The 72,089-nt window shown below is 38.3% G+C and overlaps 7 protein-coding genes across 7 annotated transcripts; 5 read left to right on the forward strand and 2 right to left on the reverse strand.

Annotated features, from left to right (window-relative positions):
• Positions 1 to 21,517: 21,517 nt before the first annotated feature.
• K441DRAFT_544657 (uncharacterized protein) lies at positions 21,518 to 21,775 on the forward strand (the record flags this gene model as incomplete). The annotated part of the gene is made up of 2 exons (XM_067642775.1): positions 21,518 to 21,631; positions 21,665 to 21,775. Coding segments are annotated over 2 exons (225 nt in total), but the record flags the coding sequence as incomplete, so codon positions are not given.
• Positions 21,776 to 31,909: 10,134 nt separating this feature from the next.
• Positions 31,910 to 32,883, forward strand: K441DRAFT_323397 (S-adenosyl-L-methionine-dependent methyltransferase). The gene has a single exon (XM_067641182.1). It carries the CDS (start codon positions 32,317 to 32,319, stop codon positions 32,605 to 32,607), a length of 291 nt encoding a protein of 96 aa, XP_067507975.1. The 5' UTR covers positions 31,910 to 32,316; the 3' UTR covers positions 32,608 to 32,883.
• A 10-nt stretch (positions 32,884 to 32,893) lies between these two features.
• Positions 32,894 to 33,673, forward strand: K441DRAFT_654679 (uncharacterized protein). Its single transcript, XM_067647720.1, has one exon. The coding sequence runs from the start codon at positions 33,161 to 33,163 to the stop codon at positions 33,440 to 33,442; it is 282 nt and encodes a 93-aa protein (XP_067507976.1). The 5' UTR covers positions 32,894 to 33,160; the 3' UTR covers positions 33,443 to 33,673.
• Positions 33,344 to 35,713, reverse strand: K441DRAFT_654680 (uncharacterized protein). The gene has a single exon (XM_067647721.1). It carries the CDS (start codon positions 35,647 to 35,649, stop codon positions 33,700 to 33,702), a length of 1,950 nt encoding a protein of 649 aa, XP_067507977.1. The 5' UTR covers positions 35,650 to 35,713; the 3' UTR covers positions 33,344 to 33,699.
• A 333-nt stretch (positions 35,714 to 36,046) lies between these two features.
• K441DRAFT_604495 (uncharacterized protein) lies at positions 36,047 to 36,488 on the reverse strand (the record flags this gene model as incomplete). The annotated part of the gene is made up of 3 exons (XM_067645344.1): positions 36,047 to 36,302; positions 36,354 to 36,414; positions 36,469 to 36,488. 3 exons carry the CDS (start codon positions 36,483 to 36,485, stop codon positions 36,126 to 36,128), a joined length of 255 nt encoding a protein of 84 aa, XP_067507978.1. The 3' UTR covers positions 36,047 to 36,125.
• A 23-nt stretch (positions 36,489 to 36,511) lies between these two features.
• On the forward strand, positions 36,512 to 38,379 carry K441DRAFT_323409 (uncharacterized protein). Its single transcript, XM_067641183.1, has 7 exons — positions 36,512 to 36,574; positions 36,818 to 36,961; positions 37,007 to 37,267; positions 37,316 to 37,551; positions 37,596 to 37,813; positions 37,929 to 37,963; positions 38,041 to 38,379. The coding sequence occupies exons 2-6, from the start codon at positions 36,886 to 36,888 to the stop codon at positions 37,939 to 37,941; spliced, it is 804 nt and encodes a 267-aa protein (XP_067507979.1). The 5' UTR covers positions 36,512 to 36,574; positions 36,818 to 36,885; the 3' UTR covers positions 37,942 to 37,963; positions 38,041 to 38,379.
• Positions 38,380 to 47,018: 8,639 nt separating this feature from the next.
• Positions 47,019 to 50,427, forward strand: K441DRAFT_604499 (uncharacterized protein). The gene is made up of 2 exons (XM_067645345.1): positions 47,019 to 48,995; positions 49,068 to 50,427. The coding sequence occupies exons 1-2, from the start codon at positions 47,148 to 47,150 to the stop codon at positions 50,385 to 50,387; spliced, it is 3,168 nt and encodes a 1,055-aa protein (XP_067507980.1). The 5' UTR covers positions 47,019 to 47,147; the 3' UTR covers positions 50,388 to 50,427.
• The last annotated feature ends 21,662 nt before the right edge of the window (positions 50,428 to 72,089 follow it).

Consider the following 72,089-nt stretch of genomic DNA (forward strand, 5'->3'; position numbering starts at 1 on the left):
CCTATATAGCTATAAAGGAGGGCTAGGAATATTAAATAATATACTAAACTAATAGACTAGAAGGATAACTTATAGAAAATAGAATATAAGTTAAGGAAGACTATAAACCCTATACTATAAAATACGGCCTAATAAATATCCGTAAAGAAGCCTACGGGCCTCCCACTAGTTAATATCTACTATATTAGCGCTATAGGATTCTACTAGAACTTAGTTTAGCCTAATACTATTACCTTTATAACTAGCTTATATAAAATTAATTAAATAATTAAAGAGAAAGAAACCCTAGCCTAAGAGAAAGGTAAGCTTATAGATAAGGAGCTAGTAGAATAGAAACTGCCCTATTAATACTAGAAATTTAAAGATACCTTCTCTAAAGCAACGTCTAATATACTTCCACCTTACTAACCATATAACTATAAGATTAAGATTAAGCTAGATAAGGAAGATACCCTAGGCTATAGCCCCCTTTAATAGCAATCTACTACTAAACTATATGCCACTAAGTAGTATCTTATTAATAACCTAGATAGGGCTTTATTAAGCCTAGTTAAGCCCCTTTTAACTTACCTATATTTTTTACTAAAAAGCTAAATAGAGAACTTTGTTTCTATATTAATTATTAGAAGCTTAATATATAATTACAGCATGTAGTATACCAAACGCGTAGTTACGCGTTTGGTACACCAACTACTTAGGTACTAACTAATTAGGGGGAGGCGCGTTAGTATATAGACCACGTAGTCTACCTTAATAGAATTGACAGTCACTACTATCCAAAAGAGCATACGATACTATACGTATTTCGTGCCCCTAGATATAACTCAATTGTATTATTAAATTGATATAAATACTAATTAGTAAGCGCGCACAGATCAGTAATCACTTAATACCTCCCCCGAGCGATACACGATAGCGACCACCCGTTTAATCCTAGTACGACCTGCTAGAAGGTCGGAAGGTGGAGGATTACGGACCATCACCAACTCTGTATACTTATTTAAGTCTTAATACGGTTTACCGGAAGTTTATAGACGCGAATATAGACCTTTACGGAAACCCCTTACCCTTCTACAACCCACTACGGACCTATTAATTGCCTTTACGGACCACTATAAGACCTCTTCTACCCGCTACGCATTACACTACACTATATAGTATGGCAGACATTAGCAAGAAAATCGACGAAGGTTAAGAGAAGTGGAGTCAGGGAGTCGACCTTACGTCTATAACCGACGTCAATAACTATATTAAATTTAAAATCCTTAAATACGGATACTATAAGCTTTTAAACGATAATATATAGGAGCAATATAAAGAAGACTTTGTAGACTTTACGGAAGATGCTTTTAAGGCTTGCAGCATTATACCTATCTATAACCTACGAACCCTTTTACGTCACTAAGGTATATAGGTTAAAAAGGATAGGCGAGTCACTATTGCACGGTCTCTGTACGATATACTACGTAAGGAGGACTAAACGGAATGGACTAAGGAGCAGATCCTAGATTATATTAAAACCAGCGGACTCTTTACCTCTTTTAAACTTAATAGGATCTCTAGTCTTATTAACGACCTATTTAACTATATTCGCCCTATAGACTAAAGAAGTCTTAGAATTAATCTTATAGGCTAAAGCACACCTAGTACTTAAGTTATAGACCGTAATACTCCCGCAAACCAAAATATGGACCAAAACCCTTCCGTCGCTCAAGTTATAGATCCGCAAACTACCTAAGTAAAGACCTACGGTAAGGAGCTAGCCAACTTAGCTAAGCTCTATACCGACAAATCCAAGTATAGCGGTAAAAACAATAACTTTAACTTTAAACTAACTATCTTTACGGACCTCTATTAGAAGGCGGATATTCCTAAATAAGAATTTAGCTAAGCCTACTCTACCATACTGCGCGGCCTAGCCCTTAACTACTACTACACCAACCTTAAGAGTAACCCCCTTGGTATCTCCTTTAATAAGCTATATAAAGCTATACGTAACTACTTTAAAGGTCCGGAATATAAATGTAATATCCTTACCTAATAGAATACAATTAAGTTACGGACCGTAATTGATAAGAATACCGAAAAGTCAACTATAGAGTGCCTGTAAATTCTTATTAAAGACCTTCAATACCTATAGCACGGCCTTAATATTAAGCTTTAAACAGATAACTTCCTATATAATAAACTTATTACAGCTTACTAGGAAATAGAGCCCTATAAGTACGCCTATTATAAGCCTATAGACACCTTAACTAGCCTTATTAATAATTTACGGTCCTCTATTATAATATATAAAGTTTTAAACCCGCTAGGTAGTACTTAAGCCTTTATTACAGACCTATAAAACCTATAAACTAACTTAGATACCTACTTTACAGACCGCCGCTACCGCTAGCAGTACCTATACCGACTAAGTCCTACCTATAACCCCCGCAGCAACTCCCGTATAAAAGTATACCCCTATAGACGAACTAGCTAGAAGTACTTTATATACAGTAAGGAAGGATATTGGTCTATAAGGCATACCTAGGAAGAATGTAATAAGTCTAAGAAGAGATTTAATAGTCGGATTAACTAGTTTATCTTAGACTATAAAGGAGAGGAAGTGGAGAAGTCTTTTAACAAGTTAATGGAAGCCCTTATAATTAACTTTAACTTAGATACTTAGGAATAGGAGACCTTAGAGACGTTTCTAACTACTTTTAAACCTTTTATAGACGGCTAAGCCTTTAATATTACGACCGTATTAGCTAACCGCTCCTTTATACACTTAATTATACCCAAAAACTAGCCCGTAAGTATACCTGTTAGATCTATTACGGACGTTACAGACCGTAAATAGGACCTATTTACATATATCACTATAGAACGCTATACCTGTAAGGGATATTATTGCGGACACCTTAGGTTGCCCTTAGGACAACCCCCGGACGCCCCTTAGATAGTCGCCGGTCATGTGCCAGAGGCACGTACCTGTAGTATATAGTCTCTACAATCCTAGAGGCCTTACCTCCTTAAGGATTCGTCTCTCTTACCAATCTATCCTATTTCACAATCGTGTCCTTATAGCCCCCTGTCTATAAGATCCCCTTATATTCAAATCCTTCCTACTCTTTTTTAGAAGGGCAGTCGGCTTTAAGGACTAGATTGTTTGTTTATATCTTTTGTTTATAACTACTATCCTCCCTTAAAATCTCGCAACAACTTAAACGGAAACTCTATAGATACCTTATAGAAAGCCGTCGCGCAAAGGCAGGAAGGTCCCTCTAATAGTAAGAGATTGCGATAATATAACCCTCTAGGTAAGACGGCCGAATAAGCCCTAATACCCAGATGCTTTAGGAGCTTAAAGACTCTTATATACCTATAGTTATTGGTAACGCTAAAAAAAATACAGATACCCTTTATAACGGTCGCAACACTACTAGAAAGCAGCCGGAACCCCTCCGGCCCCACCTAGGCCAATTAGAAGATTAAGCGCTAAAGGCAACTCTAAGATCTTCCCCTAAGCTAAAAATACTAGAGGAATATACTAATATGTCCAACTAGGGAACTAACCAAAACCCTCCCGGAAGACCACCGGCCCATAATTAGTATAGTAGTAGTATATAGACTGCTTACAAGCCAAGTAGGCTTACCCCTTTAGGTAATCTAAGCTAATTACTAACTTAAAACCCAAGCCCCGTTGGGAAGCCTATACTAGCTACTGGTACTAATACTACCTCTATAGCAGGAGCCTCCCTAGGCCCAAGTTTAGAAGGTTAAGAGCCCTATACCAATCTCCTTTAAAATAGATATTGGGAAGCTATTATAAGGCTCTCGGAAGCTATGCGGGAGGAAGCTACTAATAAATATATTAGAACCCTTTAAGGGTAAATCTAGATCTAGTAGGGTCTAATCTAAGCTAGGCAAATTCTTTTATAACCTAGTTAAGGCTAAGGGCTTCCTAGGAGCTACCCAGTACCTATTTAAGGAGGTGTGGAAGACTTAGAGAGTTATCTACGTAATAAACGGAAAAAGGATATAGATTAACTGGCTAAGGCCTCTAGTAGTCTAGAACTCCGCTATAGACCCAACGCCTAGCAGTTGGACGATTGGGTTCGCGAGGTAGATAACTTCTTTAAGATGCTAATAATACGAGATAATACCAAAGAGCGTATACGCTAGATTATTAGTAAGATTAAAGACTAATCGCTAAACTAGATTATACTTAATTAGCTTAATAAAAAGCAAATTATTATATAGCTATAGCTGTAAACCTTTCTAAAGAAATAGACTTAAGATCCGTATATTATACAATATAATAATATAGAGCTATTCTAGAATGGGATATAGCTAGACCGCCACAACTTCCGCTAGTTTATAAACTTTATGGAAACTTATACTTAGTAGATAGATTTAGAGCCCTTTAAAAATAAGGACGGTAGTATCTATAAGAAGGAGAAGATTGGGTTTATCTGGGCTAGAATTAAGCTAGTAATTTATAACGAAATAAAGCGCGTGGGAGCCCTATTGCGGATTACTATATATACGGATTTTAAACAAGCAGTTCTAAACGCTAAAGATATAGTAAGGAACCAGACCTCTTCTAGTAGGAAGCTAGGGGGTTACTAGAAGTGCGGGCACTTTAGTAGTAATATAGGGCAGACCTAACCTTTAAAGAAGCCGTTCTTAAAGAGAACTTTAAAAGGGTTAAAGTTAGGAACCTTAAATAATAGGAAAGACTCCTAGGGTTAACCTAATACCTATCTAGCACCTTTACAGGAATACTCCAAGAAGTTAAGAGAAAACTCTAGAGGTAGATCCTATTAGAAAAATAAGTAGGGCGATAACCGTACTAACGATCTAAAAAAAGAAAAGCCCTAGTTATGGACCTCTCCTAGCTATAACTAGGGCAAGATATAGAAGGAGAGACTCTCTGTATTGCTGTTAAGCTGAAAATAATACTCCCTATAGGTAAGGTATAATAGTTCTAAGCGCTATATAATAGCGGCGCCGAAATTAATTTTATATAATATAATTTGGTAAAAGAGCATAAACTTATCCCATTGTAAAGGTGGCGGAAACCTATTATAGGCTTTTTAGATAAGCATTAGATTAAACTATATAGTGCCTATAAGCTTATAGTGTTAGTAGCCGATATATATAACCGCACTAAGGTAGTTAGCCCGTAACCCTTCTAGGCGGCTAACTTTATAGGTTACAACCTTATCCTTAGATACCCTTAGCTTGCGGAAGTAGATTTTAAAATACGCTTTAAAACTGGAGCCTTTAAATAGTGGAACAATAAAGATTTAGAAGGGCGTATATTACTAATAAGCCTAAAGGATATCCTAGAGAATATAGCCCTAGGCGAAATAGTGTATNCTNTATACCNAAAGGAGTATCNGATCTAANCCCTNTTTAATNGNAAGATNGGTATANAGCNTAGTATAGGTGATAACCCCTCTATAATAGAGACCCTATAGGGAACTACCGGATAGGTCGCGGAGATATTGTAGGGAGGCGGCAATCTTAAGGATCTTATAAGATACTTTAACCGCCACGGGTTACTCTAGCTTAAGCAATATACAGAGAGTATACTACGGCACCTTAAACGCTGCGTTAAGGAGTTCCCTACCCTTTACTGGCTACTATATAAAACGGTTTGACATACGGTGGCAACCATATACGAGCAACCACTATAGTGCACGACGCTGCCTATAAGCATCCTAAGGGAGCTTTAGGACCTACCTGACGATGACGCAAAGGACAAACGTGACCCTGATTTGTTAAATATTCCAGTAGGCCTAAGGGACTTACTGAGGGTATTTTCGGGTAGGAGAGCAAAAGTCCTACCGCAGAACTTAGAGTATGATTATGCAATTAATTTAGAAGAAGGTAAATAACCGCCGAACCTTCCTATCTATAACCTCTTACGTAAAGAGCTTAAGATCCTATAGGAGTACCTTGATAGGTTACTAGAAAAGGGGTAGATCTGGCCTAGTAAGTTGCCGTTAGGTATACCGATCCTCTTTATCCTAAAACTAGATATAACTATAAGGCTATATGTAGACTATCGCGGTCTTAACAAGATTATAATTAAGAACCGTTACCTACTACCACTAGTTAGTAAAATGCTAGATTAACTATCTAGGGCGAAGATCTTTATAAAGCTAGATTTATAAGACGCCTATTATAGGCTCCGTATTAAAGAAGGGGATAAGTGGAAGACCGCTTTTAAGACCCAATACGGCCGCTTTAAGTATCTGGTAATGCCTTTTGGGCTAGCTAATATGCCTACAATATTCTAATTATATATTTATAGAGCCTTAGGGGGACTAGTCGACCGTATATACGTCGTCTATTTAGATAATATCTTAATCTACTTAGAAGATAAGGATTAATACGAGTAACACGTCCGCGAAGTGCTAGAACGTTTAGATAATTAAGGCCTCTACGCTAAGGCATTAAAGTATATCTTTAACACCAAATAGGTTAAGTTTCTAGGTTATATTATAACGCCTATAGGTGTAGTTATAGACCTAGTATGGGTGTAGATAATCTAGGAGTGGCCGGAGCTAGAGAGTTACTGGGATGTTTAAGTGTTCCTAGGCTTTGCCAATTTCTATAGGCGCTTTATTTATAACTACTTAGACGTCGCCTAATACCTATCTAATTATATTATAGAAGCTTCCTAAGACCTAACCTAGGGAGCAAAAAGCTTAAAGGCGGTAAGGAAGAAAATTAAAAAGGGACTAACTAAATGGTATAAGCTATAGTTATAGCCTAGAAAGGTTTAGGAGGCCTTTTAGAAACTTCGCGTAAAGTTTACAGAAGCTCTATTGCTGCGGCATTTTAACCTAGATTAGCCATTAATGATGATTACTAATATATCGAATTTTACCTTTGCTGGTATCCTATTATAACCCAACAGGCATCTAGACGCTACCTAGCTCTATTAGAGACCAGTAGTATTTTATAGTAGAAAATTCTAGGGACCTAAAGTTAGGTATTATACCCATAATAAGGAACTGCTAGCTATAGTTAACTGCTTTAAATAGTGGCGATACTACCTTAAGTACGCAAGCTATACTACTTATATACTCTTAGATTACTATAATCTACGCTACTTTATAACTATAAAGGAGCTTATACCTTAATAAGCTAGATAGGCAGAGGAGCTTACGCGATTTAATTTTGAGATTAAATATAAGCTAGGGGAAAATAACCCTGCCGATAGACCGTTATGACAGCTAGACTATGCTAAAGGCTTTAAAACGGGAAAAGGAAAATAGATAATAGATATTTTATTTCCTATATTATAGAATAAGCTCCGGGTATAGGATGCTTAAGTACCTACAGCTCTATGCACTAAGTCTTAGGTGGTATAAACCCTATTAGTTTCTACTAATGTTCCGGCTAGTACCCGGTCTATTACCAATAAGGGTCTAAATATACCTAGACAGGACGTCCCTAATATATTCTTAGAACCTAGTGATATACCATCTCTAATTGCTAAGCTATCCCCTTAAATAAATAGCGAAGCTATAGAGTAATTGGAACTTAGAGCCCTATAATAACTAAAGGACTTTAACCTTATAGCGGCCTTTCTAATATACGCGCATTAAAGAGTTATAAGATCTATAGTACCATCTAGTCTTATACTTAGAGTAGTATGGGATAAAATAGCTTTTACCTAGGAACTATCCGAAAGGTTAATAGATTTTATCTATAAGGTGTAACGGAGGGACGCTTCCTATACTATCCTTAATGCGGAAGTAAACTGGAAACGTAACGGAAAGGAAGCTGCTAGGTGCTACTATTAGGAACTAGACCCAATGGGCCTACTATATAGAGGTAGTAAGGTTTAGGTGCTATAAGAAGCAAATCTATAATAAAAGATTTTTATAAAGAATCACGATGATTTTTTAGGCGGCCACTATGGTTAAGTAAAGATAGTGGAATTACTTTAGCGTAAATACTATTGGCTAAGGCTTAATTAGGAAGTAAAGGAGTATATTAGCTATTGTAAGAAGTGTTAAGTATATAAGATTTATAGGTATAAGCTATAGGGTCTACTTAAATCAGTTCCCCCCGCTAGTAAGCTATAGTGATATTATGCTATAGACTTTATTACGGATCTCCCGCTATTTAAAGATAGCTAAGGATAAATATACGATTCAGTCCTTGTACTTATTAATAGGTTTTTAAAGTATATCTAATACCTTCCCGTTAATAAGATAATTAATATATAAGAGCTCACCAACCTAATTAAGGAGAAATGCTTTCTTAAAGTAGATTAGCTGTACTCTATTATTACTAATAGGGGCAGCGTCTTTATAAGTTAGTACTAGTCGGATCTATACTTCTATTTAAAGATAGACTATTGTTATAGTACGGCTTTTTACCTATAGACGGATAGGCAAACGGAACGCTAGAACTAGGAACTGGAGTCTTACCTATAGATATATTTAAACTACTAGTAAGATAACTAGTGCGAGCTACTTCCGTACGCGGAGTACACTTATAATTTAAAGTAATACGTATTATATAAGTATGCACCAATCCAGATTGCCTATGGCGTTTAATTATTTGGGTTTAATAGTATACCCAACAATTACTAGCTAAGGCCGTATAATTAGTTATAGGATCCTACTAGGAAGTCTAAGGATATCCACTAAAGAGTATAAGGATACCTCTAGGAATAGGAGGAGTAATAAAAGTATATAAAGTAGAGCCTATAAGATGCCTAAGAGCAGCAGAGACTTTAGTATAACTGTAAGCACTAGGATAAGTATTTTGGAGTAGGTAATGAGGTTCTATTATATTTAATAAATATTAAGACCCGTTAACTATTAAAGAAGCTTAATATAAGATACCTAGGTCCCTTTTAAGTTAAGGAATAAATTAATAAGCTAGCCTATTGTCTTTAGCTACCCCTATTTATGGCCTATATATATTTAGTGTTTTATATAAACCTACTAGAGCTATAGTATAGACTACTACTGGAAAAGAACTTCCGTCTAGGCCTAATTAAATACCTTAAGGTGGTAGGCGAGCGGTATAAGGTTAAAGCTATATTACGCTATAAGTCTATTAAGAATAAGCTTTAATTTAAAGTTAAATGGCTAGGCTGGCCCGCTAAGGACTCTATATAGGAACTAGAGGATTACCTTAATTATTATAAAGATATTTTAAAAGAATATTAGGACTAAGGTCCATAATCTATAAGTTGTAAAAAGCGCTCTAATACTACGGTGTTATTATAACCTAGGAAAAAAGCTTATAAAAAGAGTAAATAGGTTAAATCGGATATAGAATAAATAGGCTCCGGAAACTATAGGGATAGGGCTGCGGCCTAAGGCAGGACAGGTCCTTAGCCTTTCCACGTATATAGCATAGAGTTAATAGGGCATTTTGCTAGAATTGCATTCTTATTTATTAATCTATACCAGGAATATTGTTTCTAGGGCTTCTAAGCCCTTTCTAAAAGCCTTATAAGGCCTTCCCAAGCACCTAATTAAGGTCCTCAATTGCTACTATATATAAGAACAAATCCTAAAAGTCTAAACCACAAATGCCCAATCTGAAAAGCTACTACGCCTTATTATTATTAGGAATAGGATCAGTGTCTATTGGGCCATTAAGTGATAGCTAACAAGAATGGGATTTAGATGCCTTAGTAGGTATATAAGTAGGCATAAAAACAGGGGTAGGATGATAAGGTGTAGCTAGAGCAGAGACTCTTAAACGCTTAATACTAATATTAGGTCTAAACTAATACTAATGAAGCTCTTAGGGAGTAAGCTTATAGTTAATAAAGACACGCTTAAGCCCAGAATAAACAGAGACGTTAGCTGGCTGGTATAGTCTAGAACTACCAAGACCTTGCTACGGTAACTGTTAGTTACCTATCCGCTAGGTACCCGAAGGGTAACCTACCTAATACCGCATTATATTATGCTTTTTTAAAACTTGACGCGCATACGCGAACTCCTTCCTATAGTAGATAGCGACCTTCTTCTTATTACCCCCATCCCGCACTCTATCCTTAGTATACTAACCTTGCTCTCGTATTAGGCGTTGCTAGCTAGCTTACTAAGAATTATAGGCGGTGTAGATAGCTGTGGTATAGTCTTAAATGCGACCAAAACGTTTAGCATTAGCGCTAAAATAAGATAAAGCCCGGGCAATGTAGTAGTTAAGGACATTAAAGGATCGTCGCCACTTAGGCCCAGGCTATTAAAGCTTAAAGTTAGTAATGGAAATCTATTATAAATAGAAAAACTTACCTTAACGCAACTGCCGCTCTTAGTATGCATGCATTAATTATAAGGACTAAAGGTATTAGATTTAACGCAGTGCGTCTTATTACAAGCCTCTAGAATCCTATTATTAGATTTTTGGTCTTTTAAAGATATATAGGCAAAATTATTTAGGTAGGACTAGCACTAGTTGCGAGTTAGCGGAGGTTGGGGTTCTATATGCAAAGGCAGGGCCAGGATACGCTATAGAATCTACTTAGAAGAGTAGTTAGTAGGAGAACGAAGAGGCATATTAAATTGATAATAGAAAAGAAGAAAATCTTAATGATATATTGAAGATACGTCTAAAATTAGACGACGGTTAATGGCGAGAAGTAAGGTATTTAAGAAAAGGAGCAGCTTAATAAGCAAGGTATCTTTATACTTTACCTTCTAATACCCTTCTAGTAAATAGCCGCAACCTTGCCGATATAACTCCGTTATAATAGCGCTATTTAGAAGGAAGGAAATACGCGTATAAGTTATTTAACCATTACTTCCTTACAAAAACTAACTACGTGGCCGGGGGAAGGTAATTAAGATGTTAAATTAAAGACGTATATGGGTTAAATTAGACCTAAAATAATACTATAGTATTAAAGAATAACGTCATAGACGTTCTTAATAATCGTATAATAGCTATAATTGCTATCGCGAAATGTCCCTGTTTGCTAGGCAGTAGAGCTACGCCAAATATATAGCACAGGACCACCAGATTTAAAAATATATACACTAAATCTTAAAAGACAAGTCTCTTTAACTAACTAATTAATACCTTAACTGTATCTAATAGCCTAAGGGTAAATGCGGGAGCAATACGTTAGTGACGCAAAGGATTATAAGAAAAGGATTATAAGAAAGAATTATAAACCATATCTTAGTAGTTAAAGACGACGGCAAGCTAAGGCTCTATACGTTAAATCCTATACTAATAGGTTCTACGGAACTATACTAGAACACCAAATTACCTATAATACTTATAATTGATTGCAGACCGGCATAAAGGCTTAAAAGCAGAGTTATATAAAAATCCTTATATCAGCCCAGGTAGTCACCGGCATACTTCCGGCAGGCTTTTAATAGGTTTTTTAGCAATCCTTACATCTTTTCTCTAGTTATATTTTTTCCTTATTAAGGTTTTTTAGGAGTTTAAAGCAGGGGTTAGATAGATAGATAATATACAGCGGTATACCAACACCTCTCCAATATCCCTCCAAACCTCTTCTAGGACGAGCCTTTATAATCTTCCTATTGCAAGGTAATGGCGATCGGGGGCCGACCGCAAGAAGGGGGGGGGTAATGTAAGGGATATTATTGCGGACACCTCGGGTTGCCCTTAAAACAACCCCCGGACGCCCCTCAAATGGTCGCTAGTTATGTGCCGGAGGCACGTGCCCGTAGTATATAGTCTCTATAATCCTAGAGGCCTTACCTCCTTAAGGATTTGTCTCTCTCACCAATCTATCCTATTCTACAATCGTGTCCTTATAGCCCCCTGTCTACAAGATCCCCTCACAATACCCCTAAAGAATTCTATAGCGTTATAATTAATATAGGTACCTCTAAGAAGTCTACTATAGGTTATGGATAATACCTTATATATATGACTACCACAAACAATAGTATAGATATTAATACTATGTAAACTAGGGCCGTAAATGTCCAATTTAGCATTAGCTTAACCGCATTAATTAGATTAGTTAAAGTTAAGACTCTAATTAGCCTAGTTAACTTCCATATAGTAAAAGCGGATACCCCTTTCCTACTCTGCCTTATAGATATAGATAGGCTACAGGTTTACTATAACAATATTACGGATACCCTAATTGGCCCTATAACTGCCCTAAGAAGTAAGAAGATTACCCTACTAATTATACAATAATTCGGACACCCGTTCCTTATATAGGGAGAGACTTTACAGACCTANATTTAGNAATCTTTTAACTATAACCNATACTACCTTACTAGTACNAANATCCACCGNCTNNACCGCCGTTTNNGCNACCTATTAGCCGAAAAGCTATATAGAGTCCTTAAACGCTCTAGATATAACAACGTTAATAGGAAGATAATTGACCACCTAACTAAATGCTACTCCTTCTACTAGAAATACGGACGTTTTCTAGGCTAATTTAAGTTTACCCTTTATAAGGATCTTAACTTTAACTACTTAGTATATATAGACATTATATATATTAACGCCAGCCTAGTATTTTATATAATTAATAAGGTAACCCACTATTAAGCCACCCGTTAGTTATAAAATATATCTATAAAACATATTTAGGATATTTTACGGACCTACTGGATTAACATATACCTTAGACCTCCTAAGTATATCACCTATAACGCCAGTAGGAACTTTATTAGTAAGGAATTCCAATAATATACTACGGCTATAGCTATTTTAACAAAAGCCGTTCTAGTTAAGGCGTACTAGTCCGTTAGGCTTATTAAGCGAGCTTACCTAGCTTTATAGAAAGCTTACTAGATTATTACGGACAAGTATAAGGATATCTAAAAGGAACTGGCTTTATAGATAGCCGTAAAAGCCATTAATAATACCACTAGCCCTAATAGACTAGTACTTACCCTCTTAGTTTATAGAGCCTATCTAAGGATAAGTAACCTAGGCCCTCCTACCCCGTCTATTATAGAACAAGCAGCTATAATATAGAAGACAATAGCTAAAATAGTTAAATTATAGGCCAAATAAACTATTAATAGCGCCCTATATTACCGTAACAGACCTAATATAACCTTAGTTTATAACCTCCCGCTTAATTCTAAAGTCCTTATATAGCGTAAGAGTGGCAACTAGACTGGACCCTATCGTCTACTAGCTGTAGAAGACGAAACATACTGCGTATAACTTCCTAGCGGACCAACTAACTTTAGAAGCATGTCCGTAAAACCCTACTTTCGGTCCAAAAATACCTATGCCGTCGAACTAGATAAACTAGAAGTACCTACTAAACTAGATAAACTAGAAGCACCTCTACCTACTCTAGAAGTACCCTAGAAACCCATTAAACCTATTAAACCTGCCGTAAAGCGTGGTTAAGGACGCCCCTAAAAGCAACCTATAACTAAGAACCCCGTAATAGAGAATTACCTAACCTCCGTAAGCACATCTATAAGGTAACCTCTGCCTACGGATATATTAGTTCTAGTATAGGAAAACCCTTTTACGGACTTAAGATATAAAGAGATTAACAGACTACTTAAAAAGGGCGTCTTTGCGATTATAATGGAGAAAGACGTTCTATAAGGCGTCCGTATATTTAACTTACGCTTTATTAATAAGATTAAGTACCCTAGTACTAATAAAGCCTTTAAGAAATTAAGGCTCGTTATATAAGCCTATAACGACTAGGGAAAGGGCTTAGTCCTTACGCAATCGCCCACAATTTAACAAGTTAGTTAACGGATTATACTTACACTTACGCCTAGACTACAGCAAACTAAGCCCGTAGCCCTTTACTTACGGGACATCTCGCAAGCCTATATACAGTCTAATACCTACCTAAGTAGAGATATCTTTATACGACTACCCCTTAAGCTTAATTTATAACTAGGAATAATTTTATAGGTTATAAAACCCCTTTATAGAGTACCGGAAGCTAGAAACTACTGGTTCAAAATATATCACTAGTATTACGTTAGTAAACTTAAAATAGAACAATTAACCTACGACCCCTACCTCCTATATACCCTATTAAACGGCCTTAGTATTATCGGACTCTAAATAGATAATACCCTCTTCTTAGCGAACCGGACTTTTATAGACGCTAAAGAGACTAAACTATAAAAGGTAAAGTTCCTGGTAAAGCCGTAAGAGTAGTTAACTAAGTAGACTCCAATTAAGTTTAATAGAGGCTTAATTATATAAAAGGGCAACCTAATCTAGCTAACTTAGAAACGCCAAGCTTAAAACCTAAGGCTTATTATAGCAAAGCCTACGGACCTCACTAGTTTCTGTAGAGAGACCTATAAGACCGTAAATATAAAGGACTAATACGCTGCATAGCGTGCAAGAGGCGCCTATATTGCTATAGTCTATTAACCTAAATCTACCTATAATTTATCCTTTACGGCCTAGGTAATAGATCCGTAAAAAGAAAATATTAAGTAGTTAAATAAGCGTATTTAGTGGCAAATTAATAATATAATAAGAGGACTTACTTTTATACCACTAGACCTAAATTCCCTTAGCGTACTAGTATTTACGGACGCCTCCTTTGCCAATAATAGGGACCTATTATTATAAATTAGCTTTATAATTATACTTATAGACTATAATTAAGGCGTAAATATACTATACTAGTCTTTAATTAAATGTAAATAAGTAACCTACAGTATACTAGCTTCTAAACTATATGTACTAGCATATTGTTACGGCTTGAATAAATGCCTCTAAACCGAAGCTTGAACGAATACTGTATTACAAAGATACTAAGCTAAGGAGAAGGAAAAGGGGTCGCTAGGACCGATATAAACAAATATATAGGGTAAGCCGCTAAGGCGCTAGCTTTAGGCGAGCCAATTATAGGTTAGCAGAATATAGCAGAATTTGGTAGGTAACGTGCGATAGCGCCGTTATATCACCCCCCTCTTTAAAAGAAAGCCTGCGCTTAGGCTTAGTTAGAAATAGGGTAGTACTAGGCTTATAAATATAGGATTATAAAAATATAAGATGCGGAGATAAAGGGGATACGAGTACGTCTAGACTAAGTATAAAGGGCGATTATAGGCTAAGTGGAAGCACTAGGCCAGAAAGAATAGCCGCTAAAAGTCTTAGCACGGATCTAACTAATTAGATAACTTTAACCGGCGGTCAAAGTTCCTAGATATCTGAAATTTTACGGTACTAATAGAAAACGGCAGAATATGGCAGAATTTAGTAGGTAGCTGTATTAGGGCTTTAGGGCGTTTTTGTCCCTATATTCTTCCGGTAACTTATCGTCTTTATTATACTAGTATTCCATCCATTCGTCTAGGTACTTTAGGGGTCCAGGCGTATTAGGGTATTAGTTATAGAATTCTTTAAGCTTCTGGGGGTAGCCTATAAAGTTCTATATAGGGTACTAGGTTAGGTTAGGATTGTAGCCCTTCTATTAGATATAGTATTTTAGCGTTCCCCGTACTATCTTACAGGCCAGTATTTTATTAACCTCCTATTTGTTATTACCGTTTACTTAAACTAGTAGGGGAGGCTTATTCTTTTATCTAGGCAATAGGTCGTTTATAGCTTTCTATAACTTATCTAGCGAGAAAATAGGGTGAACCCTAATTAAATTTAGGAGCTTTATCTTATATAAATTACCTATCTTCTTAAGAACCTTATACGGTCCTGCTATCTAGTAGTCCAGCTTATAGCTAGGTTATTTAGTCTTCCAATTCCTTATAGTAACCCAAACTATATTACTAGGGGCAAAATCGGGCTCTTAACGGTGTTTATTCGCCTACTATTCTATTAACCTTTAGGCTTTTTTTAGGTTCTTATAGGCTACCATCTAAACCTCCTCTAATTGTTTGGCGTACTGTTGGGCCTTAGCATAGAATAGCTTCTCTTATATAGTCTAGGGTTCTTCTAGCCTTTTTTAGTTAAAGCTTATATAGGGTAAGTATCCCATTTCTAGCTAAATTAGGGTAAACCCTATAGAGTTATGGGGTAAGGTTGCTTGCGCGTAGTCTATTAAGGGTAGTAGTTCAAACTAGTTATTCTAAAAATAGTTAATAAAGGGCCTAAGCCTTTAGTCTAGGTACTAATTTATAATCTCTATCTAACCGTCTGTCTAGGGGTAATAAGCTATAAAAAGCTTTAGCTTAATACCTAGGATCCAGGTAAACTTATTCTAGAAGGCCAATATAAACTATAGCCTATAATTAGATATAATAGTATCTAGTAGTCCGTAGATTTAGTAGACGTAATGGATATATAGCCGGGCTGCCTCTTTGGTATTAATATTCTTATAATAGGGAATTAAGAACGGGCGTTTACCAAAGCGGTTAACTATAACTATAACTATATCGTACCTGTTACGGTCCCTAGGTAGTTTATAAAAGTCTATAAAAATATACTGCTAAGGGCGCTCTAGTATTAGGAGTGGCTTAAGTAGTCCTAGGGTCTTATCCCGTGGGATTATAGCTTTCTAGTAGTCTTCGCAGTTCCATATATATTAATTAATATCCGCAACCATTCTTAGCTAGTAGTAGCGGTAGTTAATAATTTTACGGGTCTTATTCTTGCTAGGGTATACCGTAGAGACTTAGCAATAAGCTTCGCGGATTAGTTTAATCTGTAGATTATTAATGTTAGGAACTATAAGCCGCTCCTAATATAGGAGCAATCCTTCCTTTGTCTTAAAATTGGGGTCTTCTTTCGCGGCTTATTCGCGGAGAGCCCTTAAGGCATCAGCCGTGCGGTTTACAGTTAGGAGGTGGTTAATTAGCCCTATTAGCTTATCTAAGGACTCCTCCATTAATACTAGCTTGTTTTACTGTAAGTCTAGCTCCTTAAGGATCTATAGGTCGAGCTATTCTAAATAGAGGAGGGCGCGCGTCCGATATTGGGTCTTTAACTTATCCTAAGGCCCTATGTCTTATTCTTTTTGGGTTAGGGCATCAGCCTTAGAGTTTTACTTACTAGAACGATATATAATCGTAAAAAAGAATTAGAAGAGTATTTTAGCCCACTAGGCTTATTATTTAATAAGCTGCTTTATAGTTATAAAGTACTCTAGGGCTTTATAATCTATATATATCTTAATCTAAGAGTTCGTACCTTTAAGCTCTGCGCGCTATTAGGAGAGTAATTAAATAATAGCTAATATTTCTTTATTATATACTTTATACTTACACTTAGCCGGGTCTATTATCTTTAAAAAGAAAGCCATAGGGTACCATTCGCCGTCTGGATGTAACTATAATAGGATTCCCGCTATAACCCTATTAAAGGCGTCCGTTTCTAGCATTAATTTAAGGTCCGGGTTATAGTGATAAAGAATTAGGGAAGAGATAAGCCGATCCTTTATTTCTTTAAAGGCTTCTATATAGCTATTATTAAAAATAAAAGGCGTATCCTTCCTAGTTAGTCGTATAAGAGGTTTTACCGCAATTTTATAGTTATAGATAAACTGGCAGTAGAAGTTATAAAAACTAAGGAAGGACTGGATTCCCTTTACTATATAGGGGGGCTTCTAGTTATAGATTGCCTCTACCTTCTTAGGGTTAACCTTAATTCCTTCTATAGTTACGATAAACCCGAGGTATTTTATACATTTTACCCTAAACTCGCATTTCTTAATATTAACTTATAAGCCCGTGTTCCGTAGTCTCTCTAAAACCTTTTTAATATAAACTTAATGCTTAAGTTTATCGTCTAAGTATATAAGAATGTCGTCTAGGTATACCGTATAGAATTCGTTAAGGTAATTAAAAAGAACGTCATTTATATACCTTTAGTACGTAGCCGGTCCGTTTATTAGTCTAAAAGGAAGAACTTTATATTTATAGGAACCATAACAGGTACGGAACGTTGTTAAATTTTTAGATATAGGATCTATCCTAATTTGGTAAAAAGCTTAGCGGATATTAAGTTTAGTAAAGATCTTTGCCTGGCTTAAACGTATAAGGGTCTCGTTAATTAAAGAAATAGGATACCGGTTCTTTTAAGTAATAGCGTTTAGCTTCTAATAGTTGATATAAAAATAAAGGCCTCTATTAGGCTTTTTTACAAATAGGATAGGGGAAGTAAAAGGGGCTTAACTTGGCTTAATAAACCCTTTATCTAGGTTGTTAATTAAGTACTACTTTGTTGCTTTTAGCTTATCTATTAATTGATAGTAGAGGGGGCTATAGCTTAGCGAGTTATTGGCTTCTAATTAAATCTTATAATTATATATCTAGTAGAGGGGTAACTTATCTAAGGCCGCCTTTAAAAATACATCCTTATAGTTTATATAAATAGTAGGAAGGAGGCGTTTAACTAGTTCCTCATCGGTTTCCTTAGCTGGCCTTTCCTCTCTATTATTAATAATTTAGTTAATCTTATATAGGCTTATTATAAAGACCTTATTGTCCTTCCGGTATATATTAAAGTAAAACGCTATAGCGCTAATTATAGCGATGTTTACGGTAGGGGGGTTGCCTAATAATAGGGGCGTACGTAACTTTAGGGACTTCTAGGGTACTGGCGTTATTATTACTCCTTTTAGCTCCTGTTATATCTTTTAGAGGTCATCCCTTATATCCTATTAATACGTTCTTTTCTATACCGGTTGGATCCGTACGATTTAGATGTTGTCTATGTTACTATCTGTTCTACTTCTATATATAGAGTCCTTTTCAAACGTAGCGCTTTAGGAGAGTATCTTTATCGGTATAGAGTTCTTTTTAGCTTCGCGGCGGGCGTCTTCTTAGGTAAAGGCTAGGTCACGGGCCTAGATATCCTACTAGTAGGTAGGGTTAGCCCTTGCAGCTAGTGTCTTATAGTTGGTTTAGATCTCCCTAATAAAGGAGGGCAACCTTAGTCTATCCTTTAGCTAAACAAACCGTCTTTATTATACGTTTAACTAAATATTAAAATAGGACATCTATTTTCGTCTAAGGATTATATTATAAGACCCTAGGTCTAGGATATAAAAGGGGATACTATATTAGCGTTGTCCGTTAAGAGCAATATGCAACTTTAAGATATAGGTAATAGGCTGACCAGCTTGGCCATTATAGCCTTTTACCTAGATAGGCTTCTCTAGTCAGATAGCTTCTGTATTTAGAAACTTGGTAACATTATTTATATAGGCAGTATTTATAAAGGCGAAGCTATTTGCTCTATTATTAATAAGGGCGGTTATATTAACTCTATATCCATTTTAAGATACTATATATGGAACCGTAAAATGCTTTCCACCCATTAACTAACTAAGATTAATCTCTTTAAGATCAATAGGGTACGGGCGTTAATCTGCTTTAGTTCTAAGTCTAATAATAGGTAATAAGCTACGAGTCTTTTATAGGTTAGTAGGTTATTTAAGGTTATAGCGATCTTTTCTTATATAAGGATTATTAGCTTATTGTATAGGTCTAATTAGTAGTTCTTAAGGGGAACCTAGCCTTCTCCTATAAGGTATAGGAATTAAATCTAGAATTCGGCAAAGGGTTAGTTTAGTTTTATTATTAGGCGATTATAGTTATAACGGGCATCCCGTACTTTGTTTAGGTTAACGTAAATAGCCGCTAGGTGCCGTATTATCTTATTAATAGATATAAATTAGATAGGGGAGTTGTCCTTAAACTTGGCTTAAAGGTGCCGTTAGGCGTCCCTAGTGGTTCAACTAAAGACGTAGAGTATTTTGGCTTCTTTAGAAAGGAAGTAGTTATAGTTAACGCGGAGCTTTCCTTATACTTAAATCCTCCAATTCTTAAAGGTAGGGTCTATCCCGTTAGATAGTGGTAGGGGGTTAAGGAGCTTAACGGACTTTAATTACTTCATTATTATATCCGTACTCCCTAGTGTATTATATTTAGTGGAGTGAATAGGTTAACTAGGGCTTTAAGAAGGGGAAGCCGGGCTATTTTATAAGGCTGTAAGGCTTTCTAGGATCTCTTATAGGGTTTCTTATATATTTCTCGCTTTAAGACAATTAGCTTCCTAGCTAGCTGCAAGGGCACAAATCTACTCGCGTACGTCTATAATGTTATTATTATCTTTAATTTCTGATCCTAATTGGATCTTAGGTTCCTCTTAGGTAGAGGCAGCTCTTTTAGATAAGCTTGCTTTAGGTGCCATCGTTAGCTTCCTAAGGTTCGTCGGTATTATACGCTTTAGTTTCAATTCTAGGGGTACAGGTCTAGTTCTATCTAGCTTATAAGGTGGGATATTATCTAGGCCTTCCCAGGTAATATAGAGTTGTTTTAATGTCTAAGTATAGCGTGTCGATGCGTTGTTGCAGACAAAGTTTCTTTGGGGTGGGATATTATTGAGGCCTTCCCAGGCAAGGTAGGGCGAGCTTAGTATAATATTACGGCTTAAATAAATGCCTCTAAACCGAAGCTTGAACGAATGCTATATTACAAAGATACTAAGCTAAGGAGAAGGAAAAGAGGTTGCTAGGACTGATGTAAACAAATATATAGGGTAAGCCGCCAAGGCGCTAGCTTTAGGCGAGCCAATTATAGGTTGGCAGAATATGGCAGAATTTGGCAGGTAATGTGCGATAGCGCCGTTACACCTATGGCTTTAATATAGGAGCCGTAATTAAGTTAATAATCTAGAAGATCCTATAACTAGAGAAATTACCCCTAGTTCTATACACCGATTTAAAGTCCCTTTATAACTGTATAGTTAAACTAGGTACGATATAAGAGAAGAGGCTTATAGTCGACCTAATGTGCTTACGTTAGGCCTATAAATGACGTGAGATTATAGAGATCAAATAGATCAGCAGCAAAGATAACCTAGCAGACGCTATAACTAAGGCAAAGCCGTACTAAGCTCTTAAAACCCTAATTAACATAAATAAGCTTAACCTAAGGGTTATAGAATAGGTGGAACGAGACTAATGGAGTACTTATAGTTCATTTACGGCCCGTTAGAAGGCCGTACGGTTTATTTTACGGACCGTAAGTAGGACTTACGGCTAGCTTAGAACACTATTTAGAAGGTAGTCCAGAAAGCACCTCGGGAGGGATTTCCTATGTATTTCTTTTGTGTTTTACGGCTCTATTAAAGCGATTACGGAGGTTAGATACAAGCGAGTCATTTTTAAGTGCCGCCAGTGTATAATTATAGCACGTGGTATACCAAACGCGTAGTTACGCGTTTGGTGCACTAACCACTTAGGTACTAACTAATTAGGGGGAGGCGCGTCAGTATATAGGCCACGTAGTCTACCTTAATAGAATCGACAGTCACTACCATCCAAAAGAGCATACGATACTATACGTATTTCGTGCCCCTGGATATGACTCAATTGTATCATTAAATTAATATAAACACTTAATAATATAACCTTTAAAGACCGCTACCTACTACCTTTACTTAATAAGACTTTGGCCTAAATAAGTAGAGCTAAGATCTTTATAAAGCTTAATATCTATTAAGCTTTTTACTAAATTAGGAGAGATCTTAAATTAGAAGACCTTACTATATTCTAGACCTATTACGGAATATATAAATATAAAGTACTACCTTTAGACTAACTAATGGACCGGCTACGTATTAGCGATATATAAATAATATACTCTTTAACTACCTTAACGATTTCTATATAGCCTACCTAGATAATATTATAATTTACTCTAAAAATATGTTAAAATATAAGGAATACGTCTATAAGGTCCTATAATAGCTCTATAAAGCTAGCCTCTAGGCTAATATTAAAAGGTTAGAATTTAGTATTAGGCATATAAAGTACTTAGAGTTTATTATTAGTATAGATGGAATTAAGACAGACCTAGAAAAGATGGCTATAATTAACTAATAGGAGCCCCTACGGACCGTAAAGGGGGTATAGTTATTCTTAGATTTCTATAACTTCTACTAATACTTTATAAAGAACTATAGTAGGATTACCTAACCTCTTACCTACCTTACTAGAAAGGACCGGCCCTTCTATTTTAATACCGTATATAAGTAGGCCTTTAATAAACTTAAAAAGCGGCTAGTCTCTACTCCCCTACTTACCTATTTTTACCTAGAGCGGCCCTTAATACTAGAAACTAATACCTTAGATAGTGTAATAGCTAGTATTTACTCCTAGAAGTAGCTGGACGGAGAATAGCACCCTATTGCCTACTATTTAAAGACTATAGTAGATATTAAGCTAAACTACCTAATCCATAATAAAGAGATGCTAGCTATTATCTCTAGCTCTTAGTACTAGCAAATCTAGCTAGAAGGAGCCCCTAAGCCTATTTAGGTAGTTTTAGATTATAAGGCCTTAGAGTATTTTATAATAATAAAGGTCCTATCCTAGTTTAACTTCCTAATTATATATAGGCTAGGCGCTACTAACTATATAGACGCTCTTATAAGACGTAAATAGGACCTAAATAACTAGATAGCCGTAAAGATCTTACTACGGACCTAGATACTACTATAACTAAAGTACCTTAACCCTTAGATATAGGAAGAACTAGGTACTAAATCTTTAAACGCCGAGATATATCCTATTAACCCTATAGAATTTAACCTTATTAATAAACTACTATAAGTAAACTATACGGCCCCTTCTCTATAGGAGTACTCTAAAACGGTAAAGGATATTACTAGCTGATAGTCCCTAGAAAATGGGCTATTTAAGTATTAGGAATAGTAAAGGAATAGAACTTATAAACCCGGCTTATTGCCAAAGTATATACCTAGGTCTCTACGGCCTACCCTAGAAAAAATAAGACCTATAAGATTGTTAGTGACCGTTACTACTAGCCCGGAATAGTTATAGATATTAACCGTTACGTACGGAACTGCGACGACTACTATAGGTCTATAATTCCGTAAGATAAGACCCTAGGACTATTAAAGCCACTCCTAAATATATTCTCCTAAGATTATAGATTAATAAATTTTATAAGCATATATAATAAAATTAATAGTGCGCAGAAATGGATTAAGCTTAATATGTAATTAGCTAATCTATCCAAGACACGTCTATAAAGGCTATTCCGTCTTATTAAGTTTATATACAGTTTAATGGTTATCAGTACTAAGCAGCTTAGACGCTATTCCATCCTACTAATATTAGCTTTAGTTTAATGCTTTAATTAAGACCCAAGCTAAGGATAGACCATTTCTATAATAGCGGCTATACTATCTCTTTTAGAAGAGAGTGCAACTCCTATTATTTTTTAGGCCGGGATATTAACATTACTTAGCAAGCTCTATAAGCTTTTTATCTTCTTTAGGCTACTATATACTTCCTACTAACAAAATACAGTATAGTCTCTTCTGTAATTTATTAGGGGATGCTAATAAAGTTCTAAAGGATTGCACTTTTATAAGTAGTAAATAAAAAATTATAACCGCATTCTTAGCCTTTTCGAGCTAAAAATAGACTACTATACTTTCTACTAGTATAAAGTATTTAAAGTCTATAAATACCACTACTACCACTAGATTTAATAATAGTAGTAGTTTTAAATTTAATTTCAATCTATAAAATCCTTTTTAGATAATAAAACTAAATTTCTAGAGCTATTAGCTATAGCTATCTATTTAACTAGCGGTTCTCCTTTTAGAGGTATTAAGGCTATATTCTTTATAGTTTAAGTTCTCTTTTCTATTACTACTATTACTTTTAATAATAATATTATAAATATTATAACTAAACCTATAGTGGAATAGTCTACTTAGCGCTATGCCCTACTATAGATGCTTGGCGTTTTTTAATGACTTTACTAGTGGGATAGGAAAGCTATATAGAAATTTTATTACTTAATTGGGATTTTTTACGCTATTTGCTTAAAAGGAAAAGTAAAGGTTAAAGACAGAAGTGAGGAGGTTTAGGGGATTAAGTAAACCCTAAAAATAAAGAACCTAATTTTAGGCTTTTGAAATATCTAAAATTAGGACCCTCTTAGAAGCTAAAAATAGCCCTTTATTTACACCTAAAACTAAATACTTAATTTTTAGAGCCCACTTAATCCCCCTCTTTCTTTCTCTCTAAGTCTAGATAGTAGCCTTAGATATAACTTATATAAAATAGTATAGGGCAACTTATTAAAGTGTAAGCTAGTAAGGCTTAGTAAAGTATACTAACTAATTAAAAGCTAAGAAGCTAAGGACAAAAATAAATCCTAGCGATTCGCCCATTTATAGAAGCCCTTGCGGTACTACTCCCTTACGGTTCCATTCCCCTAGGGCTTTATTCCCCTAGGGGATTATTCCCCTAAGGCTTTACTCCCCTAAGGCTCTATTCCCCTAGGGCTTTGTTCCCTAGGGCTTTATTTCCCCTTAACTTGCTTAAATCTGCCCTTATATATAGGGTAAACCATAAGCAATATGTAGATTGTTGGGGGTCCGCTAACGAAATTTTTAACCTAAGTTTATACTTAATAGGCCCTTACTTAAAGACTTTTAATATAGAGGCTTTTAGGTTAAAGACTTTTAATATAGCTTTTATAGTTTGTAATTAAAATTATATTAGTTATAAATAGTATATACTTAGACTGTAGAGCTTTAATATAGAGCCCTCTACTTAAAATATAATAGAGTAGTTAATTATAATTAGAGTTTAAAAATTTGGGACCTAAAAGTAATAGACTATTCGTAAACTCAGGTTAATAAGCTTTATAGTTCCTATACTATAGAATTAACTTCTTAACCAAAAAGGTTAGCAATATCCGCTAATTAATTCTACGGTCTAAGCTTGCTAAGATAAGCTGTTAGATCCATATAATAGTTACCCAGAGCTAGATTTTCTAGCCGATTTCTATTTAAAATAGAAGACACTAAGTCCCAGCAGCCGTAGAAGTCCTTCCCTCTAGAAGTCTGGCGCTAAACTATAGATTATGTCTTATAAGTAACGCCCTTACATTTTATATGCAAAGTATCCTTACACTTACTTCTTAATAGAGCTTAACTATAAAAGAGAGTGCTAAAGCAGCTCTAGATGCCATAAAGGTTTTATCTATAGGCGTTTTAAATTACTAATTATATTCTATATAAAACCTCTACTATCTTAATTATATTAGATTATAGATTTTATATTATACTTGCCTTTAGAGACGCTTTACAAACTTCTTCTTAAGATACTGTGTTTAAATCTATAGTAATAAGATATATTAGGTGCGGTAAAAAGAAGGCAAAATAGGTAAGATTTAGACTAATTATAACTTTCTGCAGACTATTATTCTCCAGATATAACCATTTATTAGACTAGTTGTTCTCCAAATAGGACTGCTCTAGACATAGTTATTCCAAATATAGCTATTAAATATAGCGTTCTTACTCTCTAAATATAACTATTCTCTAGATATAGGTAGCTGTTCTTTAGTAGCTGTTCTCTAAACATATAGCTGTTCTCTAGATATGGCTATTCTCTAGTAGCTGTTCTCTAGTGGCTATTCTCCAAATATAGCTGTTCTCTAAACGTAGCTGTTCTTTAAATATAGCTGTTCTCTAGATATAGTTCTCCTATTTAGCGCTACCAAGAGAATTAGTTATTTTGGGCTAATTAGGCATCTAATAATTCTTTAAACATAGCCGTTCTCTAGACGTAACTAGGATCCCCTAACTACAGTTAGCTAAAAATAGAGGGTCCTAAAATTGGTTTCTAAATTATATACTAATACTATTTATCCGCGCTGTAAATTCTATACAACCTTAGAGCAGAAGCGGATTACTAATCTAGCGTTAAAGCGAGGAGTTTATATTATTAAAAGCCATAAGGATAATAGACTGTGTATAGCCATAAGTAGGCCCTATTTTAGTTCCTGTAGTAAATCCCTTTTCTAACATCTAAGGTAGTTATAGGTGGAGATTAGGAATTTCTTGGCGCTCTCCGCGCCACTAATAGTATTAACGCCTATCCCAAACTCTTTCCTTTTTTAATGCTTAAAAAATTATACCTCTCACATTATTAAGATGGCGAGACGTTTTTATAGCAGAGGAGATAGCTTTAAAGACATGGGTGATAACTATAGAGAGAAAGAAATGTATCTCTTTTACGGACGACCCGAATCCTTTCACTCTGCTACTATAGCCTCCTTCTCTACACCCTCGTTCTCTATTACCGCTCCCGCCATGCCTAGCTGCATCCCCTCCACTAATATATTTACCTTTACCTTTACCATTAACCCTAGCCCCTAGCTTTATAACAACGTCCTCCTATATAAGCTTATATACCAACTGGCCTTATTAGTATCTCTCCCTAATAAAACTTGCTGCTGCTAGGTTCTACTGTCTAGTCTTTAGTAACTATAAAGATAAAATAGAGTGCGCTTTCTGTGGTATATAGATATATAGCTAGAACGACATAGACTACTCTATTAAAGAGTTAATAACAAAGTATAGGGATAATTGCCCGTAGCCAGAACTTAGAGCCAACTTCTATAACCATCTCCTACTACTCGCACCCCTAAGTACTGTAACACCTCGCATACCAAACAAGACCCTTACGCCTACGCCTACGCCTACACCTACGCCTACTACACCTTATATACCTTAAATACCTTAGAAACCGCTTCCAAGCCGTATACCTCGGCTATTACCAAAACATAAACCATTACCTCAATTGCCTTACCTACCACCTCTATCCCCGCCGCCGCTACTATCCTCTCTATAACCACGTACATACGCCTTAGTACTAGCATTGTCGCCCCTAGAACGGCTAGTTTGACCTCGCCAGAAACCACTAGGTTTAGTACTTACAGTTTAAGACTATATGGCGCGATTTTGTGGTAAACTATCTCTATTCTAACAGCTATAGCAGCTTAGTTAATTACACAGTTTCTATTATATTTACTGCTAGTATTTATAGAGTACCTAGTATATAGGAAAGAGAAGGACAGGATTCTTATAATTTAACGCTATAGGTAACTAGGTCCCTATCCCTAACCTCCTCTATTAAATTTTGTTTTAGATCTCGCCTTAATTTGCAATTACCGCCACCCTCTTAACCTACTTATTAGCATTAGGCTGTTTAAGAATAATATAACTTAGTAAACTGCTACTAAGGGAAGCAGCTATTGCAGTTATTGGCAATAGTGGCTGGGAAGGCGCTCTTTAAGAGTATAGGCGGATATAGGCAGGTTGTAGAATGGAATTTCAACATATATATGCGCTTTTTATCTCTTAGGTTTATATACTCTCTCTTTATTTTCTATATTAATTATAGTATTAAAAGAAGGAGAAATAGCTCTTATAGTTGGCTACTGAATTAGAGCCGGTATAATTCGTGTTAGTTTACTCTAGTTAGCGCTTAGTAATAGCCTATACCTAAATTAGACGGTGTATGGCCATAATAGAACATATATATATATATATATATTAAGATAGCAAGATAGAGATAAAGTGCAGATGGAAGTAAATGCTAAGCGAGTTGAGTGGCGGTCAAATCCTAGCTATATGTGGCGGACATTAACTCCTAACTTTATAGCTAAGAAATCACTCTCTATAGGGGGTCCGGAACATTATAGCTAAACAATTTAATATTATAACTGCTCTATATATAAAATAAGTTGTACCACTTAATAAACGTTAGAAAAGTCCCTTAGACTATAGAATTAACTTTTTAATAAAAAAGGTTAGCAATATCCGCTAATTAATTTTAATGTGTTCTACTACTCCTTAGGCCACTCTAGTCCTTAGGCTACCCTCAAAATGTATATAAAATTAGCATTTCCAATCCCTAGCAATTTTAACAACTACTTATTATTTTTGCTTATAATTAATAATAAGTTTTTATAACGTTTTAATATTCTTTTTTAATTATAAACCCTTAGCTTAAAGAGAAGATATTTAAGTAGAGATTCTAGGCCGCGATATAGTGCTAAATGCTTGTCTATATATAATAATAAACTTGTACGGCATATAAACTATATAATGGTATCTTATAGGTATAGATTTTAAGGGTGGCCTAAGGACTAGGGTAGCCTAAGGAGTAGTAGAATATGTTATATTCTAAGCTTACTAAGGTAATGTTAAGGTCTAAGGCTTAGTAAGCCAAAGGTTTAGATTTATATTTAGCTACGTTCTAAAGCGACCAGAGTTCTCTCCTTAGGTTAGGCAGTAACCACTTAAATTATTTTTCTCCACTGCTTACTCTACCTATTTAAGAACTAAGCAACTACAGGATAAGAAGTACCTAAACTAGACAAAGACATAATATCCAACTATCTTAAACCTTTTAACTATTAGGCCGCGACCCTTAATACATCTAGTTTACTTAAAGTTATACTATAAGCGTTATATAACTTATACAAGCTAGTAAAAGGCAGACTTAGCCTTACTATTATACTAATTAAGCTATATAGAAGTTACAATATAACTTATAAAGAGATATTTAATCGGAGTAATACTCTTTAAGAAAATTAATTGACTTATACGCGCATCTAATAGCAATTATACTTACTTTAACGTTACAATCCTTAATATACAGCTACTAGTTAGTAAAAAGATAAGGAAAGGCCTTGCTAGGCTAGGGAAGGAGCTTAGGGTAAGTAAAGCTTACAAAGTATTTAAAGAGGTTTTACTACTTAAGAAGCCAAATATTATCTTAGCTCTTTAGTGCCAGACAAAGAATATAGAATCTCTAATTATTAGGAGTTTATATAGGTTTATGTATAGAATATAAATGCCTAATATAATACGATTATAAGGCCATAAGACTTTTGTCTTTCGTAGATTCCACTTAAGTATATATCTCTAAAACAATTATACTGCAAATTTAGACCAGTTTGAAATTAATAGTCTTAGGGAGGGCCTATATCGCTACTTTTAATCTGCATTTTTTGCACTATAGGGTAGCTAAGCAGGTTAATAGAATAATTACACCACACCGCAAAGGCCATGGGGTTGGCTATGCTTTATAATTATAAAAAAGTAAGGGCTTAGTAAAGAAGACGTAAAGGATATACCGCCAGACTATCTCTTTAGAAGCACCAATCTTATAAAAGTATCCTCCTTTTATATATGTCTTGCTAAAGTCTTATAAGTATAAGTCCCTAATATATAATTAGCCCTTACTAATAAGATAAGCATTAATATAAAGCTAAAATATCTTGTAAAGCTCTATTATAAATATAAACATCTACTAGTGTATAGAAATAATATTATAATGTAGAAACTAGTTAATAAAATTAATACACTATTAATAGATTAGAGTCTACCTTAGGGAAATATTTATTTCTTAAATTAGTAGCAATCTTATTAGATAAGCTAGCGGGCTTACTAATAAACACACTTGGACTGGATAGTTTTACACATATTCTTATAGATATGGTTAGTACGTTTTTACTAAACTAATTAGTTCCCTAAGTAAGCTCGGCCTTAGATAATATAATAATAAAGAATAATTGCAGACTTAATATATTATATCTAGCTACTTTAGGGTGCCTAAGTTTATTAATGCCTGCTTAAGGAGAGACTTTATATAGGTATACAGCTATCAATACTCTCTTAGCCACCAGTTCCTACCTAGAAATACCACTTTACGCAGCTCTTATATATAAGGGATTAACGGCCTATAGTAAGCGGTAAAATTTAAAATTACCTCCCTATTAAACCTGATGGCCCATATAAATCTAGTAGCCCCTATATTACCTACTACTAGCTTATATCTAGATTAGCGCAAGCAGCAACGCAGATACTCTAGTATTTGCCACTTACGCTAAATACTAGATTGTGATATAGTATGTTTTTTCTAAGTGCTATTAGATTATAATTACCCTACTTCCAATCTTACCTTAAACACAATCTTAATTTAGAGCGGATTATTTTTAGTCTTATTATTATTAGAGCCTATTTTAGACTTAGCAGTTAATACTAATTTTTAGGTCCCGGTTTTAGCACTTTAGGGATTAGGTATGCGGGAGAGGTATAAAGGGTTTATGCTTTAGGGTTATCTGTAAGTTTAGTGGCAAAGACATATAAGGAAAGTAAGACTTACACGCTCTTAGGCCGCCACTTATCCTTGCTATAAAGTTTAATAGTAAGCTTAATAAGTGGCTAGGCGACGCTAAAGCACTATATATTCTTATCTCTTCCAAACTATATATAGAGAGTAGCGTCCTAGAATATCCTCTTTATCTATTATAGGGTGTTAACAAGCGCAAAGTTAGCTAGTGTGCGCTTGTCCTTATAATTAAAGGCCTCTTTATTAATGGGCTTTATAGATAAGGATAGATAAAAGTTCGGGTCCTGCTTAATCGCGTCCTTTAGACCTCCTGGAATGTAGCCACCCCTAAGAGCATTACCCAATTGCCTCCTTAGCCGCCCTAGGCGTGTGCGTTGTCCGACAGTAGCTTGGGGGTATAGTTATAGGAAAGAGCGAAATTGAGGGTCGAGCGGTCCGCAGCTCTGTAAGATAGCGACTTAGGCTAGTAGTTCGCTTTGCGCTGCCCGTCGCAGTTAAAACGGTGCGCTCAGATACAACGACGCTACTCTATACTATTAATATTACTTAACTAGATATAGCAAAAATAGCGAGTAAGCTCTTAGAATTCTCTTAAAATCTATTACCAATTTATAACACAGCTGCTACTAAGGCAATTGCCTATTTTTATTAAACTAAGACTCTTATAATAGAGTACTTAAATAAAAATATAAAGAACTATATCTTTGCAAGAGCAAGTAACACAGTATTTAGTAATAATTTAGTAAGCAGGAAAAGTATATAAGGCTATCTATTTACCTTATATAGAGGGCCAATTAACTAGCAATTAATTAAGTAAAAATTAGTAATAAAATTAAGCATAGAAGCAGAGCTATTAGCGCTATTATATATAGCTACTAAGTCAATTTAGTGGCAGTAGTTCTTTAAGGAAGTTAGATTTAATACCGAGGAAAAGTAAGTAATAAATTACAATAATAATATATAGATAATTTGTCTGTTAACTAAAAGCAATACAGAGCTTAACACTAAGCTCTAACACATTAATATCTATTACTACTAGCTCTACTAGGAAGTTTATAAAGGAAGGATTAATATTAAATAGGTGCCTACTGCTAATATAATAGTAGATGGTTTAATAAAGGCTCTACCACATTAAAAGCATAAAGCCTTTATTAAACAATTAAATCTTATTAATATTAAAAAAAGAATTAAATTTAAATAATAAAATAAGTCAGCACTACACTAAGACTAGTAATGTAGCTTTAACCTATAGGACAGCTTAAAGCTAGGGGGGTGTATTAAGCACGTTTGGACATAGTTATTCTGTTTCTAATGCCTACTTCTTACCACCCCTTATTCCAGTTATATATCACCTATTTTAATTACCCACCTATTTTAAATCTATCCTAAGTATATATAGAGGCCTTAGAGCCATACAAAATAGATAGAGTTCTTATACTTAATTGTCCGGTTTAACATTTAGATATAAACAATAGAACGGCAGCGGCGATATAGGAGCAATTAGACGGCTAGGAATGTGTAAAGCAGATCTATAGGCAATACATTAGCTAGATTGCAGCTTTTCTACTATAAATATTAAGGAAAGGGGCCAAACGGTAAAAATTAATAATGGTTAATGGCTTTGTCTCCACAATTGGTGCTTTAATAAGGATGTTTAAACTAAAATATAGTAACATTTACTAGACTAATTATAATAATTTTTATAGCCCTAGATTTGTTATGTAAAGATCTAAAATATTACATCGCCCGATTGTTAATAAAAGTGTTAGATAGTGCCCAAAACTGGGCCGTTTAGCAAGAAAGTGGCCTAAAACTGGGCCATCTATAAAAGGGGTGTCTTAGTTTCAGGCCAATACGACAAGTATATGCTTAACCCTTTATTATGCTTAGATATGCTTAGGTCTGCTAAGGCCGACTTAGGATTACAGCTATAAGCTTAGCTTAAAACTATAAAAGCTTAGGTCTAAAAGTGGAAATAGATATTAGTAGGGTTAGTCTTAGGGATAGAGTATATCGCTAGTGCATAATGAAAACTGACCTCCCTTGACTTCTTCTCTGGGTTAGCTTCGTAACCCCTGTATATTACAAAAATAACGTCCGGCTCAACTTCGGCTCAACCTTAATTAACCTGTACCACCACTTGCTTAGGACGCTCACCTTCACCTCACTTTTACATCTAAACTTGGTTTAGTTGCCTACAACTCCTTGTCCTTTATTGTTGATACTAATATGCCGGATGGTCACCATGCCGACGATTCTGTCAACTTTACGCGAACGACACCACCGGGGGTTGTCAGCCTGCCGCAAACATGTGGTGGCCCAAAACTAGGCCACTCTTGAATTAGTCCAAAAACGGGCCATCTAAAGGCTGCCCATAGTCTCCTCGCTGGACCGGCAATCTAACTACCCGCATCCTACCCCTCGTGCGCAAAGTCGTCGCCGTAGAAATGGACCCGCGCATGGCCGCCGAGCTCACCAAGCGCGTGCAGGCGACGCCCATGCAGAAGAAACTCGACATCATGCTCGGCGACGTGATCAAGACGGGCCTCCCATATTTCGGCGTGTGCATCTCGAACACGCCGTACCAGATCAGCAGCCCGTTAGTGTTCAAGCTGTTGAACGCGAAGCCAGCGCCGGGGACGTGCGTGCTGATGTTTCAGAGGGAGTTTGCGTTGAGGCTAGTGGTAAGGCCCAGGGATGCGTTGTATTGCTGGTTGAGTGTGAATGCGCAGATGTAGGCCAAGGTAGAGCATATTATGAAAGTCGGGAGGAATAATTTCAATCCGCCGCCGCATGTCGAGTCAAGCGTTGTCAGGATCACACCGAAAGTGCCCCGGCCGGATATTGCGTTCGAGGAATAGGATGGGCTATCAAGGATATGTTTCAGGAGAAACAATAGGACGCTAAGGCCAGCTTCTTTGGCACAAGGGAATTGGTAGAGATATTAGAGGGCAACTATAGGACTTGGTGTGCGCAAAATGGTGTTCCTGTTTCAGTTCCACCATCTACCTCAGGCTAGGCGCTTCTTGTCGCTATGGAGCATACACCAGGGGATTCTCCGCTTCCCTTCGCAACCAAAGAGGCGACGATATTGCATAGCCTGTGTGAATCAATGAGTCTCGGCCCTATCAAGCTCAGCCTGCGCATAAAAGATGTCATATCACATTTGCTGTGATGCCAGATATTTCATTTTGCTGGCCATGGCTGTACAGATGACATTGACCCATCCAAAAGCCATTTGCTTCTTGAGAGTGGGAAGGATGATCCGCTAATGCTAGAAGTCTTCTAGAGATGGATATCCGGCAATACGCACCGTTTCTCGCCTATCTCTCGGCTTGTGGTACCAGTCAATTCAGAGATGAAAGGTCCGTGGAGGAGAGCATTCACCTGATCAGTGCCTTCCAACTAGCAGGGTTTCGGCACGTTATTGGCACTCTGTGGAAGGTCAATGATGAGTTATGTGTGGACATGGCAAGAATCATGTATGAAGAGATGAGAGATGGAGGCATGACAGACGAATCTATGTGTTGGGGCTTCATAAAGCTACTAGAGAGCTTCGGAATTGTTGGCTAAATATGTCATCAAAAGCCAGACGTGGAAGCACACCAGTCAAGGAGACAAGCGTTCCTTTAGTCGAGGACCAGACGAGAACTAGGAATGCAAGTGACAGGAATTGAAGAGATCATATGATGCTGAGGTTCTTTATTCCATCTGACGGCGAGGATGACGAAAAGATAGGATCATTACACTGGATTCCGTATGTTCATTTTGGTGTATAATTCATAGCCAATTCAGCAATGCATCAGCCGGTAAAACGTATCATCAATATCTTATGTGATATACGTGTGGACCATGAAATTCAGTGCAGCCCAATCCTCTGGTTCAAGATTACCACCATCTCGGCTAGTTGTGCTAGTTTCGTTCCGCTTGGCTAGGTCACCGAGTTTAGGTAACTCCAGTAAGTCAAATGAAGTCGGCTGGGAGGTAATAAAGACTTTGAGAATGTCTTCGCACCAACGGTGCTTTTTCTTCATCTCATATGGGACACCCGTTTTCAGCGCCTTCTTCATCATTCCTAGGAAATTCTCGCTATCATGCCGAGGAGGAATAACTTCATAACTCCCGCAGTAAATATTCTGTACTTCCTGAAAAGGATCCAAGCAATAAACATGGACATAGAGCTCCTTGGCTCCTTTGTTTTCCACCTCTAAATGAAACGCTTCACACTCTTGAACATTTACCAGAGATCCTGGATTATGAATGTTTCCGGAGACATCGATGATTCGAACGTTGAACGACTCTCGAAAAGAAGGTGTCTGTGCCTCGTTGGTCAGTTCTTTGACCAATTTGAACTTAGCCAGGTGCTCTATGGTGTCAGAAATACGGTAGACGTCCGTTTGAGCTTGCGGCATTGCAGGTAGATTGACGATCCTCTGATCAAACTGATCCAGGATCTCGTATTCCTTCTCGCTATTCAGTATAACATGAAAACAACTTGGATTCCCCTTAGTGTCGATATGAGCATCAAGTGATCGTTCTTTTAAAGACGCCAGCAATTCATCCCGACTTGGAAGGTTAGCAGCGAGTCGTATCGGGAACTTGTGAAGAGAGAATCGGGTAAGGGGCTTTGCGAGCCATCCTGTTTGAATGTGGATGAACGTCGTGCCTACTAACTCTAGATTCGAGGTGAGAGCTCTGGTATGGGTTACCTTAGAAACCGCTGTGTTTTCTTTCAAGCTTGAGTCGGGATCTGTGCAAGTAAACGGGAATAGGGCAAACCGGTCGCCATTGCAAATACCGTGGGCTTGACCAGCTTGCAGTTGAAGGCTCCCGTTCTGTTTCTTGATGATTGGGATAAGAGTTGTGTCGCTCTGGAAGCTGACAGGTCCAAAGAAGCCTTGGTCCTTGTTCCCATAAAGTGCAGGGCTTTGTTCCACTGAGGATCTCTCGAATCCAGCACACAAGTGCTTGTAAATATCTCGATGTTGTCTCCCAAGACCACCTGGTTCATTTAAGATTCTATGCAGAAAATAAGACAAAGCTCCATGTTTCTTTTTGTCTTCGGTTTCGAATTCACGCGCCTCTTGGTCAGGACCACAAGCGGCGAGTATTGCGTATCCATCTGGCTTGATCAGCCAGTTTAGGCGCATGGAAGCGTCCCGGCTCGCTGGAGTGCCAGTTCCAAGTTTGAGGTGTCTCTCAAAGTCCAGAGCATCTTGTGGGAACCTCGTATCGTTCTCAGCGTCGTAAGAGACAAAACGGACATTATCATCACGACGGTAGACACTCGCAGAGAAACAACAGTCAAGGACAAGGGTGAGTACCAATCCCTTATTAACCATGGCATTAAGCCAAAAAGCTAGTATTGGGCCCCAAAGACATTTCACTTTGCTCTCTTCTCTTCCATCGAGCAAAACCAGCGCCAGGTCTCCTGTTGACTTGTTGGAGAATTCACCGTATGGATTTCCTCGGGTGCCATGTCCAGAAAAATGAATATAAACATAGTCTCCGGTATTTGCCTGATTTTTGACCCTCTCGAGGGCCGAAATCACATTATTGTATGTTGGCCTGGGCATCGGGTCTACGGGTAGACTGGGCGAGTGTGCACCACCGGAATCAGCTGTCGTGAATATCTGTATCTGAACGGGGTTCACTGCTCCTTCCAGATATTTCTTAATGTTTTGGACATCTTGCACGCAACCTTTCAAAGGCTTGTCTGGATAAGTGTTGATCCCGATCAATATCGCGTAATGTTTGAGGACAGTATTCTGAATATCCATTGTCCAAATGAAGTCAGGGAGGGCCCCAAGAGCTTATAAGCCACAAGGAGAGTGTGCAGCCAGCATTGAATGGGAGAAAGGGTTCAAGTAAGTTAAGAGGAGGAATAGAAACCTTAGATAAAGTACAGAGCAAAAGATCGTCTACAGGGTGTCGACAAGGTGATTTGAAGTGAACTCAGTCGAGCTATCGTGGTGAATGGCCGGGAAGCAGCCGAGGCAGTGGGAAACTAGGCGCTCATCTTCAAGCGGCTTCCTTGCAAAGTCGCAGCTGGGCACCACAGTTAGGCAACAATCTGCAAGGCGTACAGTGTCACGACCGGCAAATTTGCGATGCAGAGAAAAGAGACTGTCAGAGTGGCGAAGTGCATTTGAGACAGCAAGGCTACAAATAAGACAGGGTACAGGTTGCATAAACATTTAATAGCTACCGCTGTGATGGTCACCTTCGAACCAGAGACCAAATGGACCCAATATTTTCACACAGCTTCCAAGCAATCTGTTTTTACCTCTTCGCCATTCTTAACGGCCTCCCCGTTTTCAAGGCTCACAGTATACCTTCCAGCGGAGGGAACGGAGGCGATAATAAAAGGCCCCTCGCGAGTTCCGTCAGCGTTAAGCAAATACACCTTGTCTCCTACATGAAATTCTGGTCTCTACAAGATGTTTTTCAGTAAGGCTGTCTGATTCTCATTCAGGCCACGAACCTGGGTATAAGTTGTGACAGAAGGGCGCTTGCCAACTTCCGTAAAGTTGAGATTTTGGTCACTGATCCCGAAGTATTAATACAACGTCGGCTACAGAAAAGCTAGCAATACGAACCCTTCGGAAGCAGACATATTGTAATAACCGAAGGTATTTCAGTGGTTAAGTTGGCCTGCCGTGAGAGGATTGTGACGGGAGTGCTTGGGTCACCAATACCTTATAGGTGAGGGACATGCTTTTATAGCCTTACTGCCGAACTTGACACTATCAGAAAAGACCTCAATAAAGGCGCTTGAATGCGCCTTCAAAGACGCCTTGTTGACTTACCCGTAAGCGGTCAAAGAGGCGTACGGTATGCACGCATTTGTTGGCAGTGTACATCATCAACGTGACAGATTTTAATTGGTGTCCTCACACCTACCTAGCACGTCAGCCTCATTCAAGATCGCTGATACTATTATGCTAGGCAAAACCTTCTATGATACAAATCGCACCATCTAGCTCGATTTTTCTAAGATAAAGATCGATGTTGAGATGAAACCACTCAAATCATGTCTTCCGCTTTGGAAACCCTCGAACACAAGTATAAACCAAAGGCACGACAAGAGAAGTATCTCTTCCCCCTCACACAAATACTTCGACTAACACTGTCTAGTCGAGGATTATAAACTCGGATATCCCCGTTTCACTGCGCTTATTTCAGCATATGACCATTTCTTCTTATGCCGGCGTTTCAACAAGCTTCGGGCTCGAATCCTTTTGTTAAAGCAGGACAGGTTGTCTATGCTCGAACAGAGGCTAGAACAGATTGATCAACAAGAGACCTCTCTTCTCTTTCTTGGAAAGAGTCGGTGTGATAAGAACACGGACCGGACATCTCTTCTATCGGATATTGAATCATGTCTTGCAGATTACGGTATATGCGGAGATTAGCTAATCATAACAACGAGTTAACGGAAGGCAGACCAGTTCGCCGAAAGAACCTACCGGATGTTGAGTTTCGGCAGTGCTCAGAGAAGAGATGTTAAGAGCCTGCAGAACTGGCTTGACGGTACCGGCTGTCTAGCTAGGGAAGAAACGGCGTACCTTGCACATCATAGGGAGCTAGCTTCCTTGGCTCCAGTGGCGGACAGTGCGGTAATACAGCTCGAAGCTTGGGTAGAAGACAAACTGATTCGTTTCTATCGAGGATTTCGAGATGTAAGAGAAAACCCTGAATCATTATAGTAGACTAACGATACTAGTGGAGCCGTTTTTATGATGTTTCAACCGATGCAAACGTATATATGTATTCCGGACAACTGATTAAACGAATTGCTAAAGTATTACTCTTGTTCTTAGTAACAGTTATTCTGCTGATGCCAGTCGTCATTTGCAATATCATTAAAACTACCTCGATTCGGATAGTTATTGTCATGCTGTCTACGATCCTTTTTCTCCTCATACTCTCTGGATTGACAAAGTCGAGGACCATGCTGTCTACGATCCTTTTTCTCCTCATACTCTCTGGATTGACAAAGTCGAGGACCATGCTGTCTACGATCCTTTTTCTCCTCATACTCTCTGGATTGACAAAGTCGAGGACTATAGAGCTGATTCTCGCAGCTGCAACGTGAGTATCGTCATATCTTGTCCTGTTTTGATAGCAAGATGTCACCGCTGATATTAGGCTGATACGATTCCTGTTAGATACGCTACGGTTCTCATCGTTTTTGTCTCTGGTACCAGTGGGGTTCAAAGCTAGGAAATTTTCAGAATGACGAAGGCGTAAAGCGGGCGGCACCACAGCTGCAAGGACTAAATGCGGTTATACGAGACTACCAGAGAGCTGCTACTGGAATGGAGAATATTAATGACGTGCAAAGAGGCATCCAGCTGGCTGAAAGTTAATCAGTCAGCTGGAAACATTCCATTGAACCGTTTACGATAGTAATCATGTAAAGCTCGAGATTCATCGCGGCCTACGAAATAATGAGCATAAGCTACTTTACTGTCTTTTCATTTGGAATCTGATTTTCTTCAAAAAGGCTTATTTTGCTATCCAATGGTCAAAGCCATCAATCACTTCTCGCGACCAGTGGAGGGGTCCAGCAGCTAATGGCGGTTATGCACGTTAAGTCGACTTGCATTTAGGTGTCCTGCATGTGCCCCATCTTCGGAAACAGCCTTTGGGAATGCCTGCCTTATTACTGGCCGGTGAGCCTCACTCTGCACTTCGCTCGCGAAATGCAGATGGTTGCTCCCTACCCAGTTCTTCCGTGCCACCCGACACATTGATTTGACCCTAACAATCCATCCCCAAATCGCCAGCAGCACTCTGCACAGAAAGTATTGTGGGTGCCCTGATAATGTAAGCTAGGTAGGTAGGTATCGGAGGTCAGGGTTAGGCTTGGCATAACCTCGGGTTACGTACGAGCCCCTAAGGTCCTTGATATATCGTCCAAATATCGCACCCCCCCTAGGTGGTGGCCCCTACTTTTCGGACGCGTTTTTGAGGCCTAGGTTAGTACTGGGTTAGTATAGAGGGCCTCAGCGCGCCTTCGACCTCATTGTCGCCTCGACAATCTATTTTCCAACCCTCTACTGTTCTTGTGCCCGCGATGGCTCGCGTAGGGCTTCTGATTTTATATAGAAAGGCCTACTGTAATTCTAATTCTATAATATAGAGCTCTTTTCTTCTTCTTCTATAATATTTACGCGTTTAGTGGCTTTATTTACCCGCGCCGCGCTTACGTGTCTCCCCCTTACCTTTTACGGATATAGAGTCTTTTAAGAATCTTCTTACCCTACGGTCTACTTTACGGCTAAAGGAAGCCCCTTTAGCCTCCCCCCCCTATAGCCTCTAGAGCGAATTTAAGGCCTAAATAGCGCGGCTATAGGATATTTATAAGGCCTAGCGCTTAAAGAATACTATAAGGGCGTATAAGCTAAAGTAGAAAAAGTAGGAAGACTAGTACGCGAGACTGGAAGGCAATATAAACGGCGCCTAGGTAACGGAAGATAAGCTTTACCTATTTTTAGAGTAGTAAGTTATTAACTAAGAATCATAGGCTGCTGGCTATTAAAAACGCAAGTTAAAACGGAAAGAGATGTGGAAAGATGGTAAGTGGGCGAAGAAGAGGTAGAAGATGGCTAAGGTGGGAGGGCAGCTAGGGGGAAGGCAGCCGTAGGGGCAGCCGTAGCTGTAGGGGAAGAAGCTATAAAGGACGAGGAAGGAGAGATATGGGATGAGGAGGCCCTAGACGCCCTTTTTAATAAGATAGTCCGATACTTAGTTATAAATAGCTACGTCTCCGCTATTACTGAGCTTTATATATGGTAATTGGAAGGCAAGGCCTCACAGCCGCTATGGGGGGCGAAGCTCTTAGTGATACTAGACAGCGTTCGCCGCGACAAGGACCGGATTTAACGCGTTAACTTTATTAACTGAGGCCTATTTATAATTACTGGCGGCTATAACGTTAAAGGGCTTAAAAGGGCGATTATTTGGTGCTGGGAGACGGGCTCTAAAATGCCGGGTTTAGTTAAGTCTTACCTTTAAACTATAGCTAAGTATTTATTAGGTTTGTATATTACTAGTCTATACGGCTACCGTTTTTTAACCTATTCCTTTTCTTAGGCTATACTACCGTTACCTAGGGTGAAAGTAGACGGGATATTTAGCTTACTAACCTTGCCTTTATTAAACTAGAGAATAAAGGGCCTAAACTAGACGAGCTAGCGCTATATATAATTATATTAATAATATAGGGGAAGCAGAATTAGCACGGCAAGGTTAAGTATATGGGCTGTATGTATAATACTAACCCTATCCTCTGCCCTCTCTCTATAATAGCCTTCTACTTTTTTAACCGCTAGGGTAAAGACGGCGCTAAGAGCTTCCCATCCTTTTAGTAGCTAAAGGACTACTATAACCTATATATCTTCCCTAGTAGCATTAAAGTACCGCAACAGCCGCTAAGCTATTATACGCAGTTTAAATAGAATAAGAAGATATTCTAGGGGGTAGGGATTTACTTAAAAGAGAAAACCTATAGCGTCTATAAGCAGAGCGTCTGGCACGCTAAGCTTAGCGGCGTTAAGGAGACCTAAATTAGATAGGCTGGATGCTGGAATACGGACGCGATAATGGGAGCCTACCTTAGCTACCTACTCCGTGCGTTTATGTGGTTGATCGCCGGCTTCCTAAAGGAGGGAAAGGGCTACTTTCTTTCCTGCGCGCGGAAGGTGCTAGAGGAGGCCCTCTGCTTAAAGATATGGCCTAAGACTAATGTCTGGCTAAAACATATAGAGACCTACTACCTAGACAGGGCCGATAATAAGGTCGTACGGCTTGACCTTACGGGCTTAGGATTTTTACGCCTCCTCTGTGCGCTTAGGGTAATCCTATTATAGGACTTAGTAATCCTATATAAGTAGTTCCCGCTCTACCCCCTATAGAAGGACTCCCTTTTTAGCTATAAGGAGTACTAGAGGTTTGCTATATAGGTAGAAAGCTCGCTAGCTAACGTAGTTACGCTAAATAAACTAATAATGTGGAAATACTGGCCTGCTTATAAGGCCGTAGCTAAGCTAAAATATAAGGCCGCAATCTTAGAGATTAAGGGGGTTTAGTTACACGTATATATGATCTTAGAACGCCTTAGCGAGATGGAAAGGTTATTAGTATTATTCGTACCTGCACCTATATAGATCTAGTAAGGAAAGACGGGTATTTAGATAGGGCCTACGGAGTCCGTATATCTACCGTTTACTATAATATTTACTATAACGTCTACTATATCCGCGCCACCTGCTTAGCTATCTACTATATCCGCACCGCCCGCTTAGCTGTCTACTATATCCGCACCCCCCGCTTCGCTATCTGCTATATCCGCACCCCCCNCTTAGCTGTCTACTATATCCGCACCCCCCGCTTAGCTATCTACTATATCCGCGCCGCCCCCGCTAGCGTAGGCATAAGTAGATACTTAACTACCTCTCCTATTTATCCTTAACCTATAGGCGCCGCTAAGAAAATATAAGATGCTTTGGGGCGGTAATTCGGTATTCTAGCTCTAGGCTGAGTGGACTTTAGGGCTAGTAGGTAGGCCGTTAATTGAAGCTCTTGATCGCTGCTGGGGGGCGCGCTAGCGGGTTAATGGCGAGGCTATGTTCTATAGCCGTTGCTGTAGGATAATTAAGGATATAAGACGGCGCGTAGAAGACGGTATGGTAAGAGATAAGAGATAGGCTATTAACTAGCTGGAGCAGCTATGGGGCCGGCGTTCTTTAGATTGGCTTTATAAGAATATCTAACTGCTAGCTTTTGGGGTAGGGGAGAGAGGGAAAGGCTCTGTATTAAATAGTATATATATATATATAATACTATCTTATTATAGGACTACTATAGTAACTGAGACGCCTTAATATAGGACTGCACTGCAGTAACTAAGACGTCTTAATATAGGACTACTGCAGTGACTAAGACGCCTTAATATAAGACTACACTGTAGTGACTGAGACGCCTGAATATAAGACTATACTATAGTGACTAAGACGCCTTAATGCAGGACTATATTTTAGCGACCGAGACGTCTTAATATAGGACTATATTATAGTAACTGAGACGCCTTAATATAGGAATGGCACGCGTTTGGGTGTTTGAAATTTAGAGCAATATTACGCGACTGTCCAGAAGTGTACCGATCTAACTTAAATTATGTACCTTTTCGCCCAAAATCGCGTGCAAAGGTACTCGGGGGCGGTCGCTGCGCGACCTCGTGCGGGGTTCGCGCCAATTATCAGCAGGGGTGGCCCTAACCTCGTATTAACCTGGGCCGTAACCGAGCCAAATGACCCCCCCCGATATGTGATAGGTAGTGATGCCTCGGCCAAGATCCGGGCAGTAACACTTGGCAGTAACTTTACTGCCCGAATCTTTCGATCGGCGGCGGTTTAGCAGGCGGTCAGGGCAGCCAAGGCACTACTCGGGCACCTATTTTACTAGTAAAAGCCATACAAATGCAATGTTCACCAAATACCCCCCACCCCGGCAGCCCCCGCAGGCTGCCGCACGGTTAAACGGAGGTGCACGTACATACTTTCGTTACCGCCAAGATTCGTCAATCAACACCGCTTAATCGCCACCCAAGCTCTACATAAATACGTGGCAATGGCTCCCTACGCTCTACACCAAGATTCTCATCCAAAATGGACGCTCCTACCTCAGTTACTCCTGCCGCCGCGCCCTAGGAAACTCTGTCAGTTAAATGGAAGGCTTACGAGAAGCTAAGAAATGAGAACGCGATTGCGGCAATGCAGGTAGCTATTTAATTAATCCCTCCTAAACACTTGCTTGAGCCGGAAGCTGGTAAGCACTACGAAACTTAAAACTTAGTAGTACAGCGCTTTAATAACTACGCGTTCTCTTAAGGCCGCGAGCTCTATATAAGTGGTGGCTGAATTATATAGCGACTCTATATGAAATGTAAAGCTTATGGTGGAGAGACTTGTAACTATTAAAAGCTTACTAAGGATGACCGCTAGCGGCAGGATAAGGAAGGTTAATTACTTAGGCGGCTAAATAGAAAGATTTTAAAGAAGAATTGTCCCTATTACGTCTCTACTTACAAGTATATAGACGAAGGAGTTATTACCTAGGTTATAAAAGTCAATAATGGTATATATACCTGCGTAGCTATACTAAATCCTCTCTCTCTTCTAAAATACAGGAGCCGTTGGCTATAGTATGCAGCAACTATAGCGGAAGCCCTTAATTACTAAGCTGCCAATGCATCCGTAGGAGAGGTACGGCGGCTTCTATCCGCTAACAACTTGCCACTAATAAGTAGTCGCGACTACTGGAATATGGGAGGGTAAGTTCGTTAAGGTAAATAGATAGGAGGTGTAATAAAGCAGGAGCGATTTACGGAGCTCCATTCGGCTCTCCAACAAGCCGGCTTCTATACTTGCTTGCGTATCTATACGGAAGTTAATACTAAAATAGGTAAGCTTACTATCTCATTTAATAAGATCTAAGAGGTGGTAAGATTAAGGCAATAGCAAGATTAGGGCGATTATAATATCTAAGCAATAACAGGACCCCATTAAGAAGAACATTCCCCTTTATCTAGATTACTTGCCGGCCTTCTAAATAGGCGTATCTTATAGCTTTAAAGAAAGAACAGGAAAGGAATAAGTTACTACAGTAGATTCGGGTTTATTGGATAAACGACCTTCGGCCCTAATCCCGGCAGCATAAATAATGTGGCATTTTCCGGTATATCTAAGTTACAAATTAGTATGGTAGGATCCACTAAATACAATAATCTAACCGTGCGGTAGCATGTCTCGGAGTACTTTGGTATTAAAGCGCCTGGGATATTTATTTGCTATCTACCACTGACTTAATACTAACTTATTCTTCTCCCTAGGTAACCCTACCTCTTAAGTCCTTGTTTAACTTACCTTTGCAACTCCTAAATAAATTGCTTTTATACGTTGATTTACCTCTAGCTTCTATATTTATACTAATACGACATTCTCTACAAACCAGCTCCGCATGCCGCTATTAACTATAATAACAACAATAAATACCGGCAAGACAGTTCTAATTATGCACTTAATTATTATATCTAAGGCTAAGCAGGTGTTTAAAGAGATGCACAACTTTATAAATAAGTTTATATTCTACGATATACCCGTACTAAAAGTTTATATTGGCGATTAGGGAGCTAGCTTTATATTAGCTACCAAAAAGCTTATCTAGGAGGATATCCAGATGCAACTCTATGAGTGGCACGTTGTTAAAAATATTAAGACTATATTAGTTAATAGTAGTAAGTACTTAAAGGAGAAACGGAAGACATTAGAGGACTTAATTTGGGCATATACTAAGTTAGAGAGTCCCGCCAAACTTGAAGCCAATTATAATATACTTATACGTTAACTTAACTAGCCAGAGGCTCTTAAAATTAAAGATCACTAGGGCCTAAGGGAGGCCTACTTTAATAGGGCTTATACTTGTCGTTATTGTAATCTCAGTGCCAATACCTTATAGAGGGGTGAATTAATTCACTTGGTGATAAAAGTAAGGTTATATAAGGACCTTACATTGCTAGAAGTCGTTAATTAGATTAAGTTGGTAATTAATAAAAAGTTTAAGGAGTATAAGAGATTAGAATATAAGGATTATAGGGAGTCTTTCCGGCTTTAAGATACTTATATATTTTAGTTACTATAGGGTTAAGTAACTAATAAGGCTATTAGGCTTATATGGGATAAATAGGAAGTCGTTAAATCTAACTATAGACAGTTCGGCCAGCTCGCTAAGGACAGTAAGAAGTATAGGCCGCTTAAAAGCAATTACGTTATTACTTGCACGTATTAGCGACTCTTAGAGTTCTATATACGAAGATTTAATACTAAGGACGGCTATAGTAAATACGGCTGCTATTTAGAGTAAGGCGACTGTAATCTTCCTGTTTGATATAGCCTCCTATATTATTATTAGATGGAAAAAGCTCTATAGAAATTAGTGTTATTGCCACTGAGCCTTCTTTACCCCTAATAGCTACTTAACGGGCCGTCTACTATTAGATTTAATTAGTAACTAAGTTATAATACCTAACTTAGTCCCAACAATAAAGCTATTACTAACGGCAACCGCTTTAGTAATAACGGAGCAGATATAGCGTTAGGTGCGGCAACTGTAGTATATAACGCAATTACTAAATTATACCCTACTAAGTAAGCAGAAGTTCTTATAGACTTATTTTAGCGGTAGACTTAACAACTTCTTTTTAAATTTAAAGGGGTGCGTAGAAAGGATAATATTATACTAGTAGAACTACCTAATCCGGTTTAGACTTTAAAGGTAGAGTTTAAGAAGAAGGGTAAGGCCAATAAGCGTGGTCTTACTGGCCTTAAGTAAGCTAAGAGGGCTGTAAAGCATAAAGAGTAGGCAAAACAATAGATATCTTAATAGAAGAAGAGGCAGAGATTAGTAGTAGGGGTTTATAAGGAGCTTGAAATATTATTAAATGCACTACCTGCATTAACTGCACCTGTAAGATTATAGTGCTTACTATAAGCGGCTGTTAATAAGCGGAAACGTTAGTTAACCTAGTTATTAACCTTATACGAATCCTCTTAAGAATAACCGTTAATGATGTTAAATATATTCGTCCGTCTATTTGGCTCACTATCTCCTATACTAGTATCCTTTAGCCGGGACTCTAAAGATTCCGATAACTCTAACGACTCCCTTATATAGCTAAATACTTAGGACTTTAGGTCGTCGCAATTTGAGACATAAGCTATAGTTATTCTACCTACGCGACTAAGTAATTAAGTGCACGGCAGGCTAAGCCTAGTTTGGAAATTATATACTAGCTCAGAGTTAACTAGAGACGTAGCCATTTAACGTTATTTTGTAGCTTTAATAAATACGACCGTTCCTAACTAATAGTGGTGATTTATGGCTTACTACGTTACTCTATCCAAGTTACTACCTTACGCTGTATTTAATATGCATATAAAGAAGTTCTCTATAACTTGGCTAGACCCTGCTACTGATATTAATGATATTAGTGGGGGGTCGTCGATAACGTCCCTACGGCAAGATTTCTAGCGACACTATTTTTGACGATCGCGATCTCGATTATTTGGGGTGTCTCTGTCACTGTAGTAGCCACTGTAGTGACAGAGACACCCCAAATAATTAACACTCCTGAACTTCGACACTACCCCGAGCACTGCGGCTCTCCTGCAGTGACCGAGCAGCCTTAACTTCCTTCTAATACTCGGCGCCGAGTCTCATTGCATCGCCGCAGAGCCTCATGAGCCTTATTGCATTACCGCCGAGGCCCTTAGCCTAATTGGGTAGTAGAAGGTTATGGGTTTAGTTCCCATTAGTAGCGTGTTAAAAATATTAAAAAAAAAGGTTATTTTCTATTAAATTACGTATTAGTAAGGCTTTAAATTGATCATATTGTTCTTATCTTATTTTTAACGCCCTAAGTCATATTAAACCTATATATTTGCATCGTGGCCCAATGGGCCACTTAAGAACTTCGGGAAAAGTGGTATAATTACGTTGGGCTAGCTCCAAATTAAATTAAAGCAATTACAGAACTTACTATACCACTACGCCGCGGAGACTTTGCATTATAATACCTGCAATTTGATTGAATTATAACCCCTTCTAAACCTTATAATTAAATATTTTCACATATAACACTACGCTAAGGCTCACGATGTAGGTGCAGATCACGACTTAAGTATGGCTGAATTGCGACGCCGTAGCTCTGCCAATTAATTAATATATAGCTCTAAAATTAAGATCTACAACACTAAAAACAAGCTCCAAGCCACTGATTTTACATCGGCAGAATCGAACTTGGCAAAAGATTCGGGCAGTAAAGTTACTGCCAAGTGTTACTGCCCGGATCTTGGCCGGTGATGCCTTGCTGCGTCAATGTCCTTCCCCACAGAATCTGTGCCTTAGTCTCCAGCTTGGGGACACTAATGTGTTGCTCTGCTAACGTCTTTTGTGCTCGTAACCTTTCTCTTTAGCTGGCCTGAACTCTCCTAGTACCATGGCCGAAACGGTGGAGGATTTGTTGAGCGAAGAATTTCTCCGAAAGCTGGACAAAATACTAGACGCCCTTGTGGTTGAAGTTATGGGCGAAGAGGCGGACAAGGGCTCTGATGAAGAGACCGATAGAGATTTCTACAATATTCAAGGCGCGGACGAACAGGAATTGGAGGAAACATGTCTAGAGTTTGACTACGAGAACCCATCCACACTTTTCATGTTCTCAAAACGTCTGTACAACAGATACCGGACCTCCGAAGACGTCTCAATACGCCCTGAAAACCTCCTCAAAACAGCCATCATGTGCAATCGTGCAGCCCTAAAAAACTCGCCAACAGAGTTTGATCGCATTACAATTCTATACCGCCTCGTGCCGATGCTCAAGGACCTGTTCGATTATACTGGAGACAAGACGGACCTAGACGAGGCTATCGAGGAAGCGAAAGAACTATTGGCCATGTCAAAAAGGTTGTCTGATGATGAGGAGGGGCAGGATATGCGCTTGGCTGCCATGGACGAGCTCGCCGCTGCGCTCGATCTGCGATATTCGGAGTACAATGGTGATCAGGATCTCAACGAGGCGTTCCAATTGGTCCAGGAGGCCCTCATATCGATTGACGATCTTACCGATCGGCTTGCCGAACGTCGGGCATCGCTCTTGATCATCCTTGCCCAGTTACATGAGAGATTCTATGAGAGAACCCGAAGCCTGTCTGAGATTGACAAGGCCATTAAAGCTACAGAGGAGGTTGTTCGCTTGATGCCAAAAGACAGCCCGAACTGGGCGAGAGTTTTGAGCAATCTCAGCCGCAGGTTCCACAGCAAGTACGATCAGAGCCGCAAATTATCAGATCTCACCGAGGCCGTGAAACATGCTCGGGCAGCGGCTGATGTCAACCCGAGATTAGAAGATGTCCTCGCAGAATGCTTGAGCAGCCTTTCGGCCTCACTCGCGAGTCGATACGAAAGGACCAGAGACAGCAGAGATATCAATGATGCCAGAGATGCAGCACAGAGAGCCGTGGATCTGCCAGGTCAGAAAGGATTCGCCAGGGCAGCGTGGTTGAATGACCTTGTGAGGGTGTACTGCAGCCTGTATGTGTGTGAAGGGGAATTGGCCGACGTGGATCAAGCCATCTCGCTTGCAAGACAGGCAGTTGACTTGTCCCCGAGGGGCGCCTACAAAAGGCTGGTCTCTTTACACCTGCTGTTTGTTGCCCTCGCTAAAAAATTCGAACGAAAACGAGATAATACAAGCCTCGAGGAAGCTACAGAAGCGGTGCAAGACATCATAACTTCCGCACCGAAAACGGTTCCTTCCCGCGCTCTTGCGTATGAGGCCCTGGGTTGGTTACTTCAGTGCCGTTACGAGGAAAGCCGCAACAGATTAGACCTCGACGAGGCTGTCAAAGCAGCTAGGCAATCAGTCAAATTGGCACAAAAGGACGATCCAGTCTACGCCAGCGCCGTGAGCAACCTCGGATCCAGGCTGATCTGTCTGTACCAAACGAGTGGGGTGGAGGCTGATCTAGATAGTGCCATCGAACACTTCCGTCAAGCTGTACACCTGACGCCGAATGATGACAGTGATGCGGTGGTCCGCATTCAAAACCTTGCTACTGGATTAAAGAATCGATGCATTCGCACCGGCGAGCAAGACAGGAATGAGGCGCTCGCTCTGTTCACAGAAGCAAGTCGCAATCCCCATGGCCTTCCGCTCAATCGAATTGAGTGTGCTCGAGGTGCCATTGCAATCCTAGTTCATAAAAAAGATTGGACTGAGGCAGGTACGCTCGCGGAGGAGGCACTGAAGCTTGTGCCCCTAGCGTGTCGTCGCTATATGAGCCACGAGGACCAGCAGTACGTTATCATTCAAGTTTGCGGTCTTGCTGCCGATGCGGCGTCACTGAGTCTCTTGGAGAGACAAGTCGAAAAGGCTCTGCAGCAGCTCGAGTTTGGCCGTGGGATCCTCCTCGGTTACATGATCGAGGATCGAAGCGACCTGATGGCACTCAGAAAAGACCACGAGGACCTAGCGAGACGCTACGAATTCCTTCGCCTTAGGGTGAATGCGGAGGAGCTTGAGGGCTATCGCACAACAACGCTTCCCGGGGATATCGCTGGAGAGTGGAGCGAGGGGATTCAGGGTCAACTGATAAGCGAATGGAGAGAAGTAATTGCGAGAGAACTCGCCAAGGATCGAAGGGAAGCTCTCCAAGAGATTCAGGACTGTGTCGATAAGATCCGGACTGTTCGGGGGTACGAACGGTTCCAGATGGCTCCAGAGATGGACGAGTTGAAAGAGCAGGCCGTCGAGGGTCCAATTGTGGTGGTGAATATCTCTGAAATCAGTAGTGATGCCATCATCCTCACGCTCAATGGTGCCAAGGCACTTCGCCTTTCCGTGCCGCCACTAGAAAACGCGCCTCTCTCTATCCGACAGAAGTACTGGGCGCACGCATCGATACGTAGGAGGGCTGTCGATGACGGCAACCGGCCTATCATGAGCGCAGACGACCCTCAGACTGATTCGAGCTCCAACGAATACTCGTGGCTGTGGACCAGTTGCGTGAAACCGGTGCTCGACCAGCTCGAGGCCATGGGTTTCCTGAGCTCCGATCTCGCCCAGCCCCCTCGTGTTTGGTGGATCGGTTCTGGCATCGCCAGTTCTTTTCCGTTTCACGCCGCTGGCGTTGACTTCGGGAGCAAATCGGTAGAGAACACGCTCAACAGAGTCGTCCCCTCGTACACTACCACCATCAAGGCCCTCGCCTATTCCCGATCCCGTGCTTCTATGTATACCGTGGAAGACGCCATGGATAACAAGGTCGATTCCATTCTCCTCGTCACCATGCCGACAACGCCCGGCCAGAGGGATCTGCCCGGCGTCGACGCCGAGAGTGCCGCCATCCAAAAGGCCTGCAAGGGGTTTTATTCTATTGATGAATTACGGCTCCGAACCGCCAGAGACGTTCTCAAGAAGCTGACCGAGTCAAGCGTCACTCACTTTGCGTGCCACGGATCATCGGATCCCACGGAACCCTTTAAAAGCCACCTACTGCTGCAAAAGGAAGTCAACGGCAAACTAGCAGTCGACAAGCTGACCATGTCGGCGATTTCGAAAGAGGCAGCAGAGCGGCGGTTGCTGATTGCTTTCCTTTCGGCATGCTCGACGGCGGAGATCAAGGCGAGCCAGTTCGCCGACGAGGGTCTCCATCTCGCTAGCGCTTTCCAGATGGCCGGATTCGAACATGTTATAGGAGCCCTCTGGTCGGCTAACGATGCCGCCTGCGCTCGCATCGCAGAAGAGTTCTACAGAGAGCTGATTAGGAGTGGCACGGGGCAGCTGACGCCGAGAGTGATAGCAGAGGCGCTGCGGCATGCAGTAATGTGCGTTCGTGCTGAGCCACACAGTAAGCCTTCTCTATGGGCACCTTTCATTCTTCTTGGTGCCTGAGGCTCGATGGTGTCTTATTTAGCTTCATTTCTTTTTTTTTGTTCCCGCCATATTGAAGTGCTTGTATTGCTTAGTCGTGGCACCGCAAAACCAATAAATCGCCGAGAACTTTAAAAGTTGCCTAACTTTATAGCTTTATTAAACTGCAACAACTCATTCCTTTAAAAATTTAAGTGGCTTATATAATTGAGCTGGTTGTAATATATTATACTAATATTTTTATTATTTTATATAATTTTAGGGTTGTTGTGTATTTAAGCTGTAAACAAGACGACTTCTTTGTGGTGCCACTTTTCCTGGCAACCGCGTGGCTGCCACAACGGAGACGGTTCTTCCGTGCCGGCTTGGCACCTCAGTAGCCAGCTGAGCAGCAGGGCTACTTAACCATCTATCTACGGAGGACTGCGCGAAAAGCGATTTCCCCTTCCTTTTTGGGATCAGCGATTTTCCCCCATAAGGTTGCCTATAAGGACGCTGACGTTTGGGCGGAAACCGCCCAAAATCTTGTTGCTTAGGCCCGTAACTCTGGGGCCTTATAGGGGGCAGCCACTAGTCCTAAAAAGGAAGGGGAAAATCGCTTTTCGCGCGGTCCTCCGTAGATATCGATCGATTCCATCCATATGCCACGTTCATGCCTACTGTGTACGTGCACAACAAAATCAAAATCAAATCAATCTGTGGCCGCCTTCCGATCCCTGGCTTCCGATCCCTAGCCTAGTTTGGATTGTAAGTAATGGCGTTCCACGCTAATCTTGCAACTAAAAATTTCCCTACATTGCTTTCACTTCTGATACTTTGCAATTGTTAATATGAATTCGCAACTAATTAGTGGCCCAAAGATTTATTAAGCTGCCGGTTTCTGTATACTTAAGTTCCCGCATGTTAAACCCCTTGCTTTTTATTGGAATGCTATAATTACCAGATCCCACTATAGACCTTAACTGGTCCGGTTACGTTGGTTTAATTTAGTGGCATTTTAGTAAGGTTGTAAAGAAACATCCGGACCGAATATATGTGGTAGAGACAAAGTTGTTAGAAGCTCCCAAGAGGAGATTTACCTATAAGCAGATCTACAAAGCATTAAATATTCTAGCACACTACCTCTATAACACAGAAGTTACCAATGGAGATATTGTTATGATTTGGGTATATCACTTAGTTAACTTGGTTGTTAGTATAATAGGCACACTAGTATAGTTTTCCTTCCTTTTGCAATTTTTATCTCCCAACCTATTAATATACTAACTTCACTCTTTCCTTCTTTCTATAAGGCTTCTATAGTAATGCTAAGTATCCTTAATCTAGCCTACCCACCAACGAGACAGAAGATCTATCTTAAGGTCGCTTAGCCCTATATATTGGTTAATATTGCAAGGGTAACAGATAAGGCAGGACCTTTGGCCCTAATTATATAAAGGTATATTAATAAGGAGCTCCAGCTAAAGGTTAAAGTTCCTTTACTACACATTAGTGATAGTAGTGTCCTATCTAGAGATAAAGTTGGTAATAAGGATTTATTTACCCAGGTTAAAATAAAGGCTTCTTTACCGCCTAATACATAGGTAGGCCCCAATAGCGCGCCTATGCTCTTTTTTACTTCTAGTAGCAAAAGAAGGCCTAAAGAAGTACTTAGCCGCTATTTCAGTCTCACTAAGTACTTTAGCTAGATAGCCAAGACATTCCAGCTTAATTTAGAGAGTCGGTTCACTCTTTTATTAGGTATTACACATAATCCCATGCAAAGAGATATCTTTATACCTCTGTTTCTTAAAGCATAATTGTTAGTTCCTTTAAAGGAGGATATTTAGCATTAGAAGCTTGTAGAATAGATGCGTAAGCATAAGCCAATAGTTATATCTGACGCCTACTATAGGCTAAGTTCTTGTCAGTAGAGCAATAGCAAAATTTCTATCTCTAGATAGGGCTTTCTTTATTAGCAATGTTCTTACAATAAGAGATTATAGGAGTCTGCGGGAACTCGCGGTTAACGCCAATATACTTAACCTTTTTAGTACCACCGAGACGCAGTAGGTAGTAAGCTACTATAAAATACCAAGCCTAGCAAAGGATTCTAACTTCTTAGACAAGCTAAAAGATACTGTACTAGCTAGGAAGGGTATAAAGAATATATAGCTTCTTATTGTAAATTAGGAAGATTGGACTAAGCTATATAAGGTTAGAGAAGCAGGAGAGATTTATATCTATGCTGCTAGTCTTACTAAAGGTTATAAGGGAGATTAGGCATTAAACGACCAGAAGTTCCTTATAAATTAGTTTGTGGACAATAAGATATAGGTAGAAGCTAATAATAAGAACAGTAAAGGTAAATTGTGGAGAAAATACTATAAGGGACCGTAAGATAGGCTTTATTAGACTGGGGACCTAGGTAGATACCTAAAGTCTAGTAATATAGAGTGTATAGGACGCGTAGACGACTAAGTTAAGATTCGTGGTTTCCAAATTAAGCTTAATAATATTAACAGCAACTTACGCCAGAACACCTTAATTAGAGACTGTAAGACACTTATCTAGAGAGATAGAAACAAGGAACTAATACTTGTTAGCTATATTATACCAGAGCTAAAGGAATAGGCCTAATGGCTTAAAGCTTAAGGCCTAGAGGGCGTTAAAGATAAAGGAACTGACATTGGTCCTACAAAGGTCTATTCTAAGAAGTTTAGGTAGATGTAGACAGAGGTACGGGACTACTTAAAAGGTCGTTTACCCAGCTATGCAGTGCCAACTATTTTTATTGTCCTTAATAAGCTGCCGCTTAATCCTAATAGGAAGGTTAATAAGCCAAACCTCCCCTTTCTTGATATCGCGGAACAGATAGAAGAGGCTTCGGGCGAGGATTTGAAGAGATGGGAGTCGCTGACGGAAACTGAGCGAACTATTGCAACCAAGTGGGCTGATCTTATTCGTGGTCTTAACGCAAAGACTGTTATAGGGAGAAGCCATGGCGGCCAAACGATGGGAGAGGAACTGTTGATGCATGCTATGCGGGACGCGATCAGGTAAGGGTACGTTCGGTTGCAAATCGGCTCCATATCATATTTGTTGCGCGTATTTTAGTGTCGCCCGTTTTGTAATAAGTGGCGGCTACTATCGTAGCTCATTTGAATCTGTAATTGAGCTGATCGTTTGGTGAGCTTCTATATGAGGCTCCAGATTTGGCTTCGCACAATGCGTGATTGACGTCGGCGGGCGATTTAAGTGAGCTCCTCTTTGCCACCAGGCCTCTATCACGACTCCCTACTTTAGTATAGTAATAGAGCCTTCTCGGCCAACGCCCTCTCTGCGATTAACGCTTTCTATACCTTTGCCTACCTCCCATAGGAGCTGTAGTAGAGCTACAGAAATGCCCTATAGCGCCTTTTAGCAGAAAGGAAGTTTAACCTTAATAATTAACTTAACAATAGTAAGCTGAAATTAAGTAGAATATATAATGTTAGATTATATAGGAAGAACTTACCTCCTCTACCCTAGTCAATCCGGGACCTTAATATACACCCTCTTTAAAATTAGTTCTAAGAGGCTTAATAAGTATACCTCCAATCTTATTATTAAATAAGGTTATTTTAAGAAATAGATAAGAAGTATGTAAAGGGATAGCAGATCCTCAGCTTAATATAGGTATTTATCTACAAAATGGACAAGTATAGATTCCTCTAGAAATATAAGATACACTTAGTAGTATACGGAAATCAACAGGTCCTAGGAGACCTACCTATAAGAGCTACTATATTAGCCAGTACAACCTTCTAAACCCTTATAGCAATTACCGCAAAATTTAACCTAGAGATAATACAGATAGATATAGTTAATATATTTATTTATTGCGATTTTAACAAAGTTATCTATATAAAGCTACTGCTAGGATTTAATAATGGAAAGAAAGATAAAGTACTGCGCTTAAGAAAAGCCCTTTACAAACTATAACAATTACTGCTATTATAGTAGAAGAATCTTATAAGCTTATTAATAGAATTGGATTTTAAAGAGGTACCCTAGAAGTTGTATATTATGCTAAAAGGTAGAATAATTGTCTTCTTCTATGTTAATAATATTATCTTCTGCTACTAAAAGATAGACAAGAAAAACACTTAAGAAGTAATTAAGGAGCTAAGCAAGGAATACCAGATAAGTACCCTTAGCGAGCTAAAATAGTTCTTAAAAATTTATATACTATATAATTATAGCTAGAGGCTTCTATAGCTATTATAGGAAGCCTATATTAAGAAAATAGCTAACTAGTATAAGATAGATCTTAAAGGGCGTCTTCCAGATACTCCTATAGCAGAATCTAAACTCCTTCCTACTAATTACTAATTAATCCATTTAACGCTTCTATCCTCTAATACAGACCTACTAGTCCGTCCTATATCCCTACTAAGAGAAGCAGCTTCTATAATACTATATTAGAGAAAAATAAGTTTAATACTTTATATAGCCACTATAACACGTCCAGATATTACCTTTGCAGTATTATAGCTAGCAAGGTTTAATTAGAACCCTAGCTAAAAGCACCATTAAGCGGTAGATAGAGTAATTTAATACCTATATAGTATAAAGAGTAGAGCAATCTATTATAGAGGAGATAAGGAAGGAATAAATAGTAGAGGGAGAGATATAGGAATAGGACAAGATAATAAAAGAGACGGTAGAAGTAAAGCGCAATTATTTATCTATACTAGTAATACATTATTTATAAATAACTCCATTAATAGAAAGAGCTTATAAGAATATATTATAAAGCTATTTAGGGGACTAATTACTTAGAGAGCAAATAAGCAGGATATAGTAATGACGTTACGCACAGAAGCTAAGTTGTTAGCCCTATTACAGACAGTAAAGGAAGTAATCTTTGTTAGTAGGCTATTTAAAGTAATAACATTAAGGCTAAACAAGCCCTTAATTATTAACTGTAATAACACCTAAATACTCCAATTAATTAAAGAAGATATAGTTAAGCTAATTATAAAGCTCTAATATGTTAATATCTATTAACACTAGCTACGTTAAAAATATATAATAAGATAAGTAATATTTTAATAGAAAGCGATAAAGGAAATAATCGCTAATGGACTTATAAAGGCCCTACCTAAATAGAGGTTTAAGAGCTTTATTAATATTGTTGGTTATATAGGGTGACTTACCAATAACGACTACTCGAGTAGGGTTATAGTGATGTTGGTTAATAAAGCTTATTGATTGAAATGAGGAAGGGCGAGGAGCTTAAGGCTCCTCGCCACGCTAGTGCCGCGGCGACACGTGATGGCAACTTGCCATTACGTGACGGCAGTTTGCTATACGTGACGGCAAATTGCCTTATTCCCGACACTAGTAACTCTTCTTTTGTGGTTGCCCTCTATATACAAATACTGCTTAACTATTATAACAAATATGGATTTTCCTTACTTACTATTACCATTGTAATATAAGTCTTACTATCCTAAAATTTGCCTCTTAGCACGTGGTGCTTTCTTACTAAGGAGTTATGGGTAGATATTATATTAGGGCTGTTAGGGCCGCTAAGGCGCTAGCTATAAGTAAGCTAATAGTGATTTTCTATGCTGGGTATGGAAAATCCTAATTAGCTAGTTGAAATCAGGGTCTGTAGAGTATTATACTTTTACTCCCTTTTAACCTAACCTTTAACTTATACGTATAAAGTATTTATATTAATAAACGTTTCTAGAGCCTTATTTAGGTTTACCTTTATTATTATATCTACTGGGTTATCTTAACTATTAATCCATTAAATTTTAAAGAGTTTTTGCCATTTATAAGATTAATAAAGTGCTATAATATTAATTATAAGGCGCTTCTTTTTTATAGTACTAAGCTTAACTAAGCACTTATAGAGGGAGTATAAGTTAGTATATACGATTATAGGGATAATAGGAAGTTTGAGTTGATCTATAATTATCTTTAGGGTAGTTCCAATTGTAATTGCTATATTAACTCCGCTAACTATTCTATATATCTCTAACGCTAGAACGCTTTAAGTAACGCATTTGCTCTTAGTTAAGCTTTAATAGATAAGATTACTATAGATCGTGAAGTTATTCTCTCTAGTAGATTTATTTGTAATAATAATCTTATATCCTAGCTAGGAGCTAAAATCTTTGTTATTTGTGAATAATCTATTAATAAATACAAAGAGCTTAGTGGTGGGAAGATTAATAGGTACATAGAGTAGTCCCCGGTCGAGATAGTTTATTTACTAAGAGAGACGCTTATTTAGGGCAAGGACGTTATCCTTAGTTAGTTCTTAGTATTAAGCGGTAATAAAGAGATTAAATAAAGCCTTAGGTTAATAGATAGAAGCGATATAAGCTCTATAAGCGCGTTGCTCTATATATCCTTATTTTAGAGAATTAATATTAATAACGTTGATCTTCTTGCCTTAACCCTTCTGGCATAAAGTAATGGAATTCTCGTTTAGGGAGAGGACATATCTATTAAAGAGTAATAGTGTTATTAAATTAAGCTTTTCCTTTAGCTTTGCTATAAGATTTGCCTTTACTAGCTTGTTTTCTTTAAGAGCTAAGAATCGGTTATCTTCTAAGATAATTATATTATTGGTTTATATACCGATGATTCCAAATAGAGTTCCTGTAGTTATAATAAGGAAGTATAGATTAAATATAGAAGTAGTTATTAAAAGCTTCTCTTTATAGTGCTTGCTATAGGTAGCCTACTAGTAAGTTTCTACCTCTGCGATTCTATATAATGGCTTAAGCATAACTATAATTGTATCTTCGGAGTATTAGTGGCAAATTTACTCTGGAAGGTATGCTAATATTAAGCGCTAAAGGTGCATCTCTAATTAGGTATAGGCCTAAGTAATATCTTGCAGATAAACTGCTATTCTATTCTTTATTAGGGAGGGAGCTAGTGTAATAATAACTTGCTAACTGGCTTGTTGAATTATAGGAGATTATATAAGAATTACCTTTTTACTATTATTATTGTAGCCTTAGATAATAAGCCTTAATTTCTTAAATAGGGCGTTAGTAGCTTTGCCTTTAATCTTATTAACTATTCTTAACTTAAAGATGCGAACTTTATTAAACTTAATAGGGTTATACTTCTTAAATTTAAAGACCCCTCTTGTAATGAGACTATTGATTTCCTGCTTATTAGATGCTTAGAAAGGAGCTCCTGAAGTTATAATACGACCTTCCTTTTAGAGCTGTTTTGCGAGTTTAAAGTTAGCCTTTTTCTTAGCTGTTATAAAGGCTATTAATAGCTTAACTCTATTCTTAATGGTGGCAACAAATTACTCTTTAAAATTAATAAGATATTAGCGATTTTATAATCCCTTTGGGCGACCTCTACCGCGTTATAGTTGCGGTATATCTACTACAATTATATTAGGATTATGGTCGCCTTCTAGAGCATATTAATTATAGCTCTTCTCTAGGGCATCTTCTATGGTATCCTATAAAGGCTCGGAACTATTATCTTTATAGTAAGGCTTAATAATAGTTAAATGGAATTAAGTGGGTCTATAAGGCATCTAAATAGTGCAAGTTTAACTATTAATTGTAATAAGTTAATATAGGCCTAACTATTCTCCCTTTTTACGCTATACGCGTACCTTAGACTAAAGTGGTAGATTAAGCGTAGTTAAGGTATTTGGGCTATTTCTTATTCCTAATACGTTATTGTCGACCTGAATCAGGTTATCTTATCACCGACTCAGCTGCCTCCCATTGACTCAGTCATTGACTCAATCATTGACTCGATCATTGACTCAGTCACCTACCCCTTGTTTCCATTGCCACCCCCCTACCCCCTTCTCGTTCTCATTTCCTACACCTTTCCTATATATATATAGAGGCTCTAGAGCCACCATTCAATAGACAGAGTCATCATTCTTTTCTTACAATCGGTACACGGACTTCCGATTATCAGTTATAAGCCCGGGTTGCTTACCGTATTGCCCCTATTCAACTATTTAATTTAATTAATCTATTTAATTAATATACCCCTTATCAAAATACTACTTATTACCAAATCCTTCAACCTTTCTGCAAGCACCTTTTTAATATAACTTCTCAACCACCTACCCAAGCTATCACCACAACGGTGATATTATTGAGCTAAGCTGATTAGGACGAATGGATCAACTTTATTAGGCTTCAAGCCCAAACAGGAGACGTATAGAAATACGTCGACCCCTCAACCAAACGGGACAAGTTGCCCCAATTAATTAAACCAGTCTTTCCTAGACCTCAAGATATAAAGACAGGAACGACCTCATATACAGCTCTCTCTAAGGACGAGAAGGACGAGCTTTGAATTCTCCATAAGAGGTATAAGATAGTAGAGAAGGAATATAAGAAGCAGAAGGCGGCCTTAACTTCTCTACGAAGCTACACCACCGGTATAGTAGCTAGACATCTAAACACCTACATACTGGGTATCGACTCGGTATACGACGTACTAGTAACTCTTAAGGAGAGGGTTGCCCCTACCAATACTACACGTCAGCTCTACCTATCCACTCAATACGCCAAGGTCAAAAAGGGCCCGAAGAATCAGAACTTCGAGACCTAGTTACAGCAGTAGGAAAAGACGTACAACGACTATAAAAAGATTAAATTATTAGATGTAGACGGCGACCAAGCAATTAGAGACTTTCTGCTGGCGGTAGAGCCAGTATCACCAAATTGGGCCTTAACGTGGAGGGTCGAATTCAACAAACACGACTAGGCCAAGGACCACGTGATATCCATATATCGACTGGTCAACATATATCGAAACTATCAACAATTGGAGACTACCCAGCAGAAGAATAGAGCTCAGCTTAGTGCTAATGCAGTAAGCTTCCAGGGCAAGCCAATCGATAAGGCTCCTAAGGACAAGGCTCCTAAGGACAAGGCCCCTACCACCTCCAAGACGGCACAGAAGAAAGATACCCCGACGTACTACTGCGGAGCTGTTCACTGGTTCCAGGATTGTCCTTATATTAATGAGTTGGTTCAATCAAAGGACTGGAAATTAGATAAAGCGACGGCCAAGAAGGTTAAGAAAAAGATTGCTAACGCCCCAAAATAGTATAAGCGAACACTAGAGAAGGTTAGGAAGCAGTCTTTAGAGAAGGAAGCTATACGGAGCCCAGACGAAAAGGAAGACGATAGTACCTTTTACGTATATTAAATAGGCGCCCATAAAGCAGGCACTGACTATAAGCTGCGCGACAGCGTAATACTTAACAACGGAACTACTATACACGTTATCAACGATCAATTAAGGTTCGTTGACGAGCTCCGACCGAGCAATAACTTTATATATGCCGGGACGGGTATAGATCCAGTCAAGGGTATAGGGACGGCGGTAATTACTATCCGGACGCCATCAGGTCCCAAAAAGATCTTCTTAGCTAACGCAGCTTATATACCAGGTTTTTATATAAATTTAGCCTGCCTAAGAAAGTTTAATAATAAGGACATATAGTGGGACAATAAAAAGAACCTACTGTATAAAAACGATCACGAGACGTTCGCATATTGCGAGCGTTATTATAATCAATCAACCCTAGAGTATAACGAGCTGCAATTAAAGACCCCAAGTAAGGCCTCATTCGCAATCCAATTGCGAGACCCCCTTCCTGATCAGGAAGTAGATAGTAGACTCTGGCACAAGAGACTGGGCCATGCAGGACCCGACGCGATTAAGCATTTACCCCAGGAAGTAGGTGGTGCAAAACTTCGAGGTCTAGCGACGATCGACTGCGAGACCTACGCTGTTAGTAAGGCTCACGAGATTGTATCAAGAAGACCACCTACTAGCAAGGCAACTAGACCCTTCTACCGAGTGCATATTGACTTGTTTCAAGAGATTGTGGCGTATAACGGTTATATCTGGACAATACATTTCTATGACGAATTTCTGCATTTGAACGAGGTTGAGACCTTCGCCTATAAGTCGTTGACGACGCAAGCAATTATACGATACTCGAATAGGGTAGAACGTTAATATAACCTAAAGATCGCAATAATTCGAATTAATGGCGAAACGTCTCTAGGTAGCGAGTTCAACACCTGGAGGACCTAAAAAGGAATATTACTAGAACAGTCGGCCCCATATATAAAGTCTCAGAACGGTTCTGCCGAATGTTCTAGGGGGGTGATTATTATCAAGTCTCGATGCATGCGGATTGAAGCTCAATTACCAGAAGAGCTCTGGCCAGAAATTACTAGGGCTGTAGCGTATCTGATTAATCGGACACCAAGCGCCCAGCTCGGCTGGATGACACCTTTTGAGAAGCTTCAGTTAGCACTAGGGCTCTCGCCATTGAAGCCGAATATAGCTCACCTACGAATATACGGCTGTAGAGCTTACCCGCTTAAATATAAAATCCCACGCATACGAAAGCTTGAGCCAAGGGCTCATATTGGATACCTAGTGGGGTACCAGTCGACGAACATCTTCAGGGTCTATATACCCAGCGAAAAGAAGGTAATTTGAACGAGAGACGTGACGTTCAACGAGCAATTGCTCTATGACGACAGTCAGCCAGATCTCGCGAATCTGCTCCAGAAACGCGCGGATCAAATTTTGGAGGTAATCAATATGTCAAATATTAATAGGACGCTTCAGGAAGAGCTTAACGAGACGTCAGATAAGACGTCAGATGAGGAGGACGAGGTGGATATTAGTGGAAGTCGACAGGTGGATGCTGATGAAAATCAAGATCAAGCGACAGATCAGGACGATGACGTAATCAGCCCACAAGCCTCTGAGGACGACTCTACACCAGGCCTCCCTACCCCAGCTAAGACGCCAGAACCTCAATTAGATACTACCAATGTAGAGCCGTCAAGTGCCTCAATTAAGCAAAAACCCCGATTTAAACTCGTTCCTAGAGAACAAGCCCATCCAAGACAGGAGATCCACGGCGATGTGGGCGATGTTAATATTGTAACAAGCAGAAGAACTAAGAAGCCCTCAACGCGTCGAGAAGCTTATCTTATAGATATTAAGCAATCAAATACCCTTCCTGCCTTCTACGGAGCTTTTGCTACCGGAATTAAATATCACCAGAAGCGATTATACCGCGACGAGCTTCTATTACTACCTCGCAGCTGGAAGGAGCTTCAAGCTCACCCGTACAAAGATGGCTTTACGGAAGCCGCCAATAAGGAATTCAGTAATCTCAAGCAGCGAGGGACATTCGAGACCGTCATACGGACAGTGTCGCTTAACGTCTTACCCGTCACCTAGGTATTTACTTATAAGTTTAACACTAATAGATATCTAGTTAAATTTAAAGCCCGTCTTTATATACAAGGTGACTTATAACGACCCAGCGAAAAGGACACGTATACAGCAACCCTTGCAGCAAAAATATTCAGGGCTATGATGGCGATTATCGCTGCATGCAATCTAGAGACTTGGCAGTGCAACGCAGTCAACGCCTTCACTAATAGCCTTATTAATGAGACAGTCTATATCGAGTTTCCAGATGGCTTTCAACAGAAGGGCAGGTGTCTACTCCTTCGAAGAGCCTTATACGGCCTCAGACAATCACCATTGCTTTAACTTAATAAGTTCTCAACTACCCTAATGACCCTAGGTCTGACGGCAGTCAATAGAGAATCATGCCTATTTCACAACGACTGGCTAATTATGTTTTTCTACGTCGACAATATTATAGCAGCCTGCCGCACAGAAGACTTACCAAAGCTTTAACTCTTTAAGGAAGAGCTGATAAAGAAGTACGAGATAAAGAACCTAGGTGAACTAACCTGGTTCTTAGGAATCAGAATCCTCCGCAATCAACCTTAACGGAAGCTTTAGCTCTATTAAGATTCCTACATTAATAAGATCGCCAGCACCTTCCATCTAAAAGATTATCGTCCAATACATACGCCAATAAGTACGGACGATCTCTTACCTAATCCAGAACAGGCCTCTGAGCAGCAGGTCTATATATATCAACGGAAGGTCGGCTCACTACTATACGCCACCTACATTACACGACCTAACGTCGCTCGAGCCTCGAGCAAGCTCACAGAATTCCTTCGCAATCCGTCGCCCCTACACAAAGCCGCAGTCAATCAAGCGATTGCATACCTCTATCAAACAAGAACCCTAGCAATCGAATACTCAAACAGGAATATTGGAAGTCAGATCATCGTCTGTGTGAGCGACGCTGCATTTAGCAATAATCCTATCAGTCAGAAGAGCACTAAAGGCTTCATATTTTCACTATTTAGGGGAGCAATTAACTAGCGCTCCACCAAGCAGAAGACAGTCACAACATTAAGCACTAAAGCTAAGCTTAAGGCTCTATCAAATGCAGCTACCAAATTAATTTAGTGGCAGCGCTTCTTTCAAGCTATACGACTCCACACGAATAAGGAACATATAATTGGCTGCGACAACCTATAGACGATTCAACTACTCACCAAGAACGGACCCCAATTAAGCACAAAGCTTCGTCACATAGATATCCACCAGCATTGGCTTCGCTAAGAAGTTCAAAAGGGCTCAATTGTAATCAAGTGGGTCCCTACTACTGACATAACAGCTAACGGTCTCACGAAGGCCCTACCAAGGCAGAAGCACGAAAGCTTCATTCAACAACTAAATCTAATTAATATCAAGACTCTATTATAGTCAGATTTGACTGTACTATTTAACCTATTTACACGATTTCCTTATCAAATTCTTGCTTTTAGATGGTTTCTATTTAGTTCAACACCATGGATATTTCCTATTTAGGTATATCCAGCTAATCACCTACCAGTTAATCAGCTGGGGGGGTGTGTCGACCTAAATCAGGTTATCTTATCACCGACTCAGCTNCCTCCCATTNACTCAGTNATTGACTNAATCATTNACTCGNTCATTGACTNNGTCACCTACCCCTTGTTTCCATTGCCACCCCCCTACCCCCTTCTCGTTCTCATTTCCTACACCTTTCCTATGTATATATAGAGGCTCTAGAGCCACCATTCAATAGACAGAGTTATCATTCTTTTCTTACAATCAGTGCACGGACTTCCGATTGTCAGTTATTAACCTAGCGTATAGCGTAGAAACATTATACCTTCTTTATTGCCTTATAAATAGCCTTAGCTTATTATACGATGGAGGGAGATGGTAGAGAATCATTAGTTATTTAAGGGTAGGCGCTAAAGACTAGCAATATAGGTATGAGTCCATCTAGGCTAGCGGAATTGTTAATAGCTTTAATAGCTATTTATAAGGTAAGTTCTTTACTAGCGTCCTCTAGTTCTAAAGAGATAATCTTATATGCGCGGCGTAATAGCGCGTGATATTGTTTTACTTTTCCGATACTATTATATGCCTTAATAGGGACTTCCTTAACCTTAATTGCTATTGCCTTTATCTATTATTAAAACTCTATAGATAAGAAGTTCTTTCCTATATTATGGACGATTTAATTAGGGGGTCCTAGGTAGATATTAATCTAGTATAATTAAAGGGTATCCTATACGTTCCTAGCTAATATATCCTTTAAGAATCGTGCGGCTTAGAAGGAGGTTAAGAAGTCAATAATTTAGAGTACTAGCTTACCGCTAAGATATATAACGTTAATAATGATATAGAAGTTAAAGTTATAGTTATCTTTAAGGGTAAACTTAAATTGGCTAGGGGACTTCTGGTTCATTTGGTATTAATAGTAGTACTTTATAAGATGCTTAATTGCCTTAACCTTAACTTTATGGCCTGCCCGCTGAAGAACCCTAAGTAATTAGTAAACAGATAGGTGGCTAAAACGACGGTGTAGTTGACGTAACTCTAACTTAGTTAAATAGCTCTAAGTAATACTCTTTTCTAGTTAATAAAGGAGTAACTAGGGGTAACCCTACTTGCGTACGACGGGCACCTAATTATCTCCCTAAATAAGTACATTCTTAAGGTTATTAAGCTTAACGCCTAATTTGTCTATATCTCTAATATAAAATAGAAATAGGGTATTTATAGGAACGACGTAAAAGGTAATGTACCCTAAGGGGGTTTGGACCCTAATTGTGCTAATAGAGATTATAGTACCCTTACCAAAACGAATCGTATATTGGCCTGCCGTTAAATAGTTAATCTAAATAGAGCTATTAAGCTACTAAAGGGCTCGAACTTAAGGTTCTTCTACTATAGATACTCCTATGGCTTTAGTATCTGGTATAATACTATAGAAGACGTTCGCCGAGTATTTGTTATTAAAGGAGAACGCGGAACTCTCCCTTAGCTCGTTAAAGATATTTAACTTTATAGTAAAATAGAGCGTAGATTGGTCATTAAGAATAGTAACGGTTTATATACTATCTACCTTACTATACTTAGTAAAGTATTAGTCGGGTAAGTACTCCTTAATTTCTATATCTATAAGGAGCTATTTAGCCTTATTAACCTCACCCTTAAGATCTTCTACGCCTTTATATTAAACTAGGAAGCTTTAGAAGTAGGCTGTAGTAACCTTATAATTTTTAACATTTCTTATACTCTAGCGGAACTTGTTATATACCTCCTTTTATTTATTAAAAGAATGCCTAGTTAACTAGTAATTCGGTTTCTTATAAACGTAGCACTTCTTCTAGTAATTACTTTAAAATAAACCTTTATAAGGACCTCCACCTTTACCTTATAGTTGTTAATTGTACCCTCTACTATATTGCCTACCCTGGCTACCATATGTTCGATTAGTCCAGTTATAATCGTATTAGTTAGGCGGGTCAATTAAAGTAGGTTAGAGTTAGGCGTTAAATTGCTATACTTTTTAAGAGCGTAGAGTAGTGCTAATAGAAGATCTTAATTAAGTATATACTCCTTTATAAGTATTTATAGGATTAAAGAGAGTAAGGTTATATTCTTTAACACCTTAACATACGCTAATAACTTAATTACGTAGGCTGAAGTCCTTTTAATATAATTTGGATAAACCACGCTAAATTATCTAAAGTTAATTAAAGAGCTTTTGAAGATAATTAAGCTGAGGGATACCTGGGTTTATAGCAATAATTTTTAGAAAGGTAGTCTCTCTCTATTCTAATATATACTACTATTTATTCTCTTCTGTTTTAAAGTAGCATCTTAACTTATATATTATGCGGTTAAAATTATATCCTTTTCCTATTAAACGATTATAATAAAAGGTACTAGCTCGGCCCTTAAGTATAACGGAATAGGCGTTATAGTATTAATTAGACTCTATTCCTACCTTCTAGTAATAGTTATAGAAGATACGTAGTTTCAAATTAAGAATATTATATAATTCCCCGCTAAACTTCTTCTCTTAATCCGAATAGAGCTTCGCAAGCTTTGTAAGCAATTTTAAACTACCTTTAATTTAAGATTAAGATAGAGGAGGTAGGAGTTATATTATAGGCTATAGTAGGGATATAGGTCTAGTTAGTAGAGTTTAAAGGTTAGTAAATTGTAAAGCAAGGGGATCTTATACTTACTTATATTAAGAGGCAGTGGTTAAAGTTATAGGTTAAATTAGTAGATTATAGGGAACTAAAGATAGAGGTAGAGGTGATAGATATAAAACGGAAGAACTTATGCCTAGAGTAATAGAATTAGAACGTGTCTCTTATAGTATATTACTTGGATTCTATTATAAGTTAAGCTTCCTTATAGTGCGTAGTTAGTGCTTAATCTCTTATACAGTCTATTTGTGCTTTTCTTTTACGTTAAGAACCTGCTCCTAAATATTATCTCTAATAGTACCCCCGTCCTTAGGGATAAATACTCTATTTTCTTAAAGGAAGTTACGGAAGTTCTATACGATATCCTTATTTATAGGGGCCTATGTTTTCTTTATCCATTTAATAAAGTCCTCCTTTATATATTTCTATAGCGCGGTATCGTTGTATTTACTGTCCTTGTAATGTGCTATATGGTATAATAAAAATCCATTTAAGTCTTGTTTATTAGCGTTTGTAAGGTTAATTATAGCTTTATTTTATATCTTTGGGTTAATATCTTTCTTATACTTCTTTGGGTAGGTTAACGCCATAGTAGGTATAGAATTAATAGGGTGTCGTATATTAAAGGTAGGTAGGATTTTCGGTTTTATAGGATCTCGTAGGTTTACTGTTAAGAGGTAGGTAATTTAAGATATTGTTTAACGCGTTTTGGACGTTAACTTAGGACCTTAGGTTTAGTAATACTTCTGACCTAAAGTACTTAACCAAATCTTCGTAAACGCAGTTGTTCTATATAATAGACGCAACTTGGTATCTCCTAGTACTTAGTAACACTTCTATTACTAGTTTTCCGTAAGTCTAAGGTAGTATAGTATTGCCGGGATCCATTCTATATAAGCGCATATGGCACCCCTATATAAGACTGTCTCTTCTGTTTAAAAACCTAGCTGCTCTGTAGTTAACTGTGTATTTAACTACTAATTAGTGTTGGTTATATAGGGTGACTCACTAATAACAACTACTCGAGTAGGGTTACAGTGATATTGGTTAATAAAGCTTATTAATTGGAATGAGGAAGGGCGAGGAGCTTAAGGCTCCTCGCCACGCTAGTGCCGCGGCGACACGTGATGGCAACTTGCCATTATGTGACGGCAGTTTGCCGTACGTGACGGCAAATTGCCTCATTCCCGACAAATATAATTAGAATAGTAGATATTAAGGAGTAGCTAAATAAGGAGAAGTAATTAAAGGACTTAAGGGAGAATATTAAAGCGAGACGGAGGGATTTAGATAAGATTATAGTTTAATTAACGCATTAACGGACACAAAAAGGTGGCTAGCTTTATCCTCAACCAGGTTAAAGCTAAGGGGGTATATTAGATAATCTATATTCTTAGAGGTGTAGGATGTGCATAAGTCACGTATATAGATCACGTGTATTATAAATCTCTTTATCTAAGCGTAGGGGCCCTAGGTCAATTAATAATTAAGACTTAATTAAGATTATTAATTAATTAACCTATTTTATTAATAAACTGCTTTATATACATTATCTAACAATTACCTATCCCCTATTAGTTATCTTATCTATTTAACTTAGACCTAATATCTTATAGAGGCCGTTTTTAGGCCTAATAACAATATAAGTTAGTTAAGTAGTTAGTTACTATAGACACACTAATCTAGGCATTTTATTTTAGGAAGGGGCCACTTCTAGCCTAGCTTTTTTTTAGTACGTACATTATATATATATGTATATTCTATTATAGCTATATACTATTTAGGGTATAGGCCATTATAGGGCACTAGCTAAATACTTCCTACCACTAATATACTTGCTCTAGTTTAGAAGCCAATTATAAAAACTATATATCTACTGCCTAATACTATACTTAACTAAAGAAATAAAGGAAAGTAATAAATTACTATTAGAGGAAAGTTAGAGTTTAGAGGCGAGCCTAAGTAAGTAGTTTTTGACGCCTTATGTCCGTAGGGCTGTTCTAATATTATATGCTTCTTAATTAGCAACGTACTAATAGAGATACCTATAGAGGAGGCTTATAGTATATTTAGTTAGGAGATTAGAGGAGGAATTCTTAAGAGTCTTTACTTATTAATGTTGGCTTTTATACCTTTTATATCTTATACACTTAGGTATAAACGTCCAGTCTCCTTTATAAATTTAATTATAGCTCTAACTACGCTAATATCTAGCTTCCAGTATTTAATTAGGCCGTTAATATTCCTATTTCCTTCTTATCTGCTTAAGTAGCCTAATGCATATAATAGATCCCTAGATTAGTCTCTATGCTACTCTTTTAGTTTAATTCTCTACTACGCCTACCTCCTATAGGAGAAGAGGAAGTGCTATATTAATTCTATAAGCCTATAGTTATATAACACCGTCTCTAATATATTAATTTTGTGGAGAATAGTATAAGCTAAAGAGGCGAGAAGATTATAGGCCAGGTCTTTAAATTTTCCGTAATATTATAAAACTTTACTACTCTAGACAAAATTAGACAATAAAGAGAAGGAGAGATTCTGGAGACTAACTCCTTTAGGAAGATTAGAATTATTTCTTAATATTGGCATAGTGTATATAATTCTGTAGATAAAATAGTAAGAGAATTTAGCAGCAAATAGGATAAAGTGCTATAGTTATAATAAACCTTACTCCGTAAGAATGGTTTAGGAGATCCTAAGGATATCGCAGCGGCCTTAATAAATTACTTCCCTTATAATATGTGCCAGTACGCCTATACTATACCTGGCGTCTAATCTAAGAAGCGACTAAATATATCATCCCACTTTATACCCATCTTATTCTTATACACAAGTAAGCGCTAATTATCTAACTTTAGCCACGGCTAACATATTTAGACCTATACGCGCCTATGCTCTCTATAGAGCCGCCTATTATTAGCGGCGGTAGCGTTAGTATTAGAATTACTACTACCTAAGCTTTCGCTGCCTAAGCTTTGGCTGCCATTCTCAAAATTATTATCTCTATTATTGTTATCCTTGTTATTATCTAGACTAACAGCATTACTATTGCCCCCCCCTGCTGTGCGGACTATATATACTAATTTTACTAGCGGTATAGTCACTACTTTACTGCATTAAGCTTAGACTGGAGTATATATTTAGCGTATTATTATACTAATAGCCTACTAATAGCTATAAATCCAACGTTAACTGCGTTATATAGATAAGTTGCCCTATATTACTAAGCAAGTTGTATATAATTGTTAATGGTTTTAAAGACAACTTTAATATTATCTTATTCTAATATACAATCGCTATTACTAATATTATACATTCTGGCACCTAGTAAAGGGTAATATTAGTTAGCCAATAGTCCGCATAGTTACTCTATCTATAGTTAATAGTGCAGTTATATACTACCTTTACTCCTAGAAAGGATGTTTAAAGAAAGGCAGACTAAGTTGTAATATTTGCTTTAGATCTAAAGTGGCGGCGTGCTAGTAATGACTTTAAATGTCGCAATGTTCTTATAGGCCTTATGCTCCTATTAAGCCATTTAAAACTTATTCCTATTAGACCACGCCACTTATCTTAGAACGGACAATTGCTATATTTATGTTGCTATAAAGTTGCTATACTAGCCCTACAGGACACCTCCTAGTCGCTATTAGGGTTGTCCTTATTACTCTCCCCAACCTTACCATTACTGTTATTACTTTTATCTTCACCTATATATATATCCTTATTAACGTATTAATCGCCCTCTATTTGTCTATATAGAGAGACCAATTATCTTAAGGGCTTTAGCGGCCCTATATCTAGCCTATGCCCTTAGTATTTACTATCCCTACTATTTACTAAATTAAGGATGTCACTTTAAGGTAAATCCGGGATGTTAGCGTTATTATCTTTATTGCCACCATCTAGGTTACTAGTATTTAAATTATTACTAGTTCTAAGAGGTGAAATTAGGCTACCGCGGCCTAGTAGCGGTGTTAACTTTAGTATATACACAGGACTAGATATAAGGCTCTCTACCTATAGCTAGGCTAACCTCTACCGCTTTACTAAATAAAAGTCTTCTAGAGCTAGTTCTAAGGTTAAGTCCAGCACTTCTATAGAGGAGATAGCCGTATTAGCGGATAAAATGCGCTTCCGCTTATATATTATAGACAGCTAACTTATTATACTTAGATCCTTATAAAGAGGTTTATCCTACTCTAGTAGACTATCTTTAAATATATTAAAATAGGGGCTCTATAAGTCTGTAGGAAGATTACTTACTATTATATACGCCTCTAGTATTCTCTATAAAGGGGGTATATATACTAGCTGCGTCCAGACTATTGTCCTAATATTCTAGCAACCTACTACCAGATTAGATATCCCCTATGCTATAGCTTACTTTAGCTGCGTTATCCTTAAGAACTAAAGGAAATTTTATTATTAATTAGTAAATAAGAGCTATAGTGCCATTAACATGCCTACCTAGACTGCTTCCATTAAATAACCTATCTATAGCTAAGTTTATCTCCTTAACACCTATAGCCTAGTTAGCTCATTTTTAGCTAGGTTAGTAACTATATAGTATTTATAGAGGAATAGGGCCAAGACTACCTTTACCGTCTATACGCATATATTAGCCGATATCTATTATCTTATACTATTTAAGATGTAGATAATACCTTAATATAGCAAACCTAAAGAATTAATAGATCTTACTAGAGCCAGTAGCCCCAGATTTAGAAAACACAATACTTTAGAGTCTAGTAGATTAGTTAAGAAGTTATTAATATTAGCCCACTCTCTATTATATTTGGAGTAGCTAGCTTTACTAAGATTAGGCTTTATTATTTTAGGCTTCGCCTTAGGCTTAGCCTCAGATTTTGTTTTAGGCTTAAGTATTAGAGGAATATAAGAAATATATTTTATAAAAGGAAGTAAAAGGGTAAATAAAAGAGTGTTAAAAGAGGAGGCTATTTTAGTGCTAAGATCTGCTAGCTTCTCTGGTTATAAGAATAGGAGCTAATCTAGAGTTTAAGATATATAGCTACCTCTCTAAGCTAAGGAGTGTCACTTTATATACCGCTACTAATAACGCTATTTAAGGTAGAATTATAAGGGACCCGTATAAATACTGTATCTTAGTATAAAAGCTTAGTCATAGGGGTTAGTATAAGGGAGCTGCCTATATTAGGGGCAGTAAGGACCAGTTTAAAGTCCTATTACCCTTAGCGTCTTTAAGATAATTATATATTATACTTATAGGTGCTGTAAAAGCTCTATTATAATAAGAGTATATATAGCTCCTTAGGCAATTGGCTAGCAAATATTATAAGAAACCCTCTAGACCGTTCTCCGCATTTTAGTATACCCATCTACGTTATAACCTACTATCTATATCTTTTAGCTAATTAAGGATCCATATTGCTTTAAATAAAACCGCTAACTACTAGCCAATCCTTTAATTATTGGCTAACCCCTTATATAGGACAAGGCTATATTAGATAGCGCATTAATAACTAATTCTTGCTGGCCTTACCCTATACTGGTTAGACAGTTGCCTTAAAGGGCTCTATTTATATCTTATAGCGCGCCCAACACTATTACTAAGCTATTATTAGCTAACTTTTAGGCACTAGCTCCTTACTAGTTACATTATAACATTATAACAACGCTAAATACTTTATATAAGGCGGAGCATTCTATAGGGGCTATAATGGTAATATAAAGGTTATAAGAACGAAATTAATGCCTTATGCTAGTAACTTGCTATATTATTACTAAGAGATCCAGCCCTAACGGGACATGGATAATAGGGCGTAGATTAGCCAGCGTATTCTACTAAAGGGTTAAAGTTAAAGAGTGCGATGTAAGGTGATTAGAGCTAAGACAATAGCATAAGTGCTATGCATTCTTTAGCTAAAATACGCATTAGGTAGTGCGCAGCAAATGCTATTAGCAACCCTAAAGCGGAGAACAAGTTCCTAAACGCATAGGCCAGCGCTAACTATGCGACTGGTAGGAGGTATCACTACTTTAACTATAGCCGTGACTCGCCTAAGAGGAGAGAGTAAAAGTTAACAAGAGAAGGATAGGGAGAGTGTGTAAGAGAGGAGAGATATCCACGAACTGCTTACGGGGACGAGCCTAGAAGCGGCTTCTCCAGCAGCGGCTTAGGGTGCCTAGAAGTAGATAGTACAGTATATATAGAAATAAGACGATAGGGAGGAATGGATTAATAGAATAGTAATGGAAATGGATTAGAGTGGAGTGGATTAAGGCTTAAATTTACTCT

This window comes from Cenococcum geophilum (genome assembly GCF_001692895.1).
Source record: "Cenococcum geophilum 1.58 unplaced genomic scaffold K441scaffold_7, whole genome shotgun sequence".
Taxonomy (NCBI): domain Eukaryota; kingdom Fungi; phylum Ascomycota; class Dothideomycetes; order Gloniales; family Gloniaceae; genus Cenococcum; species Cenococcum geophilum.

Coding starts and splice junctions, on each gene's coding strand:
- K441DRAFT_323409 (XM_067641183.1), top strand. CDS start 36,886: ATGAAACCACTCAAATCATGTCTTCCGCTTTGGAAACCCTCGAACACA. Junction 36,962..37,006: donor CCAAAGGCACGACAAGAGAA/GTATCTCTTCCC, acceptor AACACTGTCTAG/TCGAGGATTATAAACTCGGA. Junction 37,552..37,595: donor TCTATCGAGGATTTCGAGAT/GTAAGAGAAAAC, acceptor TAACGATACTAG/TGGAGCCGTTTTTATGATGT.
- K441DRAFT_654680 (XM_067647721.1), bottom strand. CDS start 35,649: ATGGATATTCAGAATACTGTCCTCAAACATTACGCGATATTGATCGGG.
- K441DRAFT_604499 (XM_067645345.1), top strand. CDS start 47,148: ATGTTCTCAAAACGTCTGTACAACAGATACCGGACCTCCGAAGACGTC. Junction 48,996..49,067: donor ACGAATTCCTTCGCCTTAGG/GTGAATGCGGAG, acceptor GAGTGGAGCGAG/GGGATTCAGGGTCAACTGAT.
- K441DRAFT_654679 (XM_067647720.1), top strand. CDS start 33,161: ATGGATATCCGGCAATACGCACCGTTTCTCGCCTATCTCTCGGCTTGT.
- K441DRAFT_323397 (XM_067641182.1), top strand. CDS start 32,317: ATGGACCCGCGCATGGCCGCCGAGCTCACCAAGCGCGTGCAGGCGACG.